This window comes from Cucumis melo, chromosome 12, assembly GCF_025177605.1.
Source record: "Cucumis melo cultivar AY chromosome 12, USDA_Cmelo_AY_1.0, whole genome shotgun sequence".
Lineage (NCBI taxonomy): Eukaryota > Viridiplantae > Streptophyta > Magnoliopsida > Cucurbitales > Cucurbitaceae > Cucumis > Cucumis melo.
Window position 1 is genome coordinate 4,126,260 of NC_066868.1, and position 52,286 is coordinate 4,178,545.

A 52,286-nucleotide genomic window follows, 5' to 3' on the forward strand; every position below is an offset into this window, starting at 1 on the left:
TGACAATTTGTTCACATTGCATATTGAAAAACAAAATAAAAATTTGTCTAAAGTATGGAGAGATGAAAAGAAAAAAAAAAACAATTCACCACCGAACCCAGTTTTTTTGGGTTGGGTTAGGTTTACGCATCATATTGGAATTTTTTTAAATAATTTTACTTTAAAAAATATTGTAAAAGATGAGTTAGTATGGAAAGTATTGACAAGAATAGGATACTGAAGTTGTGGAGAGGATTATCCCTTCACCCCTTACTTTACTAAAGTCATGGACCCCACATGAGTTGTCACCGCTTCCCACTTTTTTATTTTATTTATATATAATCACCGTTAATAAATCTCAACCTCTTAAAAATAGTATTCCTTAATTATTAAATTAAGATATTTGATTATTTAATTTTTTTTTAAATCTTAGTTATGAATTTGAAAAAGATTATTTTAAAAAAAAAATTATTGAATTATTAACAAAATTTCTTAATGAAGTTCAAAATTAGAATATTTCCATAATTCTAGAAGGATATTTTTAAATAATAAGAAAAATAAAACATTAAATTGGTTTATTTTAAAAGATAAATTTAAAATCACTTTAAGATAAAAATATGAGATTAATGTTTAAAGAAATTGGCATCAAGAAACATTCCATAGACAAAGTTTAATCATTTATAGACCTCGAATTACTGTTAACAGGAATTAAATTGTTTTATTCCATAATTTTAGTCCTCCACAATAGCTATTGGTATTTTAACCTATTCTTCAGTCGTATTGAATTATGAAATTCTGTTAATATTAACTAAAACATTAATATGAATTAAATTATTTAAAACTTTAGTTTAATTTTAAATTTGGTTTGAAATTTTTAAATAATTCTTTTTAATTTATAATTAAGATTTTTTAGAAAAAAATAATCAAATATTTCAATTTAATAATTAAGAAAAGTTATTTTAATAATAGAATATTTTGAGAAGATTGAGATTATATTAAGGATGATTATATATAAAAGAAATTTAAAAAAAAAAAAAAAAAAAAAAAAAAAAGAATAAAAAATGTCATGGAACTTCAGTGGATAAATGAGGGAAGTACCCGTTCATCCTTTACCCTAAAAGATTCTAATATTAAATAGATAGGTTCTTTTTTTTTTTTCAAACCGGTCGGACCCCACTTATGTATACCCGTACTCAGCCGTCCTTCTTCTCCATCTCTCTTCTTCTAAGGCAAACTCGGCGCCGGCCGTATCTCACATTTGCCCAATGCAATTTTTTTGATTTCGAATCCTTCACAATCCCAAACCTAAGTTTCCAAACACCTCCTACTCTCTCTTCGAAACCCCGCTTTGGATTGCTACCGACCACCATGAACACACTTCCGGCGAAAATGGCTGACAGTCTCTCTCTAATCAGAACGTTTGCAACTTTTCCCTCTTCTCACCTGGGTTCGTTTCAATCTTCCATCCCCTTTACCCTTTTTGTATCTTTATTCTTGGATTGAAACATGAATTGACATAAATTATTACATTTTAGGTTCTTCCAATTATGGGATAGTTTCGTTCTTGCAACGAAATAGAGGATCAAGGGTTAGTTTTCTTAAAACGGATTGGAGTTTAGAGAAGTGTTGTATGCGTGTGGAGAATTGTTTGCAAGCACTTCGTCCTGCCTCTGAAGCTTTTGCTCAAGAGGCTACAGATGCCCTTAAAGCTGGGAAGGTTATTGCTGTCCCCACTGATACTCTCTATGGACTCGCTTGTGATGCTTGGTATGCTATTCCTATTATGGGTTTTTTTTTGTGCAATTCTCTTATTTTGTGAGTTTTGATTCTTTTTGGTGTGGAAGTTGAGGTTCCAACACCTTCTGTTTGTTCTTTTGTCAATGATGATAGTGCTTTATCAATAGTAGTACAGTCTTTCTTAAGAGGGGATATTGATATATCTGTGATCTTGTTTAGTACAAACAAAGTTCTTGGTGAGAGGTCTTGGTCAGGAGTGCATGTATCTCGTTCACTCCCTTGGTTGGGTATGGTGATCGTAGGAGATGTCACATGATTGTTAAAAATTAAGAGACTCTTTTGAGTTGGCACTTGGCAGGTAGTCATCTAGGAGGAAGGTGGTGGGTGGTGGGTGGTGATGAGGAACAGCACAGGGAGGTCATCTTATTTAGTTCTGTCACTGAGGATATCAAACCATGGTTAAGAAAGGCTTAAAAGAATTTATTGCTATTACCATAGCATCAAGGTGTGCCTTTCTTTTTGGTAGGTCAATCATAAGAAGTCCAAAGTTATACATGCTTAGTTGGGAGCAATTCTATATTGGGTGGCCTTCTAGAAATATTCCTAGAAAGCACGTGGGTGAGGACCAAACATGTTGAAAAGACTCGTGTTGCTTTGTGGAGACAATCTTCATTCTTAGAAGTAGTTTAAGACAAGTAGATAGTGTGACCAAGTCACAACAAAATGCCTGGGCTATCAAGTTCCAAATCCGAATTCCAAATTCTAGTCTGAATCTTGGGCTCGGGGCATTACATAAATCTCGTGAAAAAAAATATTGGAAGAGATATGGTTCGGGTTCCTTGTTTGGGCCTTATTTCTTTAGGATTTCTGTATTTATCTCTCTTATGCAAAACAACTAGGACTCTTTTTTGTTTAACATTTTTGTTAGGCTAATATTGTGGTAGGCTCTTATTCCTTTTTCTTTTTTTATTTTTTATATGGAGTATGTTTTCTTTCACTTGTATTAACGATAGCTTATGCTTAGTTTTCATCAAGAATAATAATAGAAAACAGACTTTTGTGTAAAATTTTATTCTTAAACTCCAACATCAATATTTATTTCCTGATCTATGCATAAGTCGGTCGACTGTTTATGAGAAGATAAAATCATTTTTTTTAAACCTCGAAGATGATAGTGAATGGTAACGTAAAGAACTTACATTTATTTTATTGCCTATATATCTCTTAGTTGGCTCTTTCTTGTTCCAAAGTCCACCATTTTTCCTGTTTGATAGAATAATCGTTTTACTGCATGAATTCTAAGGTAAATACTGCATAGTGATACAATGTTGTAAAATTGAGAGATACTTCTGAAATACATAATTGTGTTGGAACATAATCGTTACGGGGCCCCATGGTCTTGATGATCTAAAAATGGTTATCAATTAGGCACAAATATTGATAAGTTTTTCAACTTTGTAAAAACACTCTTCTTTCATGTAATTATAGTGTAATTATAGGAAGTATATTCTATAATGTTGTTAAACCATGAGATCTGTTTTTCCGGAATGGGGGTAACACATTCAAAGCGCATATGCAAAAAGTTGAACAAAATTAGAGAGGTGTTTTTTTCTTTTCTTTTCTTTTTGTGAAACTACATGATCAAAGCGACCATAAACTTAATCACGTTGCACTTTGCTTTTATTTAACTGTGGCCTCTGTGGGGATTGATTTTGCAGTTCTGCTGAAGCAGTCCATAGGATTTATGAAATTAAAGGACGTAAACTTACAAGCCCTCTCGCCATTTGTGTTGGTGGTGTCTCTGATATAACTCGCTATGCTATAACAGACCATTTGCCTTCTGGTTTGCTTGATTCTCTCCTTCCTGGGCCTGTGACTGTTGTTCTGAAAAGAGGTATGTATCAGAAATCTGCTTGATTATGCTAAGGTAGTTAATAGTGCATTAAAGGTTGAAAGTGGTTTTGAACAAGTAAAATTGAGGAGCATTGTTTGATTGAAATAAAGTAAATAGGTTAAAAAACACTTCTGATCCTTCAACTGAAGGAGCAATTGAATCGATAAACTTTAGATGGTTCAGGTACTTCAAATTTATACTAATCTAATCTCTACTTTGAAAAGTTCTGTCAAAAGCATCGACTTTTATAATGCAATGACTCAAAGTTTTTGTTTCTTATATACACCTATTGTATCTAATTTGTTTATCAATCTACATTTGGAAGAAGTCTCATTAAATCTTTAACAATATTTTTTCACGATAGGGTTTAAAGTCACTAAACTGTTACTTCCATGTAAGATAAGAGACTAAAAATGCCTTTTGTAACCAGGATAATGAGTTCTTGGGAAACTACTTTTATAGGTTGGGTATTCGACAACAGTTGGGTTGGTTATGAAAATCTTTCAGATATTCTGTTCTTCTCACATGATCCCATATCATTTCTTGGTGACTGTAACCTATAGTTACAAGTGAGACGCAGATAGGGCTGTGAGAGAGTTGTGAATTTTTGCGAGCTTATTAATTTTTTTTCTCTCTTACCAAACTTTAGCAGAAAATTATTTTCTTCAAAGTAATTACAAATTCCCTTCTTGGAAACTAGTATTTCTCACCAACTATAAGAGTAAGATATTAATATTTCACTTCCCTTGTTTTGTTGAATTGTTCTGTATTATTTGAATAGTTGCCCCCTCCTCCATGTTACACCTGCATATCTGAGATTATGTTCATTTATATTTTAGTCTCCAAACTTCCCGTTGTCTGAGTTTTTACATTTTAGGTATTTTGCAGGTGAATCGAGTGTTCTTGACAAGTCTTTGAACCCTGGATTGGACAGTATAGGAGTCCGTGTACCTGATGCTGACTTTATTCGGCTGATTTCTCGTAGATCAGAGACAGCATTAGCTCTTACAAGTGCTAATTTAAGTGGACAACCAAGCAGTGTTTGTGTTAATGACTTTGAAAATCTATGGCAACACTGTGCTTATGTATACGATGGGGGTGTTCTTCCTGCTGGACGAGCAGGCTCGACGATCGTTGACCTCACTGAGCGAGGCACATTTAAGATTATAAGAGCTGGAAGGTACATTTCTTCTTGCGATTCTTCTATTTACCTTAAGAAGTGAAAATAGTGTCCTATTGCAATGACTTTGTCCTTTAATTCTGAAGTTGTGATTCAAAATATAGCAAAGCAGAAGCGATTATGTTTCATTGTGATAGTTTTCTCATGATGCTCATTATACCTTTGCAGCGCAGAGAAGCAGACTATTGCAACACTTCAAAGGTATTCACTATTAGAAGCAGCAGCTACTATTTGAACATCTGAATCTAGTCATGTTCCTAAGCATCTGTTCATTACCATAGAGGTTCTAAAGATTCTTTTGGTAGGGTGAGTTAGAAGGGCTCGTTTCAATTGATTAGAAGAAAAAAATGTTTTTAAAAAAGGTTCTTTTTTTTTTTTTAACTATTTTGATGAAAAGGAGTTTAAAATAGATTTTAAAAGTGTTTCATTATTTATTTTTAGTGGTTGTCAAACACGTCAACTTTTTTTTTTTTCCCTAAAATGACTTATTTTCAAAATACCAAAACTCAAACTAGATAATGTCTAGATTAAGCTTATGGCTTTACCATTTCCTTTTTAACCACTATATTTCCCTTTTTTACTGAAGTTCTTGATTTTGTACGATTATGTAACATTTGGAAATGTATTATGATGAGGAATTCACTAATACTTGGAATGAGAAGAACCTTCAAATTTGCTTGCGACTTGTAGTGCAGTGAAGAAAAATATATACAAAATGTGGTGGGATGGATAGGGTATTAAAATTGGTTTGCATCGAGAAATATTACTAATGTGAATTTAATAAATATTTTTAACTTATAAAGGATGTGTTACGGTGGAGTTGCATTGAAATGGTAGTAATTGTTTGTGTTTGGAAAGTTAGTATGAATTGTGTCGAGAAAGAAGTCTATGTTTGAGGTATTGAGTTGAGTATATTGTCGGATGTAATCTTTCAAAATCTAAAGAAGTCTACTTTTACTTTACATGCTATTGAGTTGAGTTATCAGGTGCAAATATAATTTTGTTTGTTTAATTTTTTTTCTTTAATTATTCAATTAAACAATGTTTTTTCTAATTTACAACATTCAATGTGATGTATTTTACAATTTTATGCATGATGGACAAAATACTACTTTTCATAATTTTAACGAACTTGGGATATACTTACACATTTCACATTTGACGAGATGAACATGCACATCAACGGTTTAGAAACTTTTTAGACAAATTTTGTAGATATTTTATGTCATTTATGTCAAATCAAAGGTTAGGGTTTGTCATACACAACGTTGGATTGGTTTAGAGCATTTGTATGTGACACTATTTATATATATATATATATATATATATATATATATATATAAAGACAATTAAAATGGATAATAATATATGAAACAAAAAAGAAATAAATCTCTTTAGGTTAATTTAAACTTCAAACTTAGTAAAATTGTATCAATTAAAAAAGTTTCCTTTAGAAAACAAAAAAGGTGAAGAAAATAAAAATATCTCAGTGTTTTAAATTTATGAAACTTAACATTGAGGGTAGTTGAAACTAAGGGTGAATATGATAGAACGAAAAGTCGATTGACTAACCAAAATTGACCGAATTGAAGTAAATTTTGATTCTTGAAATTTTAGAGTGAATCCCTCGATTAAATGTGTGAATCTTTACAAATGATTGAACTATTTAGATTAATTTGTTGCCATGAATAGTTTGTGGTTATCGATTGTAGTCTTCACCAAAAAATCTTTGAGCGAGAGAATAAAGAGAGTGATTGAACCGAAAGTAAATAAAACAAGAAATAACTTCAAATTCCAAATCCGAGAAAATTATATATGAAAGTGATGTTCTTCGTTCCATCACCGAGAGACATCTAATCAATTTGGATAGTCTAAATTGACTAGTTGATTGATCTTTAATTCTAGAATGGTAACCTTTTAGCATACCTAATGTTCTAATTAATGAACATGCATAAATCAAATCTTGCTACCTTAGCAATTGTCACAACAATTACACATCATACATCAATTTCTAGAAAATTAAATTACACAACAATTCACAAACAAACCCTAAGGTTAATTTAATTACCAAGATCAATCAAAGAAGTTTATCTATTCAAATAACTAGAATTTTAAATCCTTACTCACAAAACTAGATTCTACCCTACACCTCCAAATTATTAGTAGAAAACTATTATCTTAGCCACTTCAATAGCTCTCTAATCCTATCACCATTTGTATGAATTACATTTATAAAAAAATAGTGGAAAGGGTAAAATAATGAAGAATGAGGTTTGAAAGAAAGCTTTACATATAGTAGAGCCGAGAGCACCATGACACCACACATTAGTAGTATCGTGGAGCTATTTAAACGTTACATGAAAAGCGTGTTATAACGTTAAATTGATTGGCATTTGAAGCGTTGCGATACTTGGTAGAGCTTTGTGATGATGTTAAAGTGTTGTCATGGGAGTGTTTTTTATAAGTTTTAGGATGAACTGAATTTTGATCTTTATGCTTATTTCAAGTTTAGGCAAGATAGCTTTTGGAATATTATTGTACAATTATATTCATGTGTTGATTGAGTTATATGTCAAGAACATTCAAGTAGGATTAATCGTTGTGTCTTGCTTAGTGTTCGAGAATCTTAGGTCAAGGAACTTGTTTTCTTGTCTCAACATCTTTGATCCAAAAAAAAATTCTAATTCCAAAATTTTTAGAATTTTCATATCAAGGGGATCACTACCTCGCATGCATATCTTGGATTTTGATACATGGATACTTGTTTAAGTATAAGCTTCTTGCCAAGAAGTTGAGTAGGTTTAACATGAACCATCAAGGTAATTTGTAGATTAATCGAGATTATTTGTTATTAGAAAAAAAAAAAGGAAAAAAAATTTCTCGTGCATTGAGTACATGAACAAAAGCTTAAATTAAAAAAAAAATAAAGGAAAATGTAGATCTAGATATATTACAATAATGTCTCAATTATGAAGCTACAAATTGAGGTACGTAGTTTAGGACATAAAATACAAATACAAAATATATCTTTCATTTAAAGTGTGTTTGGTTTAACTTTTCAAGTGTTTTATTTTATAGATAAATCATTTTTAAAAAAATTGAAATGACGAACGAGAAAAAGTCTTTTTCTCATAGCACAGAGTAATTGTTACTGTGTTAGATTAAATAGGTAGAATTTGATTCAAGTAAAATAGTCAAAGTCCAGAGCTTCATAATCCCATAAGAATAATATTCAACTAACGACCAATTTACCTTAAACTTTTCCAATCTTTTTGGTGTGTTGCTATCAAATAATGACTTAATGAGTGGCATTATTGAATACTCCAATATCACTGCTCCATCTTTCACTATCAACTTCATAAATTTAAACAAAACAACACATATTATGCATTTAATGTAACCTCTCATCCAAAATCAAAATTTAAAAAAAAAATTTATAGATTCCATTTGGTAATTATTTGACTTCTGGTTTTTAGGTATGTGAAAATTAAGATATTAACGTTCATGGCACTACTAAATTTCTTATTTTAATTATATAATTATTTTCAAAAACCAAATCCAATTTTAAAAATTGAAAAAGAGGTTTTAATAATTTTTTAAAAATATGGCTAAAATTCAACTCCTGCGTTTAAAAGAGATGCGTGGTAAGTGAAAAATAATATATTTCAATAAAAAATAAATAAATAAATAACGAAATAATTATCAAATGAGACATAATTATTGTATCATTTTCATGTAACGAGATTGTCTACTATCAAATTAAAAAATAACTCATAATCAACATTAGGGGTGTAAACGGGTTGGGTCGGAGACATTCTCAACCCAACCCATATTTTCCGGTTGGTTGGGTTGTCAACCCGAATTAAGTTTCCAATCCAACCCAAACTGTAAAATATGGGTTGGGTTGGGTTATCGGGTTATATTATTATTTTTTTTTGTTTCTAAATTTTAATATTTGTGAATGAAAATCATCAACTGTAAATCGAATATGTTTTGTATCAAGTTAAGAAAAAAAAAACTCTCGAAACTCAAGATTGTTTAACTTTTATTAAATAAATAAATAATAATGAAATATAATATATATTTATTTATTAATATTATATTAATTTGGGTTTGGTTGACCCGAATTTTTCAACCCTGCAACCCAATCCAACATGAAAAAAATTAAAATTTTTAACCCAACCCAATTCACATTCTAAGTTAACCCAACCCAACCCAACCCATAAAAAAATATGAGTTGGGTAGTCCAGATTGTCGGATTGCTCGAGTTATTCTTACACCCTTAACCAACATTCTATCGCAATTAAAAAAAAATCCATAGAAGTACTTTAATTTCAGCCCATGTTTCATCTGGTTACCGTTTTCTTCAATTTGATTCATAAATATTTAGATTTTTTTAAAAATTTATTCGATTCAACCATTACGTGTGTGGTTGATTGATAATCAATCTTTTGGATCTTGCGGTGTTATGAGAATAGTATTGAATTATTGATACGTTGATATTACCATATTTTCATAAGTTTGATATTGACATGAAAGATAAATTAATATTTTTTATATGGTAGAAAAATCCATGAAATATAAGAAAATAAACATTTTTTTTAATCTTTTGTTATTATGATATTTTAAAAAATATCCATCAAAATCAGTATTTTTATCGATTAGCTTCAAAATTTGTATGAAATCAAGATTTTTATATTTCCATCGACATCAATGTTTTAAACTTTGATTATAAGTGATTTTATACTAAAAGAATGATACAAAAAGTAGAATCCTAGTAGGATGTGTTTGGATGATAATCAGAATAGTGATTTAAAAAAAAAAATAGGTACAATTAACTTTTATATCAAATTATTCGATTTAGAACCAAACTCTATCAAATAATTTTCGATAAAATTACTATATTTGATTCTAAAAGTTAATTTAGAGTAATCTATTTAATAGTTATATTATTTTATTTGAAAAAGAATCATTTAGATCTAAATAATTGTTGTAAAAATGAATCAAAGCATTGGTCTAAGAAAAAGTTGGAGATGGAAGAGAAAAAAATCAATCGAAGAAAAACTGGAGAGTGAAAAAGAAGAATTCAATAATGTATTATATTTTTAGAAAAATATGCATTAGAATTTAGATATTAAAGAGAGAAAAAAAAAACCACAAATGGAGGAAGAAGGAAAAAGCATGCATGCGAGGTTAAGGAGGTAATTTCATACCCTGCTGAAAACTAATTTTCATTTATGTCATTTCTAATATTCTACGCCATTTTTCAAAACCACAAATATAACAAAATAAATCAAGTTAACCACGAGGGAATTTTTAAAAAATATAACAAAGTGTTAAAATATTTACAATCTATAGAATAATTTTGAAAATGAAAAAAAATTCACGGGCCTATCACGATTAATCTTTTTCTAAACAATTGTTTACTACTCTCTAAACGAATGACCTACAATCGTTTAGATCATGATACACGATCGTGTAGTTCTTTTTTAAATGATGAGAAAAAAGCTTCAAATTTAAACGATCTTGTTAACCATGGTAAACAATCATGTTGATCATTTAAAATGATATTTAAGCGATCTTGATATTCTCAAATACGAGAAAAATAAAGAAGAATATTGAAACAATCGTGAAATAGTTTCAAAGAATCTTGAAAAAAATGATGAATATGAGATTTAAACATAGATCGTTTAAAAATATAAGAAAGAAAACCCGCAATAGGAGATGAAAAAAATCACAAAGAAGAAGGAAAAGAAGTGACAATCGTCTCCAACATTCGAGGACAAATCTGAAGTTTATGAAAATAAAATAGTAGCTTCATGTGCTTTTATTCACTGTAACATGGACGTAAATATATTTGGATTTTGTTACATTTGTGTAAATGATCATATTCATAAATATAGTAAAACCTCAATCTATAGTGATAAATACTAATAGATGATAGATACAATTAGTATCGTAAACTATTGATGGACACCATAAAATATTTATAAGTATCTTTGGTATATTTATAAATATTTTTAGTATTTATTTTTCTATAATTTTAAGGATTATCCTTTAATTTATATTTCAATCACCAATGTTTATTAGTCTATTCATAGATATTAATAAAAATCTATCCACGTCATTCATTAATAAAATTTAAAATTTTGTTCTATTTCATAAATATTTTAATTTATCGAATTATATTTAAAACTTTCCTGAGTAGTGAAAAAAAAATGTGAACTCTTTTTTTGTTATATTCTATTGACTAATGAAGAAAAAAAGAAAAAAAAAAAGTGAAGAATGAATATTCAAATTTCAAAGTTTGAAAACATGAAAGACGCGCAAAGTAAAAATTCCAGATGAGATGGCGATTACACTTTTTCTCCTTCTCCGTCTTCCTTCCATCAATCCCAAACCAAACCCTTTCTTTATAACTCTCTCTCTCTTCCGCCATTATCACTGACAACAAAACCTTCATTTCTTCTTCCTTCTTCACCCCATTTCCATACCCATCAACAACAACAACAACATGGAGAATGATTCTTCTTCCGCCATGGATATCAAAGGTACTCCCACTTACGACTCTAAATACTTACTCTACAATGTTCTTGGCAGCTTCTTCGAGGTCTCCGCCAAATACTCCCCTTCAATTCAACCTGTTGGACGTGGTGCTTACGGCATTGTTTGGTAATTCATCTTTCTTCTTATTCTTCATTCCCCAGTTTCTGCTGCTGATTTTTGTCGTTTCAGTTCTTGTTCTGTTTATTTCTACATGGGTTTTCTTTGATTTTTTTGGTAACTTGTTTAAATTCTCCTGTTGGGTTGTTTTCAGTCATGCCCATTTTCTCTATTTGTGTTTGGTAACTCTCTGTTCTGATTCTTAATTCACCATTTCTGCTGTTGATTTAAGTATTTCGATTTGGGTTTTTATTTTTTATTTTTTTGGTAACATGTTTAAATTCCCACGTTGGTTGTTTTCTGTCATGCCCATTTTCTCTCTTTATGTTTGGTAATTCTCTGTTCTGTTTCTTGATTCCCCATTTCTGCTGCTGATAGAAGTGTTTCGATTTGGGGGTTTCTTTGATTTTTTGTTAATACGTTTAAATTCCCATGTTGAATGGTTGTTTTCAGTCATGCCCATTTTCTCTATCTTGATGGATGTTTCGTTATTTGCTAAGATTTTGATGATTTTCTTGTTCAGTTGTACGACTAATTCTGAGACAAAAGAAGAGGTTGCGATTAAGAAGATTGGGAATGCTTTTGATAATAGGATTGATGCTAAGAGGACGCTTCGAGAGATTAAACTGCTTTGCCATATGGATCATGACAATGTATTTATCTTAACTGATTCTCTGTTTCATGCTTATCCTTGTTTCCTTTGTTTAATTTCTTCATTTGAGTGTAGATTTTGCAATATTTAACATATATTTATCGTTATGATTAGTTCTTAATAACTGCTGGATATTTGTGTTTAATTAATGAGGCAAAACGTGTGGATTATTACTTTTATAGGGAAGAGAATTTCTTGTTGCTATTCTGTGAAGCTTATTGTTGAATTCTTAAGCTTGTAAAAGCCTTGTTTCTACTTCAGCTGTACTTTATTTATTTATTTTTAGTTTTTTGTCATTAACAGATTTTCTTAGGGCTTTGGTACTCTTTTTTTTTTTTAAAAAAAAAAAATTGAGCCTATTTTCTCTCGCGGTTTTCACTTTATTTGGATAATAAAAAAAAAGGTTTGATTCTTAGCTAGATTCTAAAAACAAGTTTTTAAAAGTTACTCTTTTAGCTTTCAGAACTTGATTGAACTTGATTTAGTGTTTGAAACATTGATAGAATAGTAGATAATAAAGCAGTAAATTTAGGGACGAAAAGGGTATTTAGAGAATTAATTCCAAAAACTTAATGGTTACCAAACGGAGCTTTGGTGTTTGTTGAAGGAATGATTGCAAAGTTGCTGATATAATCCATGGAAGAGTGATACTGGGGGGCTTATATTATTTTGTAATTTAAGCATAATGATCTCCTTTTTCTTCTTCTCAGATTATAAAAATCAAAGATATTATTCCACCACCAGATAAGGAGAAATTCAATGATGTGTATATTGTGTATGAATTAATGGACACTGACCTACACCAGATCATTCGCTCTTCCCAGGATTTGACAGACGATCACTGTCAGGTAATGGATACTTATCGTGCTATAACTGAGGTTTACATAGAAACTGTTACCCTCAAATGAGATATTCGGAAAAGTCTGTCGTAATATTTATGAAAAGGCACTCTTTGGAGTATACATTTGTTGGAGCAACAATCTGAAACAGTTTGAATGATCTTTATGTTTGGTTAGAGAATATGTATCCCGTTAAGCCTTTTACTGTTTTTATTGTTTGGACAGTACTTCTTATACCAATTACTGCGAGGTTTGAAGTATTTACATTCTGCAAATGTCTTGCACCGAGATCTTAAACCAAGCAACCTGCTCCTTAATGCAAATTGTGACCTCAAGATTTGTGACTTTGGGTTAGCAAGAACAACATCAGAGACAGATTTCATGACGGAATATGTTGTAACACGATGGTATCGAGCCCCTGAGCTACTACTCAACACTTCTGAATACACTGCAGCGATAGATATTTGGTCGGTTGGATGTATTCTCATGGAAATTCTTAGGAGGGAACCATTGTTCCCTGGTAAAGACTATGTGCAGCAATTGGGGCTTATAACTGAGGTAGTTATTACTTAATCATTGTCTTCCAAGTTTCTTCCTGCTGTTTAAAAGTTTAAAAGTATGCATGTGGCACTGAGGTGATCTTATTGTTTTTTACAATCGTTATTTTCATAAACTACCTGAATTATTATTTGTATGGGTTGCAACTATAGATTTGTGATGTTTTTTTGATGGAATTATTTCTTTATCATTTCCTCAAAAACAGTTGCTAGGTTCACCTGATGATTCAGATCTCGGGTTTCTTAGAAGTGATAACGCAAGGAAGTATGTTAAGCAACTTCCTCATTTCCCAAAACAACCGCTGATCGAAAAGTTCCCAGATCTTCCTCCACTGGCAGTTGATCTCGCAGAGAGGATGCTACTCTTTGATCCAAGCAAGAGAATAACTAGTAATGCACCTACCTTTGCATCTATAACATTACTTAAAGAACCTCTTTTCCCTCTTTCCTACATTTTTTTGATATGCGATGTATTTCTTATTGTGTTTACAAGTCGAGGAGGCCATGAATCACCCGTATATAGTAAGTCTTCATGAGATCAATGAAGAACCAACCTGCCCTTCTCCTTTCAACTTCGATTTTGAACAGGCATCCTTGGATGAAGAAGACATAAAAGAACTTATATGGAGGGAGTCTATCAAGTTCAATCCAAATCACATTTAGTTTCAAACATTTTGCTTCTCAGTTTATTGGGTCTTGATTAAAGAGTTGATCTTGTTTTGAAGATTAATCGAGTATAGTAGTGTGAATTCATGTCGTGTCAGCGAGCGGTAAGTTGGCAACAAGATTGGTAACAAATAATTCTTGTATATAATCATGGAAAAGATTCATTTATCAGGGATTAAAAGGGATCTATATTCACCTTCTGGAATCTTGCGTCCAGTGAAGGCTGGTGTGACATAAAAAAGGCAGCGTCTTCCATGGCCTTTGGATCGAGCTTGTTTACCTATGTTTTTCTAATATACTAGGAAGTGAAATTTGTGACTATTACAGGAAGAGAAAAAAACAGATGTAAAATGTAATGGTTTGCTCTTCCTGATATTGTTGCTAATGTTTAATACCAAAAACATACAGTTTTGTTTTTTGAGATGGAAAGTTCATGTTGCCAATGGATTTACTGTTATCAATATGCAAAGGTGATTTTGTCTGTTTGTTAAGAGGCAGGGACTTCAATAAGGATAGCTTTAAGAAATTTCAACTTGAAAGTCTTTTAGAAACCAATTTTTGTTTTGTTTCTTGCTTTTTAGGCGTATGTTTTAGTTTTAACTATGAATACTGTAGATTTGTGAACAGAAATTGTATCCATTTAAATCCCAAACTTTCACAAGTGTATCTTTTAATGGAGTGTTAATGATTTGTTTGGTTTGCAATTTTGATTTTATTTGTTTTCGGATTCGTTCAATGTGTTTGGTAGACAATCTAAATTCTATTTTTGAAAATTGTTTTCAGATTCGATAATTCAAACGGTGTAAATTTCGAAACCAACATTTTTATAAACTCAAACAATTTGAAATATAGCATATGTCATGTTATTACTCGATTCTATTTTTAAAAGATTAAAATATTTATTATGTAATATATTATAAATGAGTCTCAATTTCAAATTTGGTCTAATAAAATTACGAGAATGTTTGACCATGGGTTTGGAATTAGGGGGATTTGGCATTTGAAACCAAACCCATGTTTAAATCATTGGAATAAAATTCTTGGGATTAAGAAACTTGGAATATGTTTTTATTTTATTTTATTGAATGTCGTATGTTTTAAAAAAGAAATTCACTTCAACCTCTTACCATTGAACACTGATGACCGTTAACAACAAACATTAGCCAACTTAAAGATTAACCATAATGACCAACCATGATCGATCGACGGTTACGACGATCGATCATCTTAACTGTCGACTCCGGATCATCTTGACTATCGCCTTCCTATCCTCTTGACTGTCGATTATTGATCCCAACTATTTTGATCGTTGGTGACCTACAACTTTGGACGTTCCTGTCGTTAAGTGAACATCTTGATCGACAGCGATCAATCGTTATCGTTAATTATCGATGTTATGCCTTTTGTCATGATGGTCAATGACCAATAGCCATGACACTTGACGATCGATTGTCATGATAATCGACGACCAACCAACTCTTAATTAAACATTGCCCATCGTTGACCATCTTTACCACTAATCAACAACTGTCTTTACCAAGACTTCTTACACTCTTTCCAATGGGTTTAAATAATAAACACTATTCAAGCCCATCAATTACCTTTTTTTTTCTAATTCAATCTAGAAAATTTGTCGGCCAAGTCTGAACACCACCCTCAGTGATCATTGTCGAGCGACTATCAGATGTCATTTCTGACGACTCTGTCGGCGCGACAACCAACTCTGAACACCAACCCTCGGTGATCATTGTTATAGTTTTTCCTAGGGAAAATTGATGAACTATCCATTGTGATCTCAAGTATATACAAATCAAATATTAATATATTGGTAACATGGTAAAAATCTAAATATATATCATATGTACCATGATTTATTTTTAATTTAATAACATTTAACTAAAAGACTTAAAAATTATTGGATTGATTTAAGAGAAAAGTGTATAAAACAACTCATTTTTATTTAAACTCTTTTGATAAAAATGGTTTAAACTACGTTGCATGCGCATCATAACCATAACAATAGCTAAAAGTAACTCTACTCGACTTTCGTTTTTGCATGATCATTTCAGTTATTCTTATTTTGAAACCTATTAAATCCCTTTTAATCTGCAATTGCAACTTTCTTAAACACCATTCGACTTATTATATTTTATAAATTGTTTGTAATATTCATAATTATACCATTCATGTTAATGCAACTGTGTAATCAAAATTATTGTTATTGAATATTAAAATTTTTATTTTTACATTATTGTGATGAAAAATCAATCGAGTTAAGAAAAAGAATTAGAAGTACAAAATATGAAAAAAAAAATCAATTAAAATTTTCATACATGATAAATTTAGGATGTGTAATTCACAAAAGAAAAAAAAACATATTGGCTAAACTTATGAATTCAAAATCAACACATAAGTATAGGCATTAGAAATCCAGATTCCCAAATTCTACACCCCAAACACAGACATTTATAATTTCTAGGCATCAGAACCCCATCAAATAAGCCCACAGACATTCAATTTCCAGGAATTTAATTATGTACCTACGCACCAAACACCCCCTACAAGTTGGTTCATATGGTTTTAAAATTGGAAAATTGCATCAGATGACAAAAAAATTAGAAAAAAATAACTAATAGCACCTTTTCTTTTTGCATATTGTGAATATGACAAATATGACAAGTAATTAATGATATCATACGACTATCAGATAGCTAGACGACTATTGATGGGTTATCAGAATGCTATCAGAGGATTATCCGCTTTTAAATTTGTTACTTTTGAAATTTAAAAAATATAGTGACATGAACTCTATTATTATAGAATTTTTTTTACTATTTTTGCAAATGTCCCTTTAAAATTTAGACTTTAGTTCCTATGGTTTAATATAGCTTCATCTATAGTCCTACGTAAGGGAACTTTTATGAAATCATAGGAGTAAATTCTAACTAGCCATAAAACCTAAATTTTAACTTTTTCAAAACTATAGGAACAAAAAAATTCAATTTGTCTTATTTATCTATAGTATATATAAAAGCCTCAATGTTGTAACGACCCAACTTTTCGGACTAAGCTGAGGTCACTACTCAGTACCAAGACTCGACCACATAACACATACTCATAAAGGACCAGTTACGATTCATTAAAAACGTTTTAGATATAATACAAACAAAACAGTTTCGGGCCCTATTTTAAATCAAAATCACGAGAGTTCCAAAATACAGTACTCATCTCATCAACAACAAAATCACAACCAAATATTCTAAACATGTAACGCCCAACAATTTCGGTTTTCTTTTGTTGTTTTGACCATTAATATTAATATTAAGTGTGGTTAATATTATTCTTATTAAACTAAAGTTGTTTTTTTTCTTTTTATATTAATTATTGAAGTTAGGGGTAAATTAGTCAATTAATGGAGTGGCAAAGTAATTATTTGCCTTGGAAAGGGTCAAGGGTGGAGAGAGAAAAAGGGGGCTATTAAATTCTTTTATCATTTTGTGGAAATTATTTTAAAAAGAGGCATTGGGAGACGTGAGACTCCTCATCTCCCCAAAGAAGAAAAAAAAAGAGGAGAAAACCCTAGCCGCCGCCACTCTCCGCGCCGCCGCACGCCGCCAGCTTCAAGCAAGCGCCAAAGTCGATCCACCGCGCGTCTGCAAGCCGAGTGGAAGCCGAACCATCCTCCGCGCGTCTGCAGCCGAATCCGCAGCCGCCAGCCGAGCCGGAACTCGCCGCGCCGCTTCGACCTAAGGAGGACAGCCGACGCCGCGCCGCTCCGATCAGGAGGATAGCCGAGCCGCGTCGCGTCGCTTCGATCAAGCCGATCCGTGCAGCCGAAGCTCGCCGCGCCGCGTCGATCTGAGAAGTTCAGCCAGCCGCGCCGCTCCGATCGAGCCGAAGGGAGCCGCTTCGATCCGCGCACAGCCGTCTCCCGCAGCCGCCACTCGAAGCCGATCCGCCACGCGTGCCTCCAGCCGACGAACGAACCCGGAGCCGCTCCACGTCCGCGCGCCCGAAGCCGAAACTGAAGCCGCGCCGCGTCCAGCCCTCTCCGCGTGTGAGCCGCGTCCGTGTGGGAAGCCGCGCCGCGCGTTTCCGCGTAGCCGAGCCGCATCTCCTCCCTGTTGCAAGCCGAGCCGCACGCGTAGCTTCCTGTACCGAGCCGAGCTGCGCCTGCGCCAAGCCGAGCCGGTCCCTGTCTTCTTCCAGCCGAGCCGCCAAGACCAAATTGGCTCCATCCACCTAAATTTTGGTAATTTAATTAATTATTGTGGCATTTCCCAGTAAGACTCCATGCTTCGGACGTCAATTAAATTAATTTGGGACTAAAATTAAGTTATTTTCCTTAAGGGACGTCTTGGACCAAGTAATTGCTGCAGCGCGGGAATTCTTCAGCAGGGGGGGCTCGAGCACTGCAACCTCTCTAGGGTAAGTTATTTCAAATGAGTCTTGAACCGATAGTCGTTGGCGACCTAATTACGAATTTTGGCATATTAAACAGTTAGGACTTCGTCGCTTGGAAAGCGTACTGCCTCGCGGTTAGGACTCGACAAGTAGATCTCCAGGTAAGAGATTCTACTACTAGCTTCATGTTTAGAAGTATGAGACCATGTATGCCCCGACTTTTCATGTTAAGAATTAGACAGTACGTTGTCTGAGATAAATGTTAGTATGATGCAAATGACGACATAGTTATACTATAGCCTGTTATGTGTGGCAAGAGCTGTTATGGCTACGACGAATGTCGGGACGGAGAGTGTAGAGAGGATTTATGTGACATGTTATATGCTGATGCCATGTGTATGTATACTGAAATTGGGGGTACCTGTTAGCTTAATCTGTTAGAGTCGTACCTGCATGGGTGTCCTTCGGGATCACCACCTATTGAGGACTGTGTGGTCCGACGGGACACCAGTCTAGCATGGATATAGATATGACTCGAGTGACTCGACGGGGTCCTCGCATCCCGACTGTCCTAGGTGTCCCCCGGGGCACCGAAGACCAGAGCTACGTTCCTACGGGAGCGCATGATTGCACGTGTTCGGGAACGTGCCAGAGATTGGGTACCAGTTATCAGGACTCTAACAGGAAGTTAACAGGCACCTAGTGGGACTAGTAGTGGGTCCCTTACTGAGTATTTTTATACTCACTCTCTCCATTTTATGTTTTCAGGTAGAGGACGAGGCAAGGGCAAGGGCAAGCTGGCGAGCGACCCGAAGTGAGACCGTGAAGGGCCATAGGGACTACCGCTTCCGCTTATCTTTATTTCAGACTTTCCATTTGAGTTTGAGTACTTTTCATTACTTACCATCTTTTATGTAGATAGGGCCCGAGTAGGACTTCAGAACGCATTTACACTTTTCTTTTTGCATGGCTACCTTGTTTAATTTTTCATAAATGAAATTTCTTAAACCGTATGCATTTTAATAAATTTTATGACTTAAACCACTTGTTCTATATTGAGTAATGACTTCGATTCAGTATAAGGAGTTGGGTCGTTACAAAACATGATTCGACCGGACAATGGAAATAACGAGTAACAAAATACATCAGCGGAAGCATAAAGAAAACCAGACGCGTCCATATGGCCTTCACGCATCCTTCTTACCCCTCGTCGGTCTGCCCCTCACTGTGCCTTTACCTGAAAAGTCAAAGAGGAAAAAGGGTGAGTAAAAAATATACCCAGTAAGGGACCCACTACTGGGCCCGTTAGGGAACAACCGTTAACTTCCTATTCAGGGGTACCCTACGTAAACAGTCTAGTGGTTCCGTAGAACGCACATATTAGTCTCGTGATCTCGAAGGATGCACGTATTAGTCTAGTGACCCCAAATGATACACCTATCAGTCTGGTGATCCCGAAGGATGCACATATCAGTCCAGTGATCCCGAAGGATACACGTATCAGTCTAGTGATCCCGAAGGATGCACGTATCAGTCTGGTGATCCCGAAGGATACACCTATCAGTAAGGTACACTACCCCATAGATGAAGCTAACCGTTACCCCTCAGTTCGTACTAAATTGTCTATGACAATCACGCTCCGACAACGTTCATATTGCAATCTCGTCATAGACTTCGTCAGTCAGAGAGTATAGGTTTAAACAACCATAGCCTCAATTGCTACATGCGTATCCAATTCACACATCATTGTGATATTCTTTAGATCCAGTCAACCAGTCAAATCAGAATCAGACCCATAGTCCTTCCACGACATAACTCCATGATCAATATCCAGACAATAGACTACCACATACCTAACCTTAAGACTTTAAAGTTCATCGACATACAATTCTAGTCCACAACGTAGCCCATTACATAACTACAATATACAGAACATCCGGGCATCGGTGTCTATCCGTAAACAACTCCTTACAACCGATGGCACACAAGCTACTACTAGCGGTCACATTACCGTTACATCAGACAAAAGCATAACAGCGATACTTAATAGTCAAACATGCATCAATTCATTCAGTACAGTTACTAACGTGTAATCCCCTGTGGATTACTACGTTTCCAGCCTCGATCCGAGGTCCAGTAGTAGAAAATCCCTTACCTGACACTTGGTTATGCCCCTCGATCGAGCCCACACTCAACGGATCACCTAAACGAAAACACAAGGGTTTTAAACGATGATACTAGTAAAAGTCATTTTTAAATGGTCCTAAGCAACATCTGTTGACTTACCTGAGAAAAGGAAAACTATCTCCAAATAAGCCCGCCACGAAACCCGAGAATTTGAGCGTCAACTCCCTAATACCTTCAAGGAACGAAAAGTAGGACCATGTCTTACTCCAACATCTAAACTCGTATCAGTTATAGCACCATGAGGAAATTCATCAAAAGCAATCCTTACCGAAGACTCACCGTGACCCGAAGTGGAGGAAGGAAGGCTTAGGTGGCTCGGTGAACAGGGAGCTCGGCTTGGCTTGGAGGTGATCGGCTCGGCTCGGCTCGGCTCGACTTAGTTCAGCTTGGCTCTCGGCTCGCGGCTCGCGGCTCACGGCTCAACTCGGCTTGGCTCGGCTCGCAGCTCAGCTCAACTCGACTCGCGGCTCGGCTCGCGGCTCGGCTCAGCTTGGATTTGCGGCTTGAATTGCGGGTCAGATTTGATGCGGGTTCTCGGGTCGGGTCAGCTTGAAACCGGGGTAACCACGAGTGACGGTCTTCGGGCGTTCGACGACGGGGACGCTCCGCAGTTTGGAGGAGTTCAACGACCGGCTCTGCTTCAACGCGGCGGACGACCGACGGAGGGGCGTACGCCGGTGGCTGGCCCGTGAGCCCGAGAGGAGATCAGAAATGGGGGGGTAGCCGCGACTGCTACTCAACGCTGAGACGGAGGCAACGACGGAGACGGGGATAGAGAACGGAGAGAAATGGATGGAGAGATGGCTGTGTGTGGTTGGAAGGCGGGCGAGGACGCGCGGACGGAGGAGAAAATGGATGCAAGGCGGCGGCTGGGTTGGTCGGTTGAAGAACGCAGGAGAAGAAGAAGGAGATGTCGGGGGGGGGGGGGGGGGCGGCGCGCGCTAGGGTTAGTGTTCTTTTAAAAAAATAAATATATAATAATAATAATAATAATAATAAAAATAATATTATTAATATTAAATAATAAAAATAATATAAAAACAAATATAATATTAAATAATAATATATTATTAATGTTAAATAATAATAATTATATTAATATTAAATAATAATAATAATAATAAATAATATTAATAATAATATAATTAATATTATATTATTATTATTATATCAATTTACAAAATATTAAATTTAAAGAAATTCGTATCCCTAAATTTCTTTTTCTATCCTCTTCGAAGGAAACCGAGAACTTACACCAAAATTTTAAATTAAAAAAAAAATTGCACAAAATGATAGAATTTACCTCGAAAATTTGGGGCGTTACAAATGTGAAGAAATTTTTTTCTCTCAATTATATCCTTAAGTTTAGTTCTATGTTCCAAATCACTTTTTGGTTTTATGGTAAATTTATTTTTACCCTTTCCCACTACTTTTTGAATTAATTATAGTTAAAAGTTTAGTGGAATTAAAGTATGCATAAAAAGTTGAATGCAAATGATTTTTCATTTACCCATTACTTTTTAAATTAATTATAATTAAGTTTAGTGGAATTAAAGTACGTAGGATGTGAAGAGTTGGAATGCAAATAGTTTCTCATTTACGTTTTAGAAATTAAGTAAAAGTTAAATATCTTATTAATTCTAATTAACAATACATATTTAAAACTGTAAAGTTGAAAAGTTTTAGTAATAATTTTTTCTACCACATAAAAGGCTTTCTTGATTTTTTTTCTCTACCATTGTTGTTATTGAAAAATTTGGATCCATCAAATGGATTGTGTAATGGGACATAATTGATATATCGATTATTTAACAAAAATATTATACATGCTGAAATAGCAATAGGTGATCAGGAAAACAAGTTTTTCTTCCACGAATACCATTAAGCCCACTAAATGACAATAGATATCCATTTAAGTTCAAAGAGAAAACAATTTACGATTCATTTTGCAATGACAATTAATAAAGCACAAGGACAAACAATTCCTAACATTAAAATATATCTTCATGAAAGATATGTTTTCTTATGACAACTTTATGTTGCACCATCTAGAGAAATTTCAATGAAGGATAACAATAAATTATATTCAAATTGTACAAAAAAAATATTGTTTATAAAAAAATTCTTTTTTGATATATGTAGTCTTATATTTAATTTTTTATATTTTAATCTAATTATTGTAATTTCTTCCCATGTATATCTAATTCTATTACATTTTAAATTTCGTATCTTTAAACTTAGCATAACCTAAACATATACATGCAATGCTTATCATAATCTAAAGCTATAGATTATACGTGCCATGAACGTATCTTTTGTTGGTAAATATATAATATTAGAAATAATAGTTTTACAATTTTTTAAATATAAAACATGTTCTAAATAATTTAATATAAACTAATATTTAATGGTAACTGCAGCTACTTTACAATTTATACTTAGAAACAAAACTCTTATTTTTTTTTTCTTTTTAAAATTCATTGTTTTCAAATTTATGTTTATAGATTTTCTCAATCAAACATGCCCCAACATTTTTAACTAATTGCCCCAACACAATTTTGTCTCCATTATAATGGGAGGAAAAAATTAATATAAAATTTTTTAATTGAAACTTGCAACTTTAACACATCACTAATTTTTTAATCAACGTCACATCACATTCAAATTCTACTTTTAATTTCAATAATTAACCTCCCAACTTTAAATTTTTTAAAAAAATAACAAATAGCTATTTATATTCTTAGGTTAAGATGTCTATATATCGATGTGAAATTTACCATTCTAATTTCATTTCTTGAAAGTTAAATTTTGCCATATAGTTTAAATTTTAACCGTTCATACATTAATTTTTTAAAGTGTATATATTTCATATTGAGATATTAATTTTACACGACGGAAGATTAAAGTAGATGCATTGACAATCTTCGAAAAAAATTCTGACGATATAACCTTAATATATTACTATTGCGGAGTTAAAACAAAATTAAATAACAAAGGAGTCGGAGTGTTAATTTACTTAAGACGTTGAATATTGTTAAAAATATTATTTTCTTTGCTGCACATATGAAGGTTGTGAAGTTTTCTTTTTGCATAAGAGTTGTAATAAGGTTGTTGGTGTCTTTGCAACGACATAGACCTTTTTCGAATAGGGTGTCGGCCGTTTTGGGAGGACCTTCGTTACATTTAGTTTATCTCCTGCTTCTAATATGTTTTCTATAAAAAAAAAAAATTAAATTTGTTGTTAGAGAAGTTTAGGACACCTTTGAAATCTACTATATAAAACACGATTTTGTATACTCTCTCGCTCGAGCTTCAGAAGTTTCAAAATCAAAACTTTTGCCAATACGACTACAGAATGAGCTTCCGTCTCCTCACAAAGCAGCTGCGGAGCAGAAGCAGAGCCCGTATATCGCCATTTCCCTCCATTTTCTTGCGTTCGTTCTCACAAATTTCATCTCAATTCTCCAGGTTCTTACTTAATCTCTTTCTTTGTGAATCCAATCTTTCTGTTGTCACTTGATTGAGACAAAAAAAAAAAAAAAAAACGACTGATTCTGTTGTGATTTACGTTCTTATTTTCCAGACCTACGTTTGGCATTGCATTCGACATTGATGGTGTGCTTCTCCGGGGCGATGCTCCCATTGGAGGCTCTCCACAAGCTCTCAGAAAGTTATACGATGATTCTGGCATGTTTTCTTTGTTTTTGTAGCCCAACTACGTTGAAATGTTTGTTTTTTCTCTTCCTCTCTTGTAATGTATCTTTGTTTGTTTTTGGCAGGTGTATTAATGGTTCCTTTTATCTTCTTGACAAATGGTAATTTCTTTTATCTTATTCTAGTTTTTAATTTGATGTGCTGGAATTAACTAGGGGTTGTTCAATGATATCATTGTTTAATTTGGTGGTGTAATAGTTATAGAATGACTGATGATATTGAATGCTACCAATTTATATATATTTTATTTTTATCTGTTTGTCAAATAGTTAATTGCATCATATCATTGATCATGGCATTTTCTTTGCAATAGTGGGTAAATGGCTTGTAAATGAACTTGTCCTCGATTGTTTTAGAAGTTTTTGATCTTGATACCATTCTGATCTTTTTACAAGAGTTTTGAAGTCGTTTCTTTTCTTTGTCTTTCTTATTAGCAATAATGCATTTTTCTATAATCAAAAGTAGCTTGGTCTATACTTATTTCAATGAGTGAAGCAGTACAGTCTCTAGAAATTTTTCGGTTGAATTTACATATGGATTGCTAGTAGGACTCTGTTCAGACACAATTATGTATTCAGCTCTAGTTTTGGTTACTTCTCCAGGCGGAGGATTTCGTGAATCCAAGAGAGCCTCAGATTTGAGTGAAGTTTTAGGCGTCAATATATCACCTTTACAGGTAAGATACTCTTTTTTCTTTCTTTTTTTTAAACCCAGAATAGTTTTGATCCATTGCTCTGCTTACTCCAAGGAATTTCCCACTATACTTAGTTTATTGTGTGAAATCCTTTCATTTGGATTTTGAACAGGTTGTTCAGGGCCATTCACCATTTAAACACCTAGTGAACAGGTATAGTTAGATCTGATGGGAATTTGTGTCTGTTCCATTTATTTTCTACCACTCAGATGAATGTTCAAACCCCATTTGACACATGTATTGATAATTTAAAATGCCTGAAGATTATTTATTTTATTTATCGGATAGAGAAATGCTATCCTTGGTTGATATGATGAAATGGAATACATAGAAAGGGATAAGAATTACAAAAAAACCTCCATTGATTAAAGAGGTAGCTAGACTATGATTACAAGCAGGACATAATCTGCTCGAAGAGATGCTCAAAGAGGTGTGGGTTCAATGAAATAACTACAGTAAGTTTTCTCCATGGAGATGCGAGCATTACGTTCTGACCAAAGTTTACAAAATAAAGCACAAACATGACAAAGCCAAAGGATTTTGTCCTTTTTGAAGGAATGACCCACTAGAAATAGAGATATAACTCTGATATCACCTGGTCGTAGGAATTTCCAAACAAAGGCGCTTTGTAAATAATTCCAGCATATTGTTGCAAAAGCACAGCTCCTAAAAAGGACGTGTTTCAGCATTGGAGAAGCACATAGGGCAACATTTGGGACATATATATAAAGCTATAGGGATCTTGTTTGGAACTTGTCAAAGGCGTTGATGCATGAGTAGCCACTGGCCAGTGGCCGAGCTTTCAAATGAAGAATAAGGCAGAAAAAGTCTCTAAAATTGATTATAAAGTGGCCCACTCTTTATTCTCCATATCTGTGAGATTTCTTCTCAGATGGAGATATTTGCCAATATGAAATCTTTTAGTCAAACCAAATTTTTTTGATAGAATGGCTGAAGTTATATTTATCTAAAGATTGCTTCAAATGCCTATGTAAATATTTACATAAAAAGCGTTAAAACTGATAATTAATGATTGAGTTTAGCCAATAGGAGGCACTAAATTTTTGCTTCATGCAAGATTGATATTAGATAAGTGTTAGAACACTAGGGAATTGTGTTTGTATTGTATTGATATGAACTTCAACGATTACAATATAGAATTGATGATCTCAATTCTGGAAATAAAATGCAGAAAGTAAGAACAATGCAGAAAACTAAGAGCAAAGATAAATAAGACTTCCTTCTCTCTCAAGGAAACTTGCAGAAACCACTCACAAAATAACTGATTCCCCCTCCTCTCACTTACCCTCCCTCTATTTATAACAAGATGTAACCACCCTAGTAACTACACTTACACAATAACAACTAGTAACTTCCTATCTTATCCAATTACCCTTATATTCCTAACCCTATACTAATCTAGGTATCTAACAATAAGTTTGGTTTAACATAAAACACATCCACAATTTTACCTTGTCCAATAATAGGAAGTTGATGCAAACCTTAAAGTATTATACCTGATTTTGCATATAGGCAGTAGCAGCCATGGTGTGGTCCGGTCTACTTTGTCCAAAACTAATGCAAACCTTAAAGTATTTTACCTGATTTTGCATAGAGGCAGTAGCAGCCATGGTGTGGTCCGTCTACTTCGTTCAAAAGTAATGAACTAACTTCAAGTAGCAATAACAGCTCTTTGGTTGGTCAAGTAACTAACTTCCAACGAGTTTGATATCAAAGACATTGCAATTTTTGCATCAGATACGAAAACAAACTTGTGATTGCTGTTGGAAAGGGAGAACCCGCTGCAGTGATGTCTGAATATGGATTTCAGTAAGCTTCTGTTCTGAAAAAGTTTGATTATTCTGTTTATATCATATCAACTTGATGAACTGTTCCTTTCTATATGAGCTTTATGCATTCTCTTCTCTTCAGGAATGTTCTTTCAATTGATGAATATGCATCCTTCTTTGATAACATTGATCCTCTGGCACCATATAAGAAATGGACGACTATAAAAGGTGCTAATCATGAAAGAACTATCGCAGATCTAACCGAGAAGAAGAAAATTTGCTCAGAGAGGGTTGAGGCTGCCTTCATCGTTAGTGATTCTGTTGATTGGAGCAGGGATATTCAGGTTTCTTTCACCTTTATACCTTTCAAGACGTGTTCTTGCAATAAATAGAGCTTTATCTCATTTTTTTTCTTTCTGCTCTCTATTGGGAAAATTGATCATTTTTTCCCAATTTTACCGAGCTTAAATAATTAACTGTAATGGCGATAATCAACTTCCTTTATGTATTTTGAAAATGTAACTTCTTTAAACGTGCAGAACAAGCTGAAGTAAGTGAAGATTTTTTCTTCTCTCTGTTCCCTTCTTTCTGCAACACATCATATAAGGCATATCCATCTATTCATGAAGCTTTTGGTTGCGTCCTTTTATTCTTCTTAATTTGTAATAATGATATGGGATACCGTTTCCTATTATGTCCTTTTCAAGGAGTGAAGAGGGTAGGTGTCACGGGAAAAAAACTTGAACAAATTCTTTACCTTGTCTGGGCATCCTGAGAGGTTCCACCCTTAGTCAACTTTCCTATTTGTTCAACAGATTTTGGGACTCCTTTGTTATAGCGCAAATAGGCTACACAATAGACACATGCAAGGACCAGATTTTTCACGTTGCCCGCGGTGGCGCTAAGAGGTTCTCTGGGCGGGACTAGTTTGTGGGACATCTCTTAGCCAGCCGTCCTCACCGTAGTGTGGTTCCCTCGTAAGGTTAGTAACCACTCTTCTCAGCTGTCCCAAACCTCTCATTTGGATGTTACTCACAACACCATCTCACAAGGCTCACGCAACTATTGCTGGACAAGTACCCTCTTCATTCTTTTTTCTTTTTTTTTTAATAGAAACAACTTTCATTGAGACAAATGAAAGAATACAAGGGCATTCAAAAATACAATCTCCAAAAAGGAACCCCACTAGAGAAAGGGTTTCTAGCTAGGTAAAATATTGCCTAGAGAGTAATTACAAAAAGACCTGTTGAAAATAATTATACTAAGGGTATCTGTGTAGTCTTTATACCCTTGTTTATTTCCTTTTTGTCAAGGCTCATTATGGCCTATGTCTATTCCACCCCCTGGATTCTTTTGATAATAAGAGAAATATACAACAGACTCATATCGCTGTTTTTTCTCCCTGAACTAGGGTTTTCTACATACACCTAGTGTTATTCTTTCTTCTTTTCCTTTTATTAATTTTTTTAAAACCTTTGAAACCAAAGTCCAAAGAGAAACATGAAACATCAAACCTCACAAAAGTTCCTTCCTAAACACTCTTGTTTCTCTCACCCCATAGATACCAAATCTCAGCACGCACACTAGCACACCAAAGGAAATGTCCTTTCTCTCTAAAAGGTAAATGAAGGAATTCCCGATCGCCAGAAGAACGTCCCTCTTCATACCCTTTTCTTGACTTGCTTGTGTCATGCCTGGCTGAACCTCCCACTGTTTCTTATCTTGTGAAACAGCCTTGTGACAAACCTCCCCCCACTTAAGCTACTTAATGTCCTTGTCGAGGCTAACCTCCATCCTGTCCATCAAATAAGTCTCGAGGGTTGTGTGTTGACTACAGTTGTTGCCATCATAATATGCTAGCCTCTAAAAACATGTTAAAATAAATGATACCACTTGGAAAAACATTTCAATAAGAAAAATTTCTCTTTTTACAAGAATTTGCGAGATTATTGCAAGCAATAGAAACTGGAAAGAAATTCCTATCTATACTGGACCTACTTGAAACAAAAAGTTTCTAACCTGACTTTGAAAAGTTTTACCCAACTCTCCTTATTCTTGGTAGGCATGCCCATATCTTAGCCCATAGTTCTCCCTAGGATTTAGGACGTTGATTTTACCTTGAGCAAACAATTAGTTTAATGCAATATGTTCTTGGTATGAAGCTATTCACTATTTAGTATGAAGTTCTCTTCCATTAGCCATAACCACCTACCTGCCTAGGTTATGCTATCACTGAATTTTTTTTTTCAATTTATCACCAATTGCGGTAAGTAGGAATTACTGGCTCATGCTCGCCTATTTCATTGCTTTTCTGCTCTCTAAATGTGGATATGGACTAAATATGGGAGGACTATATTTGAAGTCAAATTATGGTATCAGGTACTTTGTGATATCTTAAGAACTGGAGGTCTTCCAGGCAGGGAATTTGGGAACCAACCGGACTTGTACTTTGCACATGATGACCTTGAATACCAGGTTACTACCTGTAATTTTCTTATGGATTGTTTCAGAATTGTTTCCCACTGTTCCAGTCTTGCTGTTTTCTTCTTTTCTAACCACCACCCCCACGGTGGTTTAATTAGTACTTCCCATTTTATTGTATTTTTTTTATGGGCCTATTATTGCAACTAACTAAGTTTTCTTCAAGGCAGGCTGCTTTTCCTTGTGAGCGTTTTGGTATGGGAGCTTTCAGAATTGCACTAGAGTCTATCTACAATAAGTAAGGAAAATATCACTGTAGAGAAGTAGTTGAGATAGTTGTTCATGCTATCACATAAGTAAACGATTGCAGTCAAAATTTTTGCCCACCTTTTAAGTAAAAAGGTTGGCAAATTGTCCCGCTAACCAATAGAAGTTCATGTTAAGAAATTTTGTAATCACTTTAGAATAAAGAAGTAAGTCTACTTGTAGGCACAAGTTTATACTACTACATAAATATTTGCAAAGAAAACTTGCAATTAAAGTGATAATTAGAACGGGTCATTGCCAATTTTTTGTACTTAGTTCGATCATGCTGGAGTTTCATTTGTTCAAAACAAGAATATGCATCCAATTCAGTTTCCATTTGTGAAGAAACCCTCCTAATCCTAAGAAGAATTGAAATTTTATCTGATAGTTAAAACTTGAAAGTGATAATGCAGGATTCACCCTCATGCCTTGCAGTGTACGTGCTATGGCAAACCAAATCCACTCGTATTTCACAATGCAGAATCTGTACTTAAACTAGTGTCATCAATTCATCAAAACAAGGTGGATGCGAATGCTGAAACTCATCACTTCAAGACACTATATATGATAGGGGATAATCCTTCTGTCGATATCAATGGTGCAATTCAGGTTAGGTGATCTTATTCTTCACTGGCAAAGAAGAAACCACTTGCGTTTTATACTTACCCATTTTCTGTTGCTTACTGAATAGACTTTTGATATTTTTGTAATTCAGGCTGGAAGTCCTTGGTTTTCTATCATGACTAGAACAGGGGTTTTTAAGGGAAAAGAAAATCATGATAAGTATCCAGCTGATCTGGTAGGTTAAACATTTCTCTCCAACCTAAATTTTCTCTCTTAAAAATATATTTTTGGTTCCAATATCTTAGAGACCATATTGAAACTAAACTCAAATCATAACTATAAATATGTAACATTTTCAAAGCTAGGGATTAAACTGAAATTAAACTCAAAATTTAAGGACTAAAAGTGTAACTTTTTGTAGCCTAAGGATTAAATAGAAACTAAACCCAGATATACTTTTTTTTTTAACTGTTAGGAAAGAAAATGTTTTCAAGTAGAGTTTGGATTTAGGGTTTATAGTGTTTGAGCAGATGAAAAATGTTTTTGCCTCATTAGAGCACCAAGTAGATCTTCAATGCAGTGGAATTCTCGTATTATGTATGTACATGTTCTTGTAGCTCGGATCGCTTTATATAACTTGTCGGTCTCTATACCAGTTGAGTGCCAAAAAAAATCATTAGATATTAAATTCTTGATAGATAACCATCATAGATTGAGCTCGTTCCCTCCATGTTTTTTATTATAAACATGTGATTCTTTGTTACCACTAAGTCAATCTATGATGGTTGTATATTTTTAGTATTTTGTTGTATAAGAACAATGACCAAGGAAATTTTAAAAATACTTGAAAGCACTTTAAAATACTCCTGTAGAGGAAGTACTTAATTGTTAGTATTAAAAACGCTTAGCAAATTCCGACGCTGTTGTTGTGCAGGTAGTTGACAGCGTTGAAGAAGCAGTGAACTACATTTTCAAGAAGGAAGGGATCTCTTGAAAAAACATGAAGGGAAGATTGATTTTTTTTGGCAACATATTGATAATTTCATTATTATTGGTGAGATTCTTAATTACTTTTCCTAATTAAAGATGGCAGTTGTTTGACCAATTTCTATTGGTGAAAAAGTATTTCTTAATCAAGATTAAAATCTTTTCACATTCGGAGTATAGAAGAATTTTTTTTCTTTTTATTGGTTAGTAGTGCTAATTAATGGAATTTGGGAAAATTAAAATTTCTATTTTTAAATCACTTTTTGTTCTTTTCTAACTTTTATGAATGAATGGAATGATTTAATCTATATATTTCAGTTTTGTAATAATTTTGTTTACATACTCTTAAATATATAACAATTTAATTTGTATCATAAAAGTTTATTATTTAAGGATTTAGACTATGTAGCTTATAAACATGTCAGATCTCTTTAATACATTTGTAAAAGAATCTCATACAAAAATGACTTTTTAACTCATGTAAGCTTATCGAAGGTTTTTGTATAGACGACTCTTTTTGGAGGATGTTTATAATAGATGACTTGCTTCTTACCACTTATGATATATAACATTTTGCTTATGTCATAATTTACTATCACATCTTTTAACGTATCATGTTAGGAATGATTGTGTGTATCATCCTAGCTTAATGAGGTCATCTCTATTGTGATCTTCTTTCTCATAAAAAAATCTAACAAATTTTCAGGAAAATGGGAAAACATAACAAACATCTTATAACTTATCATGTTAGGATGATCATGTAGTCTTGTCACAATATTCATTTTTCACAACTAAAAGATTATTGACTGAGAAAAAGGAAAACACAACAAAAGTGATAAAATTGTGATAAAAACGTCATCGTGTTAGGCTACAATCTATTGGTTGATAATTTGTGTTGGTTCGAGCAAATGTGGCTAGTTTTCTTAATATCATTGAGGAGACCTCTTGTTGGTCATCCCCTCCCCTTGGTTTGTATGAGGTGATTTTTGACGTTGTTGTCTTGAATAGTGATGTGGGCATTGGAGCTATCCTTCAGAATTTGAACGGTGAGGTTATACTTGCTTTGAAGAGTCATTTTTTATGATAAGTTCTGTGGAGATTGCTAAAGCTATTGCCATGTTTATGATATTTCATATGCTATGAGGCTGACATCTCCTAGTTATGAGTCGAAACTGATTCAAAAGTTCTATGAAATCTTTTGGTTGGAAATTCTAAATGTGCGAACAAGGTTAAGACTTTCATTGATTCTATTTGAGATTTCTATTTCAGTGGTTCTATTATGGGCTAACTTTGGACTAGCCATCATTGGAATTTGGTTGCTCATGGCCTAGCTTCCCATGCTTGTCGTTTTGAAAATTTTGCCATGTGGCTCGAAGACCATCCTCTTTGGGTGTATCCTACCATTCATTTTGATTTGCTTTGTTTTTAGTGTTCTTTTGTTTCTCCTCTATTGTACTAAAAAAAAGGCTATAGTTCACGATGACCATCTCTAATGCGATATGTTAAAAAAGATGTGATGGTTATAACATAAGCAAAAAGTGATATACCATAAGTTTGTAAGGAGCGGGGCACCAATCATAAATATATTTTAAAGAAGATCATGTACAAATTTCTCACTCTTATATTCCATTAGTAATTCGGTCCATAGCATACAACGTCACGTAAGTTGTAGTTTATGTTAGTAGTGGTACTTCAAGACAAAAGTTAAGGAAAAATCTAACTAATATATCAAATAGTTTTTACATTACTTTACCCGGGTAGTTTTAACTACTTGAAAAGAAAAGTCGAAATAGAAATTTTAGAAATTTTTAAATGCAAAAGATCTGGTTGTCCATTCAAACATATGTTCATTTTTAGATATTGATGATTCATATTTATGAACAAACCACTCATACATGAAAACACACCCCTTCAACTTGAGTGATAGTAATGTGACAAAAGATATAATTGTTTTCAAACATGTCACCGTGATGTTTTCACATTTATGGTCTAGATTACACATGTACATTGAAAAAAATACACCACTTAGAGCTTAACAAAATAGCAAATTATAAAAGTAAAAAAAAAAATTGTAAGGGTATATGAAGATTCTCTGCTATATCCTCTTTGACATGTAATATATGTTATTATTATTAGGCTAATGTGGCCGAAACTTATAAGTTTCATATTTATTAAATTGTTAGGTCGGAAAAAATTTATACAAATATTGTTCTAAATAAAAAACGGTTGAAAATATTTACAAATATATCACAATTTTACTTTTTATCAACGATAAATGTTGATAAATGTTTATTCAGATCTATCATAATTTGTCATCGATCGAAATTAAAATGTTGGCTATATTTATAAATAAGTTAACTTATTTTGTTTTATTTGAAAGAATTTTAAATTTATAGTTGGTTGTCCTTTTTTCTTTCCTCCCATCCTCACAACGCACCTCATCCTATATATAGCTGCTACTCCATTATTGATTTAAATTTATAGTTGGTTATCCTTCTGTCACAAGATTGATCTCGCTTGGTAAATTCCCGAGAGTAAAAGATAGAAATGTAATGTATCTGAATCTTGAGCGTAATCTTGATCCGAGATTCTTCATTCTTTTTATGCTATTTATTATCTCAGTGTTGTTCTCAAGTTACATTGTCAACAAGATGAAAGGAAGAATGTGAGGGTATTGGCTGGTTGAATTTTGTATATTTCTATGAAATGCTGTTCATCATTAAAGATTTGAAAGTGGTGTTGTCCTGCATATGTGATAATACTGTGATTATTGGTTTTGATGCACTAGGTAGTCAATTCATCAAGACCTTTCTTCATAATCTAACGCCTTTTAAAGATTTGGGTATGTTGAAATACCTTTTAGGAATTGACATAATAAGCAAGAAGGAAATTCTGTACGTATTTGATTGAAAAAAGGAAGTTAAGGGTTAAGAGAATTCGCTAAAGGATATTGGATGTTAGTGGGAAATTTAAATTATCTTACCGTTTCTCAACCATACATTCTACTTAATGAGTACTATTGTAAGCCAATATATGTCTTAGTCCTATATACCTAGACCATTGAAGCAAGATGAAGCAGTGTCGGGGATGGCTTTGGAGGAAGGTTGGAGAGCACTTGATGGACCAATGCTCAAATTTAAATGTTGATGCCTCTTGGGTGTCTCCGTCAAGTACTACAAGGCTGGGGAGCTATTATTCGCGTTGACTCCCAAGGCATGGTTGTGGGGGCTGTTTACTCCACTCCTTTCAAACACTGTCTGGTCATTCATGATCATAAAGCCATGCATGTTTTTGTCCGGTGGAAGAAATGTGTTTGGGGATGTGTAGACACTTGTACATTAGAGATATTCACTGTATTTCTCGTAAGTGTAATGGGGTTGCTCATACGTTAGCTGGAGGGGCCATTTCTCAACGTGGAGGTGGGATGTTGATGGATCTTATTTCTATGTGGCTTGAGCCTGTAATGAGTAATCAATGAAGATTTTTGTTTCTTAAGGCGATAAGGGATATCTCTGATGAATGAATCTTGGTTTTTTCCGCTTAGAAAAAAGGTTGCATTGGACAAGATCTAAGAAACATAAAATGATCAATTTCAGGGAATTGTGGATCGTAATTTGGTTTCCTAGAAGAGAAGAAACAAAATGTGGTGTTTTATTTAGGTGCTCAAATCAATGTATATATATAATTTCTTTTATTTCTTAATTTTTATAATTTCTTAAAAACGATATATATATATATATATATATGTTTTTTGTATAATAAAATTTTATTAAATGATTTTGAGCTTATTTTTCTTTTAGGATATTTAATGAAACTTTTACCTTTAATTTACTTTTAAAACTGCTAAATATAATCTATTTAATTTTCATTTTGTAATATTTTGAAAGTGTTTGAATTTGAGCCCTCAAATAAATTTCACAATTCGATTTGATTTTTAATTTTGCTAAGATTAGAATTTTGTAAATATTTTTCAATTGTGTGAAATATAAAATGGCTTTCAAATTAAAGCTTTGCATGTGTTGTTTATTATTTTTTTTCAAATTAATACTAGAGTTCTTCAAATAAAATTCTAGTTTAAACCAAGTTTTGAATTTTAAATAAAATCTCAATCTTTGATCCAACTTTCCTGAGGTCTAAAATTGTGTACAAACCATAAATTTTGTTATGTGTTATTTATTCCTCATTAATATATAATACTTTCAATTTTCTAAGATTTTCTATGATGGAGCTCCTATTACTCCAAAGGAAAATATTTATAAGAAGGTTCCAAACATAAACCGACAATACTGTCCCTCGTAAAACTCAACCATGTTTTTATCAAATTCAGGAGACACATTTTTTTATTCAACCTTTCTTTTTATATATTTATCAAGTTTTACTGTAATGTGAGATAATAGAGTAAAACGTTTTCAAATGGGTATAGGATTCTAATACTCTCCCTACACTCAATGACCGAACCTATTTTGATAAAATAAGACTAGTTTTAATTTAAAACAGGTGACCAATCACATCCTAAATTGATTGGTAACAACTCCAAACCTTTCGCCTTAAAACAAACCGTATAGGATGGAACGTCGACCTAATCTAATATTCCACAATACGACTAAACATGTTGATTTGATTATTTCTTTTGTACATGAGAAAATTTAACACAACTTGATATCTACAGGATAGACTAGAGAATATTTTGGAAGATATTTTGGAGCTTTCTTCACGAAAGCGTTGTATAACACAGATAAATTAGTCATGTAACAAGTTGGCCATGATTAACCTATATACTCTAACTTGGGGGAACGTTATAGTTCTAACATTAATATTAAACACGTTTACATATCATTATCATATCGTCTTTATTGTTTTTTTTTTTTTTTTTACTTCTCCGACCTAGATTAAACCTCGTACACTTGTATAACTATACATCTCTTCAATGAATGAAATAAACAGATTTTGATTCTTTCAAATGTTAGGATTAACAAGACTGAATGTACTAATTATTGAAGATCCAGCGACTAAAAATGTAATCTTTTATTAAAGAAAAAAAACATTAGTAGGTTTCTAGTGATTTATGATGTATGATTTGTAACTAGTAAATGACATAAAGAGTGGGTATCACAGGGTTATGTAGTAGAGTTCCTTGGATAAACAAAATCCATGAGCAAATTTCACTTTATACTTCAAACTTCAAACCATACAAGCTTTACAAGTGAATCAAATGCTATCCCTAGCAATTTGAGCATTCCGTTTTTAGTTTTTACAACTCAAAATGAGCATATCACTCTAGTAGGCTTTCATTGGATGATTATATGGTCTTCAATTTCTTAGGAACAAGAGGTGTATTTATTTTCAGAGCCTAGAATCTAACTCAGCAAACTTGAAAACTACCTACGACCTAGAGTATAAAGCCAAATGTAAACCAATGTCAAGAGAGCTAGAATTTGATAACCTGTTTAGGTTGGCTTCCTTGTTTACCAAGCGCCTTGTTGAGTGCAATGTGAAAATTGTCAAAAGGAACCACCTCCATCCTGTAACACCACACAAACTCCAATCAAATATAATACCACAAAAGCAGCCCTATCAGATTAGTAATTTGTATTTTTTTTAAAAAAATTAAGTTCTCTACTTGCCAGATGCCAATTTTCATAATTAAAAGATTAGGTTTAAATGATACTTGGATTCTAGTACTTTTAGCTTTGGTATAGCATTTTATCTAGTGAATGAAACTGTAATACTAATATTTCTACTTGAACAAGTGGAATAAACATGAAGATAAACGAGCCAAAATAGTTAATTTTAAAAATATAAGGACCACAATGAAAAAAAGCAAGATGTATAAGGACTAAAATGAAAGCCAATGGCAAGTTTTTGCAATATCAACAGAAGCAGATACATACTCGTATTTTAACTTCTCTTGACGAGCCAAATCCAGTAGGTAATCTATCAACTTTCTGCTCTCTTTTGCTTTATCTATACCCATCAATTTTTGCAACCAAAATCCCCTCAGAGAAAGGTCCTGCACACACATAAGTTTCAGAAGTCTTCGGGTGCTAGGCTTAAACTTTTTCATTTTTCATTCCCATCTAACCTTCGTTACAATGGAAATTAGTGTTTGATATTACCATCTTTGGCCAGTCGATATCATTGGTTTGGAAATTGTCAGTTAACTAAGCAGTTTTCTAACTCGCAGACTACAAATGGGACTTTGTATATGTAATGACTATTAATTAGCAAAGTTTGTCTCCACACTTAAATATACTAAGAACTTCTCATAAAATATACATACATATATACATATACACACACTAAGAACTTCCAAAATTTATCCATCGTGTATTAATATTCTACATTTTTTTTAAAAAAAATAACCGAACTCTTTAATTATTTCAATTTTTAGATATACTTCATAAGATTTTAGCCAAGCCCTGAAAACCATAAGCGGTTTTTTTGAGAATCCTCTTCCATCTTTTGGACTCATTATCATATTTCAATTACCAATCGTATTTGCTTATTCTCTCTACGAGAAATGACAAGTACAGCAATCATTTAAGAGAAAAGGTTAAACCCTGAAGATCTCTTGGATGATAATTATCATCCACAAGTCTAATTGATTATGCTAATATATCTCCAATATTTGTCCAGTTGTAATTTGTCTATCCAATTGCCAATTACTTCAAAGTTTAAATTAGAACTTCCTAAAACCATGTGATCAAGTAACTACAACGATGGCCTTCCAAAACGAATAAGATAAAATCAAAAGATCATTTACCTTAAAAATGAAAGATGAGGTTGATACTGTAATTGGCTTCTTAGACATGCCACCATACGTTACCATTGTTCCTCCTTGCCTGGAAACAAACACATCATTGCACCATGAAGACAATCTTAGACCCTATATTGAAACAATAATCAATAAGGAAAAAAATCAATGATAAAACAAATCGGACCTCAAGAACTTGAGAACCAATGTGGCAGCGTTGCCTCCAACACAGTTAAATCCCAAAGCAGGTTCAGGAAGGTTAGCCTAGCATGTAAACAAATCATTTTAGCGGAAAAAAAGATAAAAGCGAGAAAGAGAGAGGAAATAAAGAACAGGCGTGCTAACAGTAACTGACTGCAGAAGTTTATTGGATGTCTTTCTACAACTGTCCTCAGTTCCTCAACTTCTATCACCAAAATTCAAATTTGTACGGAAAATGTTTTCTAAACTAGTATGTTCGGTTTTCCGTTTAAAAACAGCAAAATTACCAATTTTTTCTCCCTTCGTTCTGGATATCTGGTAGAAATTTTCTTTTGCACTCTCGGGAATCCAAACTTTGTTTCCAAAAGTCTCATTGTATTTCCATAAAATCCTTAGAAACATGCCTTCTGAATTCACTCCTAGTTAATTGTTACCTACAAAACTATAATAGGAAAAGTCGTTCAGCGTACCAAGAGGCTCTTAACATTCTTTACTTCAAGCTGACTCTCACTGAAAACTTCATCAGCTCCAAGTCTCTTAAGTTTTTCTTTTGATTCGTCAGACCCTGCCCTACAATAACAAAGAAAAAGATGGTAATAACAGTAGGACTCTTTGAAGATTGCTCAACTGAAGAACAAACTGTGGAAAAGATTGCTTAACTGAAAGACAAACTATGAATAAAATTGAACCATAGTGACTTCAAATTTAAAATATAGATACACGTAAAAACATATATAGATTCCCACAAGTTTAAAAAGGAGCAAAAATATAGTTGATCCTCAGCACCTATCACGTATGATATTTATGCTATGGATGCTGCGTATCTTAGCAAGCTGAATTATACATTGTCCAACTATGCTTGTCGCTCCATTTTGAACAACCGAGTCTCCTATAAGAATCCTATAATTGATTATGAATGAGCTGATATAGAGGAAGAAGAACATCAAAATTTCTACAATAACCAAACCTGCTTTTAAAGAGACAAAATCCTCCAGCATTCTCAGAGCAGTCAAAGGATTAACTGTAACAGTAGCAGCATATTCCATGGGTACTTCCTTGTTGATTTTGTGCCAAACACTCTGATCTTTTACAACATAAGTCTGCCATGTCCCTATGTGTAGAAATCAATGACTGACATCAAGTACAGTAATGGTTGCCTCTTCAGATATTCTTGTTCATCTTTTGATAATTTCAAGGATTTGGTATTCTCTTCTGCTTTTCGTTGGTGCAAAACTAAGCACCCATTTTCTCATTTCAGTTTATCCTTTTTATGCTGTAACAAGCAACTTTTACAGTAATCACTTCTTGTAGATGGATTCTTTCTTTATTTCATTCATCAATAAAATGTTTCTATTTTCCAAAAAAAATCCCTAAACTAATTGTTCATACAATTACTTTGACAGAGCAATTTATGTGAAATGTTAAATAGAGGTTAGGTTTTCAAGCCCTTTGAATAACTGTTCACAAGTTCACAATTATAGAGTCAGTCCGACTGGGAGCTTAGTTTAGTAGATAACGTCCCAAAGTCCACAATTATCAAAGAATTAACAACTTAAATAATTCTAGAAAACAGATTGCTCGTCACAATAAACCAAGAGAAATGTACATTGAAACTATTTTTAATACAAGGATTCCCCAAACTCATTGCCTTCAAATAGTAGTACGGGAGTTAATGGGACAAAGCATTACCCATAAAAATTAAAAATTAAAAATTTAAAGTTCCTTCTTTACCAAGTTTTGGGGTTAAAGAGCAGGGGTGTACCAGAAGAAGGTGGAGATGGGATAACCCAATCACCAGGTGAAAGACCCTGAACGGCGTTGCCAACTGAATGCACTTCACCAACTCCCTCATATCCTCCAACAGCCGGCACTTCGGGCCTCACAGGGTATACACCTAAAATTCCTCAAAAGCTCTAATATCAGCATCAGAACCTAAGAAACGTCCTTTCAACCTCAGAAAATCAAATCCATTACAACTCCATATTAACAAGAATCAATTGCTTCGTAAGTAACAAACAATTATACCCTCAATGCGGTTGATATCGGAGGGGTTGATCGGAGCCGCCAGCATTTTAACACAGACGTCGTTAGCTTTCATTTCAACTGGCGGTAAGTTAATCACTCTGCACCAAACCAAAGGGTCCCGATTGTAAAGAGAAAAGGTTTTCGAGTCAATTTAGGTTAAAATGGAGAAGAATGATAACCTGGTAACGGTGTCTGGAGGACCATGGAGATCGTAGACGACGGCTGTGGAGGGTGGAGACATAATCGCGGAGAAAGCTCGTATGGTTCTTGAATTTGATGGGATATGGGTTGGATGGAGGGCGAGACGTGATCCATTGATGAGTTTGAGAGCTACCAACGCCATTAGTTTAGAGAAGCTCGATATAGATGGCAATGGAAGAAAGACAGTCTTCAATCTCTCGTCTAATTTCTTGCTGCCACTGTGAGGGATTGGATATGGCTTTCCAAATTAATTGTTCAAACGGTGGTAAAGTAGGGGTGGGTCGAGTCCACCGTAATATCTCTCCTCTAACGCTCACTAATTATTTTTAACATTATTTTTGGTACTAAACTCTCACCATCACCTTCGGTACATACCGATGCGACCAACTCTAGCGAAGGTCAACTCGAATCACGATTTTGACAACAATAGGCGTAAACCTAACTAACTTTCACTTCTAACTCTATGTAACAAAACTTGAGACTTTTCCAAATTCCTAGTTTTAGTAACAACGATCTTCGACAATTAGCTCCCACAACGATCACCTTCGACAACCAATTTTATAATGTTTAATAGTCTTCTTTAATAGTGATTTTATGATAGTAAAAATTCACTTTGAATAGAGCGAACCAAACGAACTTGTGTTTGAAAACATTTTTTAGTCAATTTATGCAATATTTTGAAACATTGAGACCCAATGCAAACAATTATACTTAACAACTTTCTTGATTAGAATGTACAGACTTCACATGTCACGTGATTTCATAAGACTCAAAAGTAGTTACTTAATTGATTTTGTCATATTCTTATTTTCAATTAATATGTCATAGTTGAAGGCCTATATTAATAAATTTCTTAGTTTTCGCTTCTTTCGCTCGTTCAAATACAACATTTTCAAATACATTCATTTCAAATATTTCTTGTTCCAAAATAAGTAATTAAAAACCATTTCTTCAACTTTCTTGAATCTAAATGGTAGATAAGTTTTCGACTAAAAATTTATCTCTAATTTAATTTTTTAGCACTTTGGTGAAGTTTCTTAGGAGACGTTTGTGTTTGATGTGCAATTCCAAAATCTTAAGTGAAAGCTAAAGTAAATTGAGGTAGCTAACAATTAGGATGAAAGGGAAAGTGGAGTGTCAAAACTAAAGCAACAATGAAAACAAAAAGAGAGCATAAATTGTGGGAAGCCAGAAACAGCGAGAGCCAGAGGGAAAGTGTCTCCCCTCACCTCCCCTCAATTCAAAACGTTTAATTCTTTTGATTTAAGCATATATGGGGATTTGTTTCTTCTATTCTAATACTTATGGATCTTTTGTTGAATATTTAGAATGAAAGAAAGAAAAATATTTGTAGACATTAATTTAATTCAATTATGTATATTAAATTCATTATTAGAAACAACAAATTTAATTAAAACCTTCATTTAGATGATCTAGGTGGAGTTTCAATTTAGAATATATGAAAAGATTAAATTTATACTTCTTTCCGATTTGAATTACTGTTTTTTATTTCGGTTAAGTAGCAATTTAATTGAGTTTCAATTTTATATTTATTTGATTTAATTTTTTTTTTTTGAATAGTTACTGAATTTCTACCCTGTAAATAAAATTTACTTCTTCATTTATAGCATCCTACTTCAATTTGAAGAGTTCTATCATATCTTTTCATTCTTTTGATCTTGAGTTGAGTTGAGAAGAAGTATCACAAAACTATGTCAGATATGAGTAGTTTAATATTGCAGATCTATCATGATTAATTGTTGTATTATGTTGAGACGATCGCTGTAGTTTACTTGCAGTCGTGTAGAGCAAATAATTGTTTTCAAAGTTTAAACTTGACATCCAATTTATCTCACATTCGTTTCTTAGTCCCAAACTTGCATTAGGCCATTATGTCCTTTTCCCTCACCCTCTGTCTAACGTACTTTCGCTCTTGTTCTAGCAATAATTATGGCTCGAAAATGTCTTCTTCAAATTGAGTTCTACATCCCGTTGCTTTGGATGTGCAAATTTTTCCTTCTAAGCATATATATAATTGCAAATCTACATATCATCATAATCCTCTCATAATTACATGCAATTGGGTTAGGTAAACTTGAACCCTTAAATAAACACACTATTGACAAATCCTTCGACATGATCGAATAATGAGATATGATGAATTGAATTACATACATACAACTGATACACTCACTCCAAAATAATAATTACCCCTCAAACAAACCTCAAAATATATTGACATGAAGAAAAATAGATTAAACAAATTTATAGCATAGCCACTAAAAGAGAAACAAACGTCGAAAACAAAAAAGAAGAGATATTTGGTGAAGTTCAGTCGAATGTGCCAAATGCAAAGAAACATGAAATGAATATATTGATTACTGAGAGCTCGTCTGGTAACGTTTTCGTTTTCTGTTTTCTGTTTTTGTTTCTCTTTTTTTTTTTTTTAGAAACAAACATGTTTGATAACTATTTCTATTTGTCATTCCCAAAATTTAAAAAATGTTTTGCTAAGAATTAGACAAAAATAGAGAAACTATGAAAAATCTCTAAGTGGCTCGTTGGTAGAGAGATTTGCTTAACTTTGATGGTTTTCTTTATATTTTTTAATTGTTTTTTTATTCTTTTAATTTTTTATAATTATATGTCAATTTATTTTTTAAATTTTAAATTTTCAATATTTAGATTAATGTAATATTTGATTTTCAAATTTTAGATCTAATTTTAAAATTCCTTTTTTATTTAGCAATATTTATTTTATATTTTAAAAAGAAGAAGAGAAGAAGAGAAGAGACTATGAAAAGAAAAAAACAAATCGCAGAAAATAAAGAAAAGAAAGACGATTAAAAAGAAGAACAAGTCTGAAATATTTTTAAAAAAATAGCCACCTTTGTGGTCTTTTTCATTTTATTATATGGGTTCTAAATATTTTGTCGGTTTGTTATATTTAGGAAAATTTCCTTCAATTTAGTTGTAAATTTTAAATTCTTCAATACTTAAATTTATATATTATTTTGATTTTTCAAATCTAAATTATGAATATGTTTATTTAAATATTTTCTAAATTTTACATTTCAAATTTCAATTATATGTTATTTTAAATTTTAAATTTCAAATTTTGTAATAGGCATGTTTATATGTTATTTTAAATTCTAAATTATTATTTTTAATATCATATAAATTAGTTAGAATTTTACGTTATATAATTATTTCTTTACGATAATCATTTATGTTATTTTTAATATTTTACAACCACGACATGTACACAATAATATAATTGAGTTGAATTTGAATCAACATCACTTATGAGAAATAACATTTCAAATCAAATTTTAACAATATATAATTAATAAAAATTATTGTATTATAGTTATTGATTTTGTAACGGAATGGATGTGTATTTGATAATGTTAATGTTTTATAATTAATTGTTTTCATATTTTAATAAATTATATATATTTTTATTTTTTACATAAATAAATTATATAAAACTAAAAAAAAGTGAATGTTATAAAACATAACACAGGAAAAAGAATAGCAATTATCAAACAAGTTTCTGTTTTTTTTTTCAAGAAACAAGAAACGAGAATAATTATCAAATATAGTTTCGTTTCTTGTTCTCAAAACAAGGAACGAGAAACATAGAACAAGAAACGTGAATGTTATCAAACGGATCCTAAGAAGCTCAATGCATTCTAAGACCAACGTAGCACAATCTAAATAAATTTACAAGGTATAAAATTTCTTTCACATAATTATTTTTAAAATGATATTCGTTTTATTTTAAGAAAAAGAATTATGGTATATTTCATTCTCATTCCAAATATGAGTAACTACACTATATAAAAATATCTCTAAGATAATTACTAGTTTTTTTTTTATTGTTTCGAGAGATTGTTTGAACAGCTTAGAAGCACTCTAGAACACTTGGTAAATAATTTTTTTTTGGATCGGACCAATTTATTGTACATAGCATGATATGTGTTTTACTTATTTGATTATATTAACCAACATATATATTGTATATCTTGCTATGAACTATATTGTTTTAGGATGATTTCGAAGTGAATATGTTGTTCTAATTTTTGGTACAAATGGTCAATAATCAATGCAATGTGATATAATTATATGTTAACAACAACTAAACTATTGCTTCATAATCAAAATTTGAGATGCATTCTATCTAACGTCTAGTTCTATCAATTTTTGTCTTGATAGATAAGTCGTCTTTAGTCTAATCTCTAATGTCATTTTGAAATTTTTAACGTCTTTCTTTTTTAAATTGAGTTAGAAATTTGAATATCAAACCTCTTGATCGATAGTGCATATCTAAACCAATTCATCTATACTTGGCTTGACCTTTCACGTTTTATTTTATCTTCGTTAATTAGTCAAATTAGTAACTTAAGTGCCAAAATTCCAGCACAAGTCCTGATGACTAAATAAACTCAACTGTATTATTTGCAATTAAAACTAAAATCTTATGCATGCAATTAACTTTTTTTTTTTCTTTAAATGGATGTTGTTCTTTAAGAAAAAGAAAGACCAAATAGATGTTGGGAAGCACTTTGGGCCAAGGCCCAAGAAAAGAAGGTTAAGTTAGAGGGAATATATACATAACTCATGTAAGGGAGCTTATCAAAACATTTTGTACTAATTTCTTTTGTGGGTTTGAAACTTATTATTGAAATTGATTTTCCTTCTTCTTAAGCTTGTTGTTTGGCTTTGAAAAGTCATAAATAAAAGCTCTTCTCATTCATCTTTCCTTATTGTTTTTGGATCTACTATTTTTATAGGTTATTTTTCTTTCCCTTCTATTCCATTCCTCAACGAGCGCACGTTAGAGCTAATCGATTGTTCTATTAAATGTTTTGGACAGGAATCAACTTTTTGCAATTAACATCCTTTTTTCTTAAAAAAAAAAAAAAAAAGAGTTGTTTTACAACACAATAAAACTCATTTGGTTCATCAACAAACACAACTTTCTCGACTAATTAAGTGATTGAATGAGTAAAAAGTTGATTATAAAAGAAAACATTAACGTATGCTCGTAAAAAATGATCTTAAACATGAATTTAATTAAATGGGGATGAAAGGAATGGTGGGACAAAAAGGGCATTGAAAATGGAGTGTCCTAAAATTAAAAACATTAAATAACCAAACTCCAAATTCCACCTTTTGTTTTAATAGTGTAGTTGGCTCCCTCATTTATTAGTGTCTATTTTGTATTTCTTTGCCCCCTAGCCGCCCAAAATTGCCCAACCAAACATTTAAATATGGATGGAAATAAAAGTGTAGAGAAGGGTCCCACTTTTATATAAATCCCCAATAAAATTAAAATCTAACCAAAAAAAAAACACCTTTTCAATTTTTGAGTTTTAGAAAAACAGGGTGGAGGCTAGAGGAGGGATGGTTGATATCGATTAACTAACCTTTGATCGTAATTTCTAGTATGAATACGTTGACATTCGTGCTTCGTAGTAAAACATTGATTCTTCTTTTGAAACCCAACTCAATCTTCTTTAGTTTCTTCGCATGTTTTCTTATGAAATTTTGACATTTAGGACAATTTTGGGTTTAGGTAGACAACCCAACATATATACATCGATAAAAATTAACTTGTGATTTTCTCCAAAAAGAATAAGAATCATCACTCAATTCCCCTCTTATATAGTTTTGGTCTAGATGTTATTAAACTCTTTGTAAAAATTTAGTTTGGCTATCTAAAACTAGATCTTGGTATCGATGAGTTTTTTAGCATAGGTATATTTGGCCCTTGAGTTTTCAATATATATATTTATTATTTTTAAGTTTTTTTAGAATATGGGTTTGGTTTGAGAAGTACTTTGGTGTATTTTTAAATATAATACAACGAATCAAACTATTTATAAAATCTAACAAAACTTTAAGTTTTATCAATGAAAGAAACTTATGTCTATGATAAAATAAAATTTAAAATTTTGTTATATTTTATAAATATTTTCAACAGTTTTTTTAATGACAATAATTTTTCTATTTCTTAATTATTAGTTTAGATAATTATATGAGAGTTTGAGTTTGAAAAATGAGTTCAAAATGATATAGAGAGAGGATATCGTATTCCTTAAAAGTTAATTTTTAATTTAAAATAATAAAAAATTTACTAAAATGACCCTTTAGCGAAAGATTTATAGATTAAATGTAAATATTATAAAAAAAAAAAAAATTGAGGACTTTAAAAAGTGAATTTCGAAAACTCAAGGATCAAAAACAAATATTCTTTAAAACTAGGAGACTTATAAGATAATTTTTCCTAAATTATATTGAATACTTGGATCAAATACGATAGTTTCACTTCTTTTTTTCGCATCATTGTAAATAACAATATCCAACAAACTTTAGCCAAAATCAAACACCAATATAGAAATATAAAGACTAACATTATATTTTAACCTAAAATTTATACTTAAAAGATATTAAACGGAGTATAATTATGAGATATTTTTCTGAGCCAAAAAATTATTTATAAATATATTAAAATTCACATTCTATTTAGTAGACCTAATAAATTTCTATCTTCCTTCCACACAATTATCTATTATAAAAATAGAAAAAAAAATCCACTAACAAATATTTTATTTAAATTAAACTTATATATATATATATATATATTGGGAAATTCAATCCATAGAGGAATCTATTTCTAAATAAACAAAGGGTTGTAATGAAGTTTGGGATTTACAAAGAAGCATGTCCTTCCCTAGGAAGTCTCTATTGACTTTTTAAAATCTTAAATAATAATCTCACTCTTTCTCTAAGTAGATTGAAATAATTATTATTTATTGTGATGATTTGAATATTTGGTTTGAATGTTTAGAAGTAATGTTTATCTCATTATTACTAAATTTTTTTAAAAAAAAAAAAAGAAAAAAAAAATTGAATGGGTTTAATATTATATAATAATTAAAATGGGGGAAAACATGCTTCATTTGGCCATCTGTGAATGATTATTGATTCCAAAGTATGATAATATTTTAGTTTTGTTCATCTCTCATTCCCTTTCTACTTAATTAATTAATATTTCCAATCTTTTTTTTACTCTCCTCATTTTAAATTCTAATCATGACAACCATAAAGACGACTAATCTATGAATATCTCTTTGTATTTATCATTCATAAATTTTACAATTTTACTTTACTATATTTTTTTTTTAAATATTTTCATCAATTTTTATATTTATAATAATTTTTCTATTACTTGTTCTTTGATTTTTATAGGACTGATTTAATTTTTATTAGGTCTATAGATTTTTAGTTTAAATTCTCATATTTATCCTCTATTAAAATTAGCTAAATAATAATAATAATAATGTTTAAATATAATATGTGAATATGTGAATAAAGTTTTGAGTGAAAATGCTAATAAATAACCATTCTTCTTAAAAAAAATCAATAATAAACAAGTAGTAGTGTCTAATAAAATTGAAGATCTCTCGATAATATATGGACTAAAATTAAACTACTTTTGAAGTATACAGTCCGAAATAGTATTTTAACCTTAATTTAAGTGATAGATTTGTTATTCTAAAGAAAAACTAGTAGAATACATTTTAATTTTTATGTTGATTTTTTGTGGATATTAAATTTATTTACTATCTAGTCCTTAGGTTATGAAATGTTAAATACTTTTAGTTCTTAAATTTTGTGTTTGATGTCTTTCTAGTCTATAAATTTAAAAATATTACATTTTTACTATTTAAATTTGAGAATTGTTTCAATTTGGCCGCTAGATTATTTCAAGATTTACACTTTTAACTTCATTTTTTTTTTATTAAATAATCCATTTAAATTTGATTATAATTAGTTTATAAATAATTTTAATAATTTTGTTGTTTGGAATATATAGATAGATAGATAGATATTATTTGGAATGTGGGTTGGTGGTGAATGGATTGTTCATGCCACAATATAAGCACATGCTTCCACGAACACAAGGCGTTTTTCTAAAATTCCCTCGTGCTGTCATGCATGGCTACCTTGGAAAATACATAAACAAAAACCTACCCTTTCTATTCATTCATTCATTCATTTCTCTCTTTCAAACATACACAAATCTACTTGCTCTAATTGCTTTACAAATTTACAATCAAAACTTTCACTTCTTAAGATATATTTTTATTTAAGAAACTGACAAATAAATTTTTTTTAAAAAAAAAAAAAAAGAAAGAAAGAAATTTGTCACCTAATGATTTTTTGGAATATAACTTTTTTTCTAAGAATTTTGGAATATATATCTTCTAAATCTGGCCAATACTTTGTTCAACTTATATAAAACATATATATATACCTTCTATATTAATATTTAGAACTTTGTTTTTTTAATGGGAAACAATTTTTGGTTATACATTTTTGTATTATTCATGGAATTATTAATAAAATGATATTTATTTTATAGTAATCTCCAAAATCCAAAAAATAAAATAAACAAATAAGCAAAAATAGGAAAAGAAAAGGGTTCTTATCCCATTCTCCCTATTAAGTCAATTGAGAATTTTCTATACATACCCTAAGTATTACAATGAATTTTTTATGCCATAAATACACTATACAAGGAGTGAATTATTACAATATAAGTTATTATATACGGGTGTCAATTAAGTTAAGCTAGTGTTAACAACACATCCATATTTTAAAAGCCAAAAAAGAAGAAAAAGAATAAGTTACCAAACAAATGGTTAGTGATTACATTTATAAAGACTTAGATACCAAAATTATTTTTTTTTTTAACCTTTACTAAATGAGAAAAGAGGTAAAATATAATTAAGAATCCAAAAATAGACTTTAACCAAAAACTATAGGTAGACTAATTTGAGAGAGATCCCATAAATGGTAAAATAAAAAATGTTAAAAGGAAATTAATGAGGTGTGTTTAGGTCATTTTCAAAGCTTTACAAGTCATGGAATTGGCTTTTCCTTTATTTCAAATTTAACCTTAGTAATGCATAGGGGCAGCTGGCTTTCCCTCTTTGGTTCTAACTTTTAAGAAGAAAAGAAAATGTGTGCATATGTCATCTCCCACCACTCATCTTTCATTCTTTTACTTCACATAATTTACTTACTTCACAAATTGAGTGGTTCCTCCCAATTTTTTTGTTAGAAAGAAAGAAAAAGAAGAAAAATATATCGTCAACACAATTAATGATAGAGATGATGATGATCACTCATATTGGAAAATGTACCACATGCAAATAATATAACTATACAGAAAGAAACAATAGGAATGATAAGATAATAGATTCGCAATCAAGGTACTAGAAATGATTTGTCCAAGTGTGTCCCTTGGAAACCACATTTTAAAACAAAAAAAATACAAAAGTCAAAAGCAAATGGGAAGAAGCGATTTTGACAAATGTTAGCATTTTTTGTGGAGACGTCTAATGTTGGGTTGGGTCTCTTCCTTTAATGCCCGATAATTAATTTCCTTAACTATTCAAATTTAGCACTTCCAATAGTTCCATCTCTCACAATTCTCCCCTCTCTCTCTCTCTCTCTCTCTCTCTCTCTCTCACCTATTTCTTTTATTAATATTTACAAAAAAAAATATCATTTTTATCTTTTATGTTTCCTAATATTCTTTTACTTCTTAACAATTTTATTCTTGACATTTTAGTTTTGCTTCAAGTTGGTTCATAGATTTCAATATTTACATTTTAAACGATGTTTAATCACTTTTTTTTTGTTAATTGAATACTCACTTTTTTTAATTTATAGAGTTAAATTTAAAAAATTAAACAATTATAATGATACTAGTTTCACTAAATTTCATTGTTATTTAGAAAAATTAAAATAAAAAAAAATTAAATCATAATTATTTTTAATAAGTTTAATTACTTAAAAATAATAATTTAATGAAAAAATGATATTAAATGTTTTAAAATTTGGAGTGAAAACTATATACATATATATATATAACGAGATTTATGAGATAGAGAATTTCAATTCTAAAAGACAGAGTATATGCCAAATTATTGTTGAAACTCATTTTTAATGTCTATATATATATATATATATTACTAATAATATAATGGTTTGGGTTAACTATGGTGTTGCACATAGTATGGATAAGTTTGAGATAAACTTTTAAAAAGGTTGAAAAGTGCCTTTGGCAAAAGTACTCATCTTGGAATAATCCTTTAGTAATAGTTCCCATCATTCTTATGTTTTATATATTTTTACTACAATGCATGCATCTTCTATATTATTCCAAATATATACATTTTCAATGAAAAATGATTATATCTACAACAAAAAAAAAAAAAAAACTTTTGTAAGGGATAAAAAACAATATTGGATAAGCCCCGAGGTTTCACATCTCAAACTTCAATTGATAATGAAAGTAGTAATTCAATTGTGAGATCTTTTAATATTTTCAATGTATAATGATCTTCAACATGGTTTCTAAAAATCGCAAGAACTCTTAAGTAAAATGCGACTTTTATCTCAAAATCAGTGAAAAATAACTAATAACTCATATCGGAAAAAAAAAAAAAAACAAGTTTGAACATATAGTTGTTGACAATTTAAGATCTTTGATTGTCATTGACGTGTTAGATATTTTTCCTATAATATAAAAGAAATTGGACAAATTATAACTAAAATACCATTGCATGGTATAATGGGTGTAATATTAATATTAAGAATTTTAAATCTATTTCAAATTACTAAAAATACTTTAAATGTTTCTTTAAATATCTTAAAAAAAAAACTTTTAGATATAATTTTTTTTTTCATTTTTATCTGTATTATTAGAGACATTCGTCGTATCGACATCAACATTTGTAACTTTGGTAAAAACCAAAAGCTTTTGTCAATGTTAATATTTAAAAATCTTTTTTTTGGTAAAAATCAAAAGCTTTTAGCAACATTTATTAGAACGTTCGGGGAAGTTACTTAAAAAAAAAAGTATATATTTAACTATGTCATGTTATTTTATTCGGTTCTATACAAAAGTATGGTCAATTCACGAATGAGTATGCTATCTACTTTATCGATTTTTTATTATTAAGTATTTTTAAAATGTTTTACTATTTGACACCATTGAGATACTGATTATTTTTTTTCCTCATTAGATAAGAGGTGTTTAATGTTCAAATGATGGAGAAGATAATTAATATTATTGTTCTTGGAATCTTAGCATATTTGACCCATAAAAATGATATTTAATTTTATGTGTAATGGCTTTGTAATAGTAGTTGAAAAAACATATAACTTAAACCTTAGAGATTTATTGGTTGAGTACTCAAAAAGCCCTAGACTTTTGGCAAGGTGAAAAGATAATATCCTCCACTTTTGTATTTTAGCATCTCTTACAAAACAATTTATGAATATTAAAAAATACTAAGTTACCTTCAAGCAAAATATTAAAACTAGAATATAGCAAAATCTATCCAACCTTCTTTAGTCTATTTAAATTTTTGTTGCTATATTTTGTAAATAGTTTTATTTTTCTACTGATAACAATTTTCCTAATAAAACAACAATAATCATATAACAAAGTCAATTTAAAGTGTTTACAAATTTAAATCATTGATAGAAGAAGTTTATCGATGTATTGATAGATGTTGATATAAATTTATGGAAGAATCTAAATATTTAATTTTTTATATTATAATAAATAAAAACTCAATAAAAAAATTCAATAAAAATAGACACGCATGCACTGAAAAGATTATTATTATTGAAAGAGTTTAAAATTTTCTTTTCAATGTGATCTTTATTACCCGATATTCCATTTTTCATATTTTCTTCAAAATACAGCTTAATAAATTAAAACATTTATAAAAAATTAAATTATTTTTTATATTTTATGAATATTTTTTACTAAATATTTAT

The 52,286-nt window shown here is 31.6% G+C and overlaps 4 protein-coding genes across 6 annotated transcripts; 3 read left to right on the plus strand and 1 right to left on the minus strand.

Moving 5' to 3' along the window:
* The first annotated feature begins 1,120 nt into the window (after positions 1 to 1,120).
* Positions 1,121 to 5,473, plus strand: LOC103502936 (uncharacterized). The gene is made up of 5 exons (XM_008467062.2): positions 1,121 to 1,426; positions 1,515 to 1,746; positions 3,435 to 3,610; positions 4,499 to 4,790; positions 4,959 to 5,473. The coding sequence occupies exons 1-5, from the start codon at positions 1,159 to 1,161 to the stop codon at positions 5,023 to 5,025; spliced, it is 1,035 nt and encodes a 344-aa protein (XP_008465284.2). The 5' UTR covers positions 1,121 to 1,158; the 3' UTR covers positions 5,026 to 5,473.
* A 5,626-nt stretch (positions 5,474 to 11,099) lies between these two features.
* LOC103502937 (mitogen-activated protein kinase homolog NTF6) lies at positions 11,100 to 14,658 on the plus strand. The gene is made up of 6 exons (XM_008467063.2): positions 11,100 to 11,462; positions 11,977 to 12,106; positions 12,816 to 12,953; positions 13,170 to 13,502; positions 13,708 to 13,891; positions 13,995 to 14,658. The coding sequence occupies exons 1-6, from the start codon at positions 11,305 to 11,307 to the stop codon at positions 14,162 to 14,164; spliced, it is 1,113 nt and encodes a 370-aa protein (XP_008465285.2). The 5' UTR covers positions 11,100 to 11,304; the 3' UTR covers positions 14,165 to 14,658.
* Positions 14,659 to 23,871: 9,213 nt separating this feature from the next.
* On the plus strand, positions 23,872 to 32,879 carry LOC103502938 (uncharacterized protein YKR070W). Of its 3 annotated transcripts, XR_007815864.1 has the most exons (14): positions 23,872 to 24,226; positions 24,342 to 24,445; positions 24,538 to 24,573; positions 25,075 to 25,148; positions 25,279 to 25,319; positions 26,925 to 26,996; positions 27,099 to 27,300; positions 29,336 to 29,431; positions 29,608 to 29,675; positions 30,097 to 30,292; positions 30,399 to 30,482; positions 31,182 to 31,301; positions 32,243 to 32,280; positions 32,504 to 32,879. XR_007815864.1 is itself a non-coding variant. In XM_008467064.2 (12 exons), exons 1-12 carry the CDS (start codon positions 24,114 to 24,116, stop codon positions 31,239 to 31,241), a joined length of 1,146 nt encoding a protein of 381 aa, XP_008465286.2. In that variant the 5' UTR covers positions 23,872 to 24,113; the 3' UTR covers positions 31,242 to 31,402. The 3 variants fall into 3 exon arrangements, 1 of the variants encoding a protein (XP_008465286.2); XR_540689.3 differs by lacking the exon at positions 32,243 to 32,280; XM_008467064.2 differs by lacking the exons at positions 32,243 to 32,280; positions 32,504 to 32,879 and having other exon boundaries at positions 31,182 to 31,402.
* A 3,507-nt stretch (positions 32,880 to 36,386) lies between these two features.
* On the minus strand, positions 36,387 to 40,741 carry LOC103502939 (enoyl-[acyl-carrier-protein] reductase, mitochondrial). The gene is made up of 10 exons (XM_008467065.3): positions 40,394 to 40,741; positions 40,215 to 40,312; positions 39,952 to 40,083; positions 39,157 to 39,300; positions 38,976 to 39,078; positions 38,660 to 38,759; positions 38,176 to 38,252; positions 37,998 to 38,076; positions 37,126 to 37,244; positions 36,387 to 36,756 (listed from the first exon to the last, which is right to left on the minus strand). The coding sequence occupies exons 1-10, from the start codon at positions 40,555 to 40,557 to the stop codon at positions 36,663 to 36,665; spliced, it is 1,110 nt and encodes a 369-aa protein (XP_008465287.2). The 5' UTR covers positions 40,558 to 40,741; the 3' UTR covers positions 36,387 to 36,662.
* Positions 40,742 to 52,286: the final 11,545 nt, after the last annotated feature.

Coding starts and splice junctions, on each gene's coding strand:
- LOC103502936 (XM_008467062.2), top strand. CDS start 1,159: ATGTATACCCGTACTCAGCCGTCCTTCTTCTCCATCTCTCTTCTTCTA. Junction 1,427..1,514: donor TTTTCCCTCTTCTCACCTGG/GTTCGTTTCAAT, acceptor ATTACATTTTAG/GTTCTTCCAATTATGGGATA. Junction 1,747..3,434: donor GGACTCGCTTGTGATGCTTG/GTATGCTATTCC, acceptor TTGATTTTGCAG/TTCTGCTGAAGCAGTCCATA.
- LOC103502939 (XM_008467065.3), bottom strand. CDS start 40,557: ATGGCGTTGGTAGCTCTCAAACTCATCAATGGATCACGTCTCGCCCTC. Junction 40,313..40,393: donor CCTCCAGACACCGTTACCAG/GTTATCATTCTT, acceptor GGTTTGGTGCAG/AGTGATTAACTTACCGCCAG. Junction 38,253..38,659: donor AGAATGTTAAGAGCCTCTTG/GTACGCTGAACG, acceptor TTTACATGCTAG/GCTAACCTTCCTGAACCTGC.
- LOC103502938 (XM_008467064.2), top strand. CDS start 24,114: ATGAGCTTCCGTCTCCTCACAAAGCAGCTGCGGAGCAGAAGCAGAGCC. Junction 24,446..24,537: donor AAAGTTATACGATGATTCTG/GCATGTTTTCTT, acceptor TGTTTTTGGCAG/GTGTATTAATGGTTCCTTTT. Junction 25,149..25,278: donor TCAATATATCACCTTTACAG/GTAAGATACTCT, acceptor GATTTTGAACAG/GTTGTTCAGGGCCATTCACC.
- LOC103502937 (XM_008467063.2), top strand. CDS start 11,305: ATGGAGAATGATTCTTCTTCCGCCATGGATATCAAAGGTACTCCCACT. Junction 11,463..11,976: donor GGTGCTTACGGCATTGTTTG/GTAATTCATCTT, acceptor TTTCTTGTTCAG/TTGTACGACTAATTCTGAGA. Junction 13,503..13,707: donor AATTGGGGCTTATAACTGAG/GTAGTTATTACT, acceptor CCTCAAAAACAG/TTGCTAGGTTCACCTGATGA.